Genomic DNA, 72,089 nt, shown 5'->3' with positions numbered 1-72,089 from the left:
AAGTTATGATAATGGACACTATTTATGTTTTTCCCCTTAAAATAGAATACATTTACGAGTCCACATGCACTCATCCGTGCTATTTCACATGCACTCATCCTCGATGCATGTAAACTCCTCTTGTGAGGTCAGGTCCTCTCATATGTCCCCGGTAGTAAAGGAAAGCCACACATATCTAAGATGTTATATATTTTTATTAAGATTAAGATGTCTGGAAATAAGATGTGCATTAAGATTTAAGATGTCTGAATCTGAATATTCAGATATTATATTAAGATCTAAATACTAAATAATTGAGACTATTTGTTTCCCAATATCTGAATAAATTATTGAATAAAATGTTAAATTAATCTAGTACTATATCAATAAAATATTTTAAACAAATTGTATATCGATTGGTGGTGGTGGTGGTGGTTGTGGGTGTCGATTGGGGATGGTATTGGCTAGTGATGGTGTTATGGGTAGTAGCAAGTGATGATGGTAGCTAGCAATAATGGATGATAGTTGTAGTTGGTGACGGCCACTGATATCAAACTAAGATTTAATATAGTTACTATCTTCACACCCGGATATATATCTAAAGTTGGACTTGATTCAAGTTCGGTATCAAACATGCGCGTCTGAAGTTAGGTTTGCTAGTTTAAACTTCAAACATAAGGGTCTGAAGTTGGTGATTCTCAAACCTAACTTCTAACCTAAATATATGAAATTCAAACTACGCAAGCAATATGTCAAACTTCAAAAATCTCATTGACAATCCCTATTTCGAACTCATATATATGCGTGAAGTTTAAATTACCAACCCTAACTTCATACCCAAAATTTAAACTTTATTCTTATAGGTTTAAAGTTGATTTTGAAACGACTAAACATTAAATCTTTTGTAATTTTATGTTATATCTTAAATAGCGGTCCTCCAATCGACTACTTTTGCACTTGTCCTCTCGTAAAATGTTCACGGGGCGCCCTATTTTGGTCACCCATTCAAGTAGTACCCGCTTCGATTTTTTATTTTTTTTGCACGAATATCTATTTATTAGATAACTTTGACAGTAGTGATTGCTTCTTCTTGCTCGGAGTCATATTCCTCATTTCAGTCCATTTGAACATGTAGTTCAGTCATGGATGTATGACTGAAGGCATATTTGAAAAACTTAAAGGGTGTAAAATGAGTTTGTTGTGTTTTTGACAACCTGATGATTGAGGTTTGTTCTTTATGATATATGGAACTTATGTTTCAAATTTGAGCTTATTTAGAGTAGATTTGAGTGTTGAATTGTGTGTTGGACTTTCGAAGAACAAATTATTATTTGTGTTTAGACGCACATGTATGGAATTTTAGCTTGACAAAAAAGATTCAGACACACATGATTGAAATTTTTACATGTACTTCAGTCACGTACTACTGAAGTTCTTGCATACGTGAAACATTCAGACATACATGACTGATAATTTAACTAATTTTTACACGGCACCTCAGTAAAAAATGTCTGAATGTCTCGTCAAGTCATACCAAACATCAGGAGAAAACATCGGATGTTTGGCCTTCACAAGGCCACACTTGGATACACGAATGCGACGGTCCCAAAGTGGATAAACTTACAAAAAAAATGACAAAATGGACACAAGTTAAATGGCGACCCAAAAGCGGATATTTATGCACTTCGCGTCCAATCTCCTATACACCATACGGTCCATACCATATTAATTTTAATTGTGTGATAAATTGCCTTTAAAATATGAATTAATTACTTATGATTAAGTAATAAACCATACTTTATAAAGAACATATATCATGGGTGTATTAATTTGGAACATAGACCAGAACAAATAAATACTTTTCATACTCCCCCTCCCCTCATCACTCGCAATCTCTTAAAAAATTCCTTTCCTTACAGTTTGTTTGGATGGTTGTTACGTTCTCCATCTGTTCCAAAAAGATTGACATTTTTTGTTTTTCGAGAGTCAAACTTCTTAATTTTGATTATATGTTTGAATATAATATCTTTAATTTTTTCGAAATAAAATTTATATATTTGAAAACTATATAAAAAGTACTATAAGTCACCATAATTAATAATTTAAAAGACATATGAAAAAATTACCGTCAAAGAACAACTCGTTTAACTCTCGAAAAACGAAAAGTGTCAATCTTTTTGACACGGAGGGAGTATTATTTCAGACTAAATGGCCAAATGAGCCCCCAATGTTGGCCGAAACCCTAACTACACATTATACCTTTGCGGAGGTCCTATTATCCCCTGAATAATTTTAAAATAGAATTACTTTTTGCCGATGCGCCGATGTGACAAAGAGAGTGGACTTCACTCTCTAGTAAAAAAGTGATTACATTAACAAAATTGTACACACGTCATTTTCTTATTGTAAATTATATGATTAAATAACTTTAATCTTTTTGTCTTAATATGTAATTACTCCTAATAATATGACATATTTTTATTTTGTGACAAAAGATTTGTTTTGGTCTCCCTTCTCACCTTTTAACTACTTCTTTTTTCTGTTCTTCTCCATTACTGTGTCATCCAAACACCCCCACGTGCAAAACAGTGTAAACAACCCAGGAATATTAACATAGCAGCATTAATACAAAAATAGTAGAACTGACACCCAAAATAAAACCAAAACCGAATAACATCTAAACATAGTTCACCGGAGCGATTCAGACATCACTGGAAAACTACAGTGATTGAAACTTATATTTGGGTGTGGCTTTTTAGAGGGGTGTATATTTTTGTTCGAGATAATTCAACAGGTAAATAATTCTATTTTAAAATTGTTTTGGGGTAATAGAAACCATACAAAGGTATGATGTGTACTTAAGATTTCGGTCAAACGTTTGAGACTCATTTGGTCATTTTCTCTATTATTTTATAATGTATCGTATTGTGCTATATTGTTTTGAAAAAAACAACGTTCAGATTGTATTGGTTTCCGTCGTTACATAATGTAAGATATCAATAATTTGAAGGATAAATTTATAAGAAAAGTAAGATACAGTGTACAGCTCTATAAAAAGTTACGATAAAGAATAAAATATGATTATTAGATACTTACTCCGGATCAGAAAAAGTATTTACTTAGCCATTTTCACAACCATTAAAAAACAGTAATTCCTAGATAAAAATAGGTAATTTGACTAAACTGTCTCTAATTAAATATGTATTGAAATTTGATCACATAACATTTAAAGGGGAAAAATTGGAAAAATAAGATTAATTTTTTCTTGATTTGGTAGGTGGACACTTTTTTTTGACCCAAGAAAAAAAAGCTAAATGAACACTCTTTTTAATCCGGAGGGAGTAATAAATAATGACAAAGTGAGAGAAAAAAAAATAATGACGGGATAACACTAAATCAGTCGTTACATAAAATAGAATTTTTCATCATTATTTAAAGATAGATTTAACATACGTACAATAAAATTAAAGTAACAATCGAAACAGACATTGTATTTAAACTAACAACACCACAATATAATAAAGCATGTAACAACCATCCAAACAAGCTGTTAATCAAACTCTTAATCATATAATACAGTATGTAACAACCATCCAAACAAGCTGTTAATCAAACTCCTAATCATATCCCTGTTTGGCACTTCCACACTTACCACTCTCACTTCCCAATTTTTCTTTCTCATCATCATGATACCTTTCTTCATTCCCCAAATCACCTGATCTTTCCATTTTTTCACTGTTTTTTTTCTTTCTCCATTGTATGCTCATTTCTCTGATCCAGATCAGTTCTTTATATACAATTTCACCTTCTTTTTTCTCTCTGTCTCTAGTTTTGCATGCACCCTTTTGTTTCTCAAGGCTATACTGCAAGTTTCAAGATTTGCAAACACCCTTTTATGCAGATCTGGGCAGCATTTTTTTGAGCTGAAAAAACAGTGAATTCAAGAAAAAACCTGATTCAAAGGACTAGATCCCAGTTTGGTAATAAAGATCCCTTTTTTTTACCCTTTTATTATACTGTTGATTAAAGGGACATGTAATTGTTATATTACAACAAGCAGTTTTTGTTTTTTTTTGCTTTTCTTGAATTGCTGTTGAGTTTATTTTTGTAAAAAAACAATTGGGGTTGGTTAAAGATTGCTTCTTTAGAAATGTTGTGAAATTTACTTTTGTAAACAACACTTGGGGTTAGTGAAAGATTGCTTCTTTGGAATTGTTGTGGAATTTTTTTGTGTAAAGAACAATTGGGGTTGGTTAAAAATTGCTTCTTTGGAATTGTTGTGGAATTTTTTTGTGTAAAGAACAATTGGGGTTGGTTAAAGATTACTTCTTTGGAATTTTTGTGGAGTTTATTTTTGTAAAGAACAATTGTTGTTGGTGAAAGATGGAAATTTCAAGTGGACTGAGTCCAAGAGTGAACTCAGTTACATCAGTTGAAGGTAAAAAAGATAAGCCAAATCATCAAAACTTCGAATTGGAATCAATCGATACGGTTACACAAACGGATCACCATTTTCTTACTTTGAATGCATTGGAGATTTTAAGGGAAACTGTGAGAATTTTAAGGTATAATTCAATAGGTTTCATGGCAATTGCTGCATTGCTAATTTGTCCTGTATCTGCTGTTGTTTTATCGAATGTATTAGTGTATCAACCGTTTGTTTTGAGATTGAGCATAAGGTTATTACTTGTAGCCAAAACTAGTGGACTTCCTCTTAAGCCATTTATCAAACTGTCTTGTCATAAGTTCTCCGAAGTCGTGATTTCAGCTATAATGTGCTTCCCTATGTACGTGACTTTATCGCTGTTGTCGAAAGCTGCGATAGTTTATTCGGTTGATTGCACTTACTCGAGGAAAAAGTTTGATTATCACAAGTTTTACGTGATTATGACCAAGATTTGGAAACGGGTCGCTGTGACTTACTTATGGGTTTGTGTGGTTATTGCCGGTTGCCTCACGTTGTTTATCGTACTTCTTGTTTCCGTGAGCAGTGTTTTTTCGATCATGGGGTTCCCTCCAGACTTGATTTTGTACCCCGCGATGGTAGTAGGGATGATTTTCTCGATAATTTTAGCAAATGCTATTATTATATGCAACATCGCGATTGTGATATCAGTTTTAGAGGATGACTCAGGCCCGCAGGCGTTGCTTAAGTCGAGTTCGCTTATCAAGGGGCAGACGCAAGTTGGACTTCTGATATTTCTTGGTTCAACTATTGGAATGGCAATCGTGCAGGGTTTATTTGAGCATAGAGTGAAGACAATAAGTTATGGAGATGGATCTTCAAGATTATGGGAAGGGCCGCTTTTGGTGTTATTGTATTCGTTCGTGATACTTATCGACTCCATGATGAGTACGGTTTTCTACTTCAGCTGTAAATCGTATAGAATGGAAACCTCAAGTGAAGAAAGTCAACCTGTGCTAGAAGCCTTGACAATTTCTTCCGCATTAGAAGAAGTCCAATAACATGTTTGAAACTTGAATTTAAGGCTCTGGAAGTTATTTTGACGAGGAGGAATTACAACGTGAAGCCTGGATTCGCATTCAATTTGTGCATCTCTTGAAGAGAAAAAAAGGGATGAGTTGAATTCCTCTTGGAGAAAGTTATCAGAAGCTGGAGGCGGATAAGTTATGTTGTCTGCTAACATACTACCAAAAGAAAATCATTTGAAAGATGGTAATTTTGGATTTTTGCACAGTAATAAACTGTTGAAAAGCTCAGCTGAGATTTGAAAATTTTAAACAATGTACTTTTTTTCATTCACAATTTATAAAGATATCTTGAAGTTTTCTTTCATGGGTCTCTTATCTGTCTCCGTTTGCATGTTATGCCGTGAGTAAAAATTAATACAGCTATTGGTGGCTAGATTTTTATCGTTATTTTAAGCTTTCAAAATCTTTTGTTTCTTAAAAAGAAGGAAGTTGAAAGCTTAAAATAACTAAAAAAAATTAAATATGGTGCAGTTTTCTAATAGGAATGTTGTGAGACCTTCCTAAAGCTCCATAACTGATGTTTTGCCTGAAATAGCTTTCATAAATGTTCTTTGGTTAGAAAATGTCTCTTAATATTAGTTACCTGAAAAATAGTGCCACTTTGTTCTCTTTTCTCTATTGTTCTGTGTGTGTGTGTGTGTGTGGGGGGGGGGGGGGGGGGGGGGGGGGGTTGTGCTTCAGTTCAAGTTTTCCATGAATGTAATACTAGGTATCAGTCTTGTGAAACTGTTTTTATGCATCTCTTCCTCTGTGTCGTTACTTTTTTTTTTTTACTTACAAACAAATGGTCACTTTTTGTCTTTAGACACAATATTATTAAGGTAAATAGAGTGGGCCAGTAGGAAATCAATGGAAAATTGGTACTGATTGATGAGGACGTCTTATAACTTGAGAACTGGCAAGGTGTTATTTGAGAAATGACAAATTAGCCAGGGATACTAAGATGTGAAAAAAGAACTCGGCATTCCTCTGTATTATCAATTGATCCATCAGGTATCAGCTACTTTCAGTGTCAAAAACACCCAAATGCCTCAGTATCAATTGATGGCAACACTGTATTTCCAAACCTACCTAAAAGAATTTCCAGAAAAAATCTAAACATGCTCCTTATAGTTGCTCTGACAGGTAACACAGTGGTCTCTGCATTTGTTTGCTAAACCTGATGAGGTTAGACATAAATTAGTTATAAGTTGTTGGCACTTCCTTTCAGATCGAATTTGCAAAGTTGAATATCATTTAGTGTAGTTTGAATATGTGCTGTAGTGTAAGGTGTAGAAACTATTAAGGATCATTCATAATTGCTTACTCTCATTGCTAACTGAGGACTCTGTTTCTTGCAACCGCAAATTCTTCCCATGGCTGGAACATTCCAAACTTGACGGTCCCTTTGTAATGTTTGGTTTTCACGCTTTGTATGCTTACAGATTCAGTGTTCCGAAAGTTTGGTCACCTTCACTTGCTGATGATCTTTATTTTATCATGTCATGCTTGAATTCCTTGAGCTTTCCCATTGTCATCTCTCATCCGGAAGCTGAAGTCCCCATCTAAACTAAAAGCTATGAAATGAATTATTTCTTGGTAGGTTGAGTGCTAATAATCTTTTACAGTCATGTAGATGTTATAATGCTTATTCTCCAGGTTCACACCACACATCTAATTATAGTTCCTTTCTATATTAAACTTTTCAACCATTCCCCTCCCCCTACCCCCTATGTAATAAAAAAAAAACTTTTCAACCAGACTGCTATCATACAATCCCTTGTTTATACTTGGAGATAAGTCTTCTCCTAAGTGGAAAACTTATTTACCGTCATCCTTTGGGGATTTGAGTGGTAATTGTTGACAAGTGTTGGTGCTTTGGGTGCAAATGAGCAGTTGCTGTATCACAAGAGCATTATCTGCCTTTGGGATCCGTATAAGGGCAGCCCGGTGCACTAAGCTCCCGCTATGCGCGGGGTCCGGGGAAGGGCCAGACCACAAGAGTCTATTGTACGCAGCCTTACCTTGCATTTCTGCAAGAGGCTGTTTCCACAGCTCGAACCCGTGACCTCCTGGTCACATGGCAGCAACTTTACCAGTTACGCCAAGGCTCCCCTTCTCCTTTGGGATCTGTATCTCTAGTGGTTATTTTTCGATTGCTCTGTATCTGTAGTGGTTATTCTTGCATTTATTTGGTGGAAAGCAGATGAATAGTCTATCATGAAGTGTTCTGCTCCAATGCTCTTTTCTTTTCGGACCTCTAAATGTACAGCCTGTGGCAATGTCAATTTGGAATTACAAAAGTTTGTGGGAGAATTGTAGGTATTGTTTCTAGGTGTAGCACACTGATATAGGGAAGTGAATTTGACAGTGGTTCAATCTAGGTGCAGTAAACACTTTTGCTGTATTTTGCATGATGCTTTGAGGCTTGAGCCGTCTCAAGAATTTGTGTATAATATATTGCATCATTCAGTCCAATGCTGTAGTATCGAGTTACTTTATTTGCTTGTGTCAAAGCCATAGGCATATCATTTTGATGTGATGATTCGATTGCAGTATCCTGATTGCATATGATAGTTTTGATGATTCCTTTGGTATCCATATCACATATGATAGTTTTGATGTTCTTTTCCTTTTGAGAGTACACATATCGCATATGATAGTTTGGATGTTCTTTTCCTTTTGAGAGTACATTATGTCTGGATGCACTAGCTCAATTCAGTATGGAACAAATCCACTTAGCATATTTATTTATTTTCTTGTTCTTTTAGGACCAATTTTTGGAAAAGCTCAAATGAGGGAGCTAAAAGAAGATGATACATTGTATTATCAGAAGTTGGTATATGTCTGGGGTCTCTTTTGTAAATTTGGTAAGTTGCAATAGTTTTGTTCATGCAGGGAAGACAACTGCATAACCTTGACTGATATTTTTTTGAAATATTACAAATCAAAGTTCTAGAAAACTTAGAATAGCAAAACCATATTCTGGGTCATATAACACAAACATCTGGTAACCAGCGATGATGAAAAAATCATCAGGTGCTGCATTGAGTGGAGAGAATGGTATGTTCTTTATCAAGTGAATATTTACAGCACTTGTCTCACCCAAAATACAAAAAATTGAACTCAATATCCATTGGAATAGGCCAGGTTGAAGATGGTATCATTAGTATACTGACTCTTATCATCATGGTCAGCACCAAAACGAAGGCTACTCCACTTCATTGACCTTTGCACAATCCTTTTAGGTACTTGATAAGACTATCTTACTCACCAGATGCTTCATATCCATCACTAGTGGACCTGGGGGGTTTTCTTCTGAAGAGTCATGCTAGAAGGATATTCATGATATTCGGAAAGATTTATGTTCATTCGCTCTACGAGCAGAGCAGTATACCCAATATGGACCGATTAACACACGGTCCCCGCCTACTGCTCATCTCTCTTCCTCGCATTCCATTCATGACCGGCCGCTCAGTGCCGCTATTGGTGAGTTTTAAGGAGTCTTAGTCGTAGGCGCTGCCTTCTCACTCGGACAATGCTCTAAACACAAAAGTGCAATTCCGCCCCCTGCACTGGGTTAGTGATATTGATTCTGTTGTATTTTGGTCGGTTGGCTGAAGCGGTAGTTTTGTTCTCCGTTTTCTCGAGCTTGCTTGTGTTACCTAGCTTTTTCAGCTATGGTGATACATTCAGAATGGGTGAACATCACGGGTGTCTAAATGCTCTCTGAAGCAACAACACCACCTGAGGAAGAAACTCGGCTTGTCCTGAAATCACCCCATACTTCAACTTCAAGAGGAGCCAAACTTGTTCACATCTCAGGAACATGGAATTTTACTGCTTTCGAACTATAGCACTGGGAATTCTATTCAAGGATTCAAAGGGTAGCTCTGAGGGCAGATTAATGCGCTTACTTATTCTCTTTCAACTGTTATCAAGCTTTGAAACCATACGACGCCCACTACTTCTTAAACTGCTAGTTGTTTCAAAGAGCATAAGGTTCTTGGCCTTCTCACAACTGGCTGGATAATTTTTGAACTCTTCCTTGCTTCAGCAGCAGCCTTTGACATATTCTCTGCATTCAGTCGTGCTAATCTACATTGGCTGATCTTCACAGCAACAGGGTTCTTTTTCTTGATTGGTTCATCCACAACTGTATTTATACCTGCTGAACTGACTGATACACTGTACTACATCAAGCTACAGGGAATCTTTGTTGACAATTCTCAAGGTTCCATGTCTTAGACAACCTTGGACTAGAGTTAAATCTATCCAGCTCAAGCATTGAACATTTTTGTTTTTGAATGTCAGCTTTAAAGAACTCCTATTTTAGAAGCAGGAAAAAAGCATTGGCCAAACTGTCATTTTGAAGCTAGAACCAGGGATGTAGGAGGAACACTAAAAAACTGAGAAGCTTCATTGAAACATGAATTGTCAATTAGTGACAAACTCAATCAAGAGCTTGCTAACAACACAACCAACACTACCTTGTGTAGTCGCCACTCTCTGTCATTTTGCATTGTCACTGATGTCTTGTTATATCCGGACAATCTGCCAGACCGTTCCTTATTGACCTGCCTTGTGATTCTCGTTATAGAATGTATCAAAAGAAATAGAATCTAATATTCTCTCATTTCTGTCTTTTATTTCATATTTGATTTCTCCAATCCATCCTATATATCTTGATGATAAATCCATGCAATTTGGGAGGAATTAATGAGACATCAATTCAAATCGTGGATTTTCGAATAGAGAGACATCAAAAATTCTCACAATTTCTTAAATTCATGGACTCAATTCAATTAAGCGGAATCCTTCATTCACATTTTTTTTTTCCTCCAAGAATGTTTTCTAAAACTCTTTGAGCCGCATTGCTTCCCTCAGAATCATCAAGGACAGAAGAAGCTATAATCTCACTAGATAACAAAAAGCTAAACTTCTTTACAAGAAGTATGTGAAAGAAGAAAAGCTGAGCAAGTGGCAGAATCACTTATAGACCTGAGAATATATAGTCAATTAAATGAAAAATGTACCAAAATGAAATGTTCAGTCTGTGTAGTGTTGTCTCTATATCTGAGCATGTTTTGTTCAAGAAAACAAAAAAGTATTTGCTGATTTGCCAAGCACAAAAACTAGGGATAGAAATAAGAATCACCACCCTTAAAGGGGAAGTTCTCATGATGAGGTATGGTAAGATAGAAACCAATCCAAATCGTTCACTCTACAAAACCATCTATCTTTGTTCAAAGAGTAAAATATCATAGTAATTGATAAGTTATTTTCCCATACAATATATTGCAAAGTCTAGAGAGCGTGTAAACTATTAAGTTGCACTCATTTCAGGAGCCTGTGATGCTTCCTCTGGTTAGATTGCTATCACTGGCACTTGAAGCTTCGTAATATATATTACCCCCAACATCTCATTTTACGTGACGGTGTTTGATTGAGCATGGTGTTTAAGATTTTAAAGAAAACTTTTGGCGTGTAAGCCAAAATATATGTGAAGTACCAAAAATATCCTTTTTAAACGAGTGATGATGAGAGTTCCACATGTCTTTTCATTCTCTCTCGTTATAAAAAAATGAACTTTTATATGAAATGAGCCCCAACAAGTCTTGTCACTAAGGGTAAAATGCTAATCCTAGTGAACATTCAAATATTTGTCCTACGTTCATTTATGAAAGTACTCCTAATGGGTTAAAGACCATGTGTTTATATCTGTGGATCTTCCATCTTGTAAATAAGTTATATCTTGTCTAGGCAAAATTTTGAAAATGATACCTTTATTTTCGTGTCTTGTAGTTTTACTTTATTGCCTACTTGATTTCACGTGTTCATGAAATATATACACAAATCATTTCGGGATTGTAACTAGAACCACCCTTTTTTTTTTTATCAACCTCACATCAATAACCCTAACGCTGCCACCTATAGATAATTTTAGACAAATTTCTTTTGAAGTAAATACCTCAATACCAAGTATAGCTCATAACAACCTATTTTCTAGAGCATACAATAATGCTACAACTACATAGTTTACAAAATGAGAAATGTATCATTCTTTTAGGGACTTAATAAAAAAGGTGAGTGTCATAAAATAGGACAAAGGAGTACCAAATTTGAGCTTTTGACTTAAAGCAACTCAAATCATGTCATTGTAAATAGTGAGATGACCACATAGATGAAGATTGTACTAGTATACTTTGTCCAAGAACTTCATGCACAATAGGTCAAACTCAGATAAAAAGGCCAAGCCAAATAAGATGTTGCAATTCCAACTCCAAAAGTGGTGGAGCTGCCCCAGCAGGACATACTAAAATCACAGGAAACTCTGCCAGAACATTATTACGATATCTTTGAAAAATAGCAAGATAACTAACAAAAAAGAGCTTCACATCAAACACCGTCTGTATTGATCAGTCATCCACCATCACTATGCAGGCATAAACAGCTAAAACATGTTCTACAAGAGCATTTACAGAAAGAATACAAATAAATACAATTATAGCTACTCTATGCCTTTTTTGAGAAAATTTACAATTGATGTATATTCAATCCACTCCATATTCAACCCACTCCTTCCTCACCTATCATTTGTGACAACAAACTTCTATACCATTTTCCTTCTTATCACTCAAATGCAGGAAATAGAACCATCCTGAGATGAGTTCGGCAAAAGTTTATCAGCGGCTCCCTGCTCATTCCCTTGCAGGTTATAGCTTGATAATTATGTAACCTGTTCTTCTTTGAACCGTAGCAGTGCTATTGGTTGCTTCAGAAATCCTGTTCTTCTAGTTGAATCCTGTTTATCAACTACAGGGCTGTGGCCTCAACTGTGACACAGAATTATTTGCGGTGTTGTGGCTACTGTTCCTAGCTGCAGGCACGTCATGATTATGTTTTCCCTCGTATGTTGTTATGACTGCTTTTGGATCACTTGGAGCCCTTTCCACATGCTTCCTTACGTTACATCCCTGGCTGGTACATTTATAATAGCTTCTGCAGAAAAATATAAGGTGTACAGTATCTGTTAGCATAGCAAGCAACATAACCACTAAACATCTGGCTTAGCAGTCACAGAAGTCATCTAGATGTCTGATTGGTTTGTTTTGTCCTTGCATGTAAATAATACATGGTCCAACAGAACCACCCAAAATTCAGACCATGAGTTTCAAACAAAGAGTTCTAAATTGATCATGGCAACAAAAACAACAACTACGCCTCAGTCCCAAACAAGTTGAGGTCGGCTATATGCATTCTCATTTCTTCAATTAAGCTCATATGATATCATCATCATACTATATAAAATAAAAGTGAAAAATAAGTTTAAAAATTATATATATACAAATAGTAACAACAATAATATTAATAATATTAAAAGTTCTCTAAATGCATAGATGATTCCTCTATCGTGGAGAATTTGTTCATTGACAACAAATATGTAGATGAGAGATATTGTACCTTGGATAAGGATTTCCTTTAACAACTTTCTGCCCATACTTCCGCCACCTATAACCGTCGTCCAAAAGATCAACTTCGCTTGTTGTTTGAACAATGATCTTAGGTTCTGTAACTGTCCGAGAAGAAGCTGCCTCTGAAGTTTGTAGTTCTATGGCCCTGCGGAGTGCAGTTTTAGAGATGGAGTAGCTATAAAATAGACAAGCCTACAGAAATATTAACTTCAAATATTGTCCCAAGTTTGTAAGCAAATTACCTCCGCTTTGATTCACGTTCATCATTTCGATCAGCTAAAGTATCAGCATCACCCACTTCCTCACCTTCACTTGATCCAGAGATTTGGTCGTGTGTAGCTTGGCTGGATTCTGGATCCTGCATTTTTATTGAATGGGAAGACACATTATCCGTGGAGTTGCTGAGTTCAGATGGGCCGTGAAGATTATAGGTTCCATTAGGTTTTCCACTCTCTTTCGAGCGTTTACTAGGTTGAGGCAGCTGATGGTTGTGTTGGCCCTTGTAGATAATCTCAGTTACTTGTCCATCAAATGACCGCTCTACCTTCTTTTTGACTGGACAATTTGGATGCGTACACTTGTAATAACTACGAGGATATTCGCTTCCCTTGACATGCTTTTGCCCATACTTTCGCCAGTTGTAACCATCATCCGTGGGCTTATCAACAGCAAGAGAAGCAGGTTCTAATGCTTCATTTATAACATTAGGATCTGATGCAGGAGGCGGCATCTGTTGGTTTGCTGTGGAATTTGAGGTTAGGGATTGGAACTGTGAAAAAGACGGTGCAGGTGCTGCTGATGAAGATGGATAGTCAGGTTGAATGTGCAATTGAGACCGAGGTAGTGCTGCCTGAGCTGTAACTTGAGCAAGGGCTTGCTGATGTGACATTCCAAAAGGGCCCTTTTGTGGTCCAAAAACGATATGTAAATAACTTTGTAAAGGCAAAGTCAATTTAAACTAATAGCATCATCATTGTACATGTTGCAACAGTTCATTTACAGAGTGGTATTTTCTGCCAGTGATTTAGCCATAATTCTGGTCATGTGATTGTAAACTAAAGATTGTATTCTCTTGTATGAAAGAATAATTCTCCCCAGACGAAATAGAGTAATTTCTCTTAAAGCATAACTCTAACCTTGCCAGGGCCATAAGGACAGGTTTTGACAACTTACAATCTGGTGATTTGCCAGTCTACTATTTGGTTATACGATATGAAGTGGGAAAGTAGTGAAGATCTTAAATTATCTGAATTACCCAAGCATGTAACAAAGGATTGACAATGCATCCAACTTATAAAGGTAACAGAAAAGAAAAATGGCACGCTAACATTGCAAATGTAATTTCATAAGTTTGGGTTGTAAGGTCAGCACAGACATGGTTTTCAACATGGACATGTGCTTTCCAGTTTGCAAAAACAAGAAAATGTCCAACTACAGTTCCTTCCCCTCTCTAAAAGTACTGGAAATTAAACTTTTCCCGTACTTTACTATATTCTGGCAAATAAAACCAGCAAATCCAGATGTGAACTTTTTCCCTCTCTACCTTTTTTTCTTTTCTTCTCTCTTGCACGGAAGTCTACCCATGGCAGCTCTGAAGGACCCGCAATCCTCGACTGGGGATCAGAATAGTCCAGTCTACCAACACCCCTGACCACCCACAGCCACCAGCTGACCTATGCATCCTCCCACACCACCCAAAATGTTGTTTGTTACGGTTCTCCGCTCAATGCAACTGAGCACTCCAAGCCCTAGAAAACCCATCATGCCAATGAACGAGTTTTCTTTTAAGGGTAAACCGGCTCACTTCTCCTAGGAGATTATTACAATAATCTGGCACTTGACTGTCCATTTATGCTTATTGAGAAGTTTTCGAAGGGGACACAAAGAATCAAAGCCATCTGCAAGAACTTTGTCAGATTGAAAAGAAAGGAAAAAGTGTATTGGGATCCTCAAAATGAATCAATCCAGACCAACAAGGTCCTTGCATCATTAAAGAGGAACATAAGCCAAGGGGAACAGGAAGAACTAAAAGGTGCCCTACTGGTGTTTCTTAGAAGTCCTAACAGAACAAGAAGATCAGAGAGCGCACTAAGAGATCGATGAAAGTTCTACAAGTGTGAGGGAAGCCTACCTCAAGGCTCAACTAGATTCCTACAAATGCCAAGGAAAGTTTCCAAATTGAAAATCCCCGTATGAGTTTCGGAAATGTTTGTTTTGTGAATATAGAGGCTTTCCCCTTTGCATCAACCTATTGGGAAAACAAACGGAGGGATCAAAATTTTATACTCGGGAAAAGAAGAAATTTAATTACACCACAAACTAGGTCCTAGTAAAGAAGTGCGGGAAGAAGGAAACAGAGAAATCAGAAGAAGAGGATTCACAATTGGACCATGAACCTATCACTACATTTGGGCCTAGATCACTAAGAATGCACGAGGAACAAGAGCCGGATTATGTGCAAGAGAACATAAGGGATGTGGGTATGGTGGGTCATTTATATCCCCAAAAGGAAATTCAAGATTTATAAGAAGAGGAGAACTTCTTAATATATGGAAATTTCAAATACATGTTTCATCTTCTTCTCGCGATCTTGTAAAGGTCTTTAATGTAAACTGGAGGAGTTCTCCCTATATACTTAGTTCAGGTAATCAACAATAGTCTTACATCTTTGATATATGATCAAAATGTAAAGGAGCCTGCTTGCCCAACCTTAGCTTGTATGCAGAATATTGAATGTCCACCTACTACCCCACATTTGGCAATTTCTACCAAAATGAGCCTAAATAATATGAATGTTGAAATATTAGCATGAAGGATCTTCACATTGCTACCAAAGAAAGAGCATCAGCTTGTAGTTCCAAAATTGCAATCTACATTCAGCAATTTAACACAAAACTGAAGCACTACTCTTTAGTAACAATGGTTGAATTCCATCTCCTTTTGATCATTAAGAGTCTATCCGACCAAACTTCCAACATAGGCTTATTTTGGAAAGTGCGGCCACCTTATCCAAAAAAAAAAAAAGTGTCTTTGGTCAAATGGAGCTTTAGAATAAGTAAAAGTGAACGGGAGGAAGTTAACATTTTATTATTTAGTACTCTCCCTGTTTACTTGTCCACTATACTACACTAAATTTTTACTTTTTCTTGTCCACTTTAGCATATCAAGAGAAAGATAAACTTTTTTTATCGTTTGAGCCTTAACATTAATTACTCATTTTCAAATCATTTTTCAAGCCTATTGAGACTATAGGCCAATTAATATACATATTATGGTAAAATATATACTTCATTTATAAAGTCAAAAGTGGACAAAGTAAAAGGGAAGGAAGGAGTACTTTTAAGTGGTGTGCCAAGTCAAACATGGCCAAGCAAAAATAGACCTAAACTTCAATCAAATCATATCCAAAAATTACTAAATCCTCATTAAATCCAATTATCTTGAAAATAAGCAGTAATAACAACAACCCAGTAAAATCCCATCACGTGGATCTGGAGAGGGTAAAGTGTACGCAAACCTTACCTCTACCTTGTGATCATGTAGAGAGGCTATTTCTGATAGATCCAGGCATGAAAAAGCATCAGCAATAATAAACAGTAATAATAAGCACTAATAACAACAAAATAATAAGCTTAACAAATGAAACAAAATGAGCAGTAAAAAAGAACCAAAACAGCTGCAAACTTTTACAACTACCTGGCCAGGCGAGAACAACAAACCGGGCGGTATACTAAAAACCGGCGACTCACTAATCACCAAACCGGACGGCCGGTTCAGCTTGAACCCAAAATCACCGGTTTCCTTTAGACCGGAAAAAGCCGCCGGAGATACCATAGCGCCGGCGAGTAGTTGCGAAAAGGAAGGATATTCCGAGTCCGAATCCGAGAAGAAGTTGGAAACAAGTGTCAATGGGCCCGGGCTAACACCGGTTGGGCCAGGCCCGCCCATAAAGAAATTGTGTATTGAAGCCCGTGGTGGTAAAGTAATAGTGGGCCGCTCCGGAGCGGCCCTTGATGATGATGGTTGGTTCTTAGCCATTGATTTTGATTGCTTTGACCCTTCAGTTCAGGTGCGCACAGGGTAAATATGCAATAGCTCGCAAATCACACAGAAAAGCAACCCGCACTAGGCAAGCTCGTGCGACGAGCTCGACTCAGAAGGTAAATCTCCTGCTGCTGCTGTAGGCACGGGGTTTCGAATCTGAGACCCTTCACTTCTTATGGTTTGGAAAAAAAAAAAAACAATAATTGTCATTTCTTGCTTGTATACTTGTTTCTTAGCTGTGTATGAACTTGGTTGATATTGGTGGTAGGTTTGTTTTTCTTCTTCTGCTTGTAGTTGTAGATATTGGGTTTCTCTCTTTAAATAGAAATGATAAATAGAGAGAAAGCTGGTGACTATGTCTATGGTGATTTGTTGATAATTGTAGTTTCTTTCCTTCACTATCTCTACAAGAAAGAAAGGAAGGCTTTTAAGGATCTGTTAATTATTATTATTTTTAACTATTTTTTTGTTTAAAAGGGTATATGCAGCAGATACAAAAAATAGAGGCTTTGCAGTTATGTGCAGATTTTCATTTTTCTCTGTTTTTAAAAGCTTTTCGGGTCTAAAATTCTTGAGAAACTTACAAAAATGACTATATAATTAGATTTGTTAATAATCCGTAGTAATATTTTGTATATTTATATTTCATAGTTGGTTTTTAGGTGTATTCGTGTGTATTTGAATACACTTTCCTGTTGTATTCGTAGTTAGGTTTTAGAGATCCCCTCGTGTATTTGAGTGTATTTCAATGCACTGCTCAGCCATATACATATGTATATAAATGAATCAAACAACACATAAAATCAAAAATCCAATTCAATTGACAAACATACAATCAAGATATGTATTTGGCCATATACATATGTATATAAATACACATACAATTGTATTCAGCTTTTGCAGTACGTAAACCAAATACATTAAAATACATATATAAAACTGCATATAGCTACGAAATGTAATTAACTTAATTAGTAGTAGTAGTTATCAATCATAAATATCTCTTAGAGTTAGCTATGTCATGTAAAATTTCTAAAATTCTTTTGTCCAAATAGCCTGTCGTAGTTGAGATACATAAATTATACACTAATTATATACATATATATATTATGTATTTATTGACTATTTTTAGTTTAAATGGTTGAGTAAACTGTTATTTAAGTTAATTCTACTATTCTTTTTGAGAAAATATGGGATTATTATGTGGGATGACTATCATAGCCTCAGATTGATAAATTGGACAAATTGAAACTTCATTAAAATTAATTACTGACTTTCTAAATTAATTTATAACATGTTTTACTAAATACATACTTGCAAATGATTTTCTCATAATAAACTTGAAATCAACATTAGGTTCCTGACTATTTGTTAAAAGCCGGGAAGATCTTCTAATGCAACACAATAAAAGGAATGAACAAAGGAAAAATGTATATACCGAACTATGTCAATTTATATTTAAATAAATTAATGTAAGAATACACGGAAGCGGATTACGATGGCCAAACTTTAATTATCGGCTCAAATAACTAGTCATCCCACTTAATGTTTAAGATTTTTTTCATTTTAAAACTCGATTCTAATCCTCAAAACCTCTAATTAATGATGGAGAAATTTTATTCATAATCCATCTCACCACAATTTTTTATTGGTACATAAAGTCTTACACATCAAACTCAAAATAAAATAAGAGAGCTTCACAAAGTTGCCATTTGGCAAGTTGGCTTCAACTTGAGTTGGATAAAACACAGAAATGCATGATATATGGTTATGTCTTATCTGGTTAGTTGTTGATAGTTGTTGAGCAATCATTACGCCGCACAATAAAAGCTAGTAACTTTTAGATCACTTCCAAATGGGATAATGCTTTTTATATCCCACGTTTATGGTTAGTGCCGAGGGGCAACTCCCTATTTGCGCTCCACTAGTCATTTTTTATTTTTAGTTAGACAGAATAGTCTGGAAGGCCTTTTGTATTTATCCATTTTTGTCACGTCGGTATTCATATTTACGAATTTATCAACTAAACTCCTCAATTTAATCAAAATAAGTATTTTAAACTCTTCCAACCATTGAAGGTATTCACTCGCCCTGACATGAAGGACATGTCAGATTCACCTAGATAAATTGATGCCATATCATCAATTATTTTTATATAAATTAGCTTTTATAAGAAATTAAATTTTATCCCCTTTTCTTTTAAAAAAAAAAAGAAAAAAAGAAATTCCTTTTCTCTTCTCTCTCAAAACCTTCCCATCTCTCTTTTCCTCCCACCACCACGGCACCACCACACTACCATTCCTTCCTCCTTCATGTGAAAACACATGTGTTTACCCCGGATTCGGTAACCAATTAAATTTGTATGTGGATAGGATATGTGCTTTGGCCTCAATATGGATTACAAAGAGTTGATAAGAGCGCCTCTTAATACACGAATAAGGAGCACAGACTCCGGCCGACTACGCATATAACGAGTTGGTTGGAGAGGTTCAACATGAACGATCAAATTCGCAATAAACAAGATCAATAAAGGATTAACTAGAACTAGATCAATAGATATATTGTGTTACAGAATATTCTTGAAAGTAAAAGATGAACCAACCCCCTTAAGGGAGGAGGGAGCACTCTATTTATACTAATGAGCCCCTGGGCCTCCCCCAATGTGGGTTTAATAAAATAGTAATAAAAGGGACAGCCCCTGCACGGATTTGGTGGGATTTGACTGATGGCGCCGTCTGACACACGCACAGTTGGCGGCTGACCATGATGTGACACCACTGACGCGTCCTAGCAACGGTCGCATCGGACCAACGGGCTCACGGATACCGGACCAACGGTGATGAGACACCGGGGAGAGATCCCGAACTCTCGGTGGCTTAGAGACCGGGTCAGATGGCGCTTCTACTCGGCCTTGATTAAAGTGCTCATCCGGAAGTGTGATATCCCCGTACGAACTCTCGCCCTTTTCTTTCTCCGATCCATAGTTCTCCCGGATTGACCCGTATCCGGTTTTTCTACCGTATACAGATAGCCCCACGCTTCCCGGACCAACGATCTATCGGAGTGACGGGAAGTGAATGAGTCATGCATCCGACCGCCCGGACGACCTATCCCTACCCCCTTATTTTGGCGGGAATGGGAGCGCCACGTGTCCCACTCCGGGTGGTCCGTTCCTGTTAACCGCCTTTTGCACGTCGTTTCGTGCCACTTCGCATTAATGATGTGACACGTGGCGATCCTCGATTGGTCGTCCTCGATAACCGTTCCCTCCCTTATGTCTATCTAAAGCCCCTCATTTCCTCATTTCCTCATTTTTTCACTTTTTCGATCTGTTCTTCCCTTTCCTCTTCCTTCTGTGTTCCAGATCCGTCCTTTCTATTACAAACTTGTTGCCAAATCTTCTCTCATCTATACGAAAAAGAGGGGGAATTAATTTGGTCATCATTCTTGTCAACTGCTCTTTGCTTCCTCAAATTGTCATTTCCCTCGTTTCCTTTGCGTTATTTCCCAAAATCCTTTTCCCTCCATTCCTTCAACATGTCCGAAACCACCTCTACCGAAGTCCCTTCAGTGTTATCTCCGAGGACCGAGGCTGCGTCCCCAACTCAACAAAAGATTATCCCCGAAACTACGGCCTCGGATATTATACCGGCCAAATTTAACTTTAATAAAGACCTGGAGGCGGAGAAGCCCTCCGTCGTCTCGGACCGGGGATACGACGTGAGGCGGTATCCTTCCTCCATATCCGAGGATAAACTCGACACAGTTCGGGCAGACTGTGGGTGGGACACACGCCCGGTAAGGGTTTTTGCACCCGGTCCAGACGAATCCATCACCGACTATCGGGAGGGGTTCTTGTACGTATACACTTATCCCTTTACCCTTAAGTTCGACCCCCCGGTTGATCCGGTCATACTGGATATGTGCCGGACCTACGGCATGACTCTGGCACAGATCGGCCCAATTGTTTGGAGGGTCGTTGCTTGCCTCCGGTTGCTGGCCAACAGAGCTGAGAAAGAGTTCTCATTGGGCCACCTTATACGCCTGTATTCCCCAAGAATATTCTGGGGTGGTATCATAAAACTAGCCAAGCGCAGCCGGAACCCGTTCTTCTCGAAGATGGACGAAGACCGGGATAAGGGATGGTTAGAACGCTACGTCCGGGTAAAAATCGAAGACATAATCCCGGTCGCCCATCTACCTTTTCCGGAGAAGTGGAACGACAAACGTAAGTCCGATCCTTTGGGCAATCGTCCTCACCTGTTCAGTTGCTTATGGTATCGTTTTCTCACCGTCCTTTCCTTATCTTTGCAGCAAATAGGTTTGTTCCCCCCGTTATTCGGGATCTGAGCGAGTGGGTCACGACGCTCCTTAACCAGCTTCCCTATGAAGACCGGACTTGGGCCTACTTGTCACGCGGTCGATGGGTCGCTCAAAATTATGGTAACATTTGACTTTCCTTTGATCTTGCTGCATCTTTAGCCATCCGAGGTCGTCAGTTTTCTTAACCCGCCTACGTCTTTATCATTCAGGTTTGCCGAAGGGCTCGGTGGCATCTAGATCGGAGTTGGTGGCCGCTTCCCCTGCACCGGCGTCCGCGTTCGATATGGCTGGTTCCTCCCGTGTTCTTGCCGAAGCCACCAAAAGGAAACGGCCCTCCAAAAAGGGTCAGCCGTCCAAACGAAAGAAAGTAAGAAGCGTTGCCCGGACCCCGAGAGAGGAAACGGAACCCGACATCATAGTTCGGAGGGTCGACCTGGCACCGTCAACGGCACCAATACCCGAGGAGACTGCCTCCGAGCCGCCCTTGCCTTCTATCAACGAAGGTATCTTGATTCCCGTTCTTTCTCCGGGTGCGGATTAAATCCTTTCCCCAACTCCTCTTCGGTCGGTTGACTTTGTGGTCATTTCAGGTGAAACTTCCCCGGAAGATACTCCCCCGCAGAAGAGGAATGGGGCCGGGGAAATGGCTGGCACTGCAGCCGATAAAAGGACTGTTCCGGTCCCGGAGACCGAAGCATCCGTTCAGGCTCGTCTGTCGCCCGGCCACGGGCCTGTTTCTGCTCCGGAGCCCCCGGTTTTTGCCAGGAACATCGAGTCTACGCCAAGTTCGTCTACTCCCGGCCCGAGGGTTGAAGACTTTGAAGATATGTTTTCAACTACTCCTCCTGCTACCGGTGACGCTGCGGGTTTCGGTCATCTTCCAATTCCTCGGGTCACGAGGCCGGCCAACCGACAGTCAGAATCTGGCTCTCGAGGCAACCTGGTGACCGTCTTTCCGGCCCCGAGCGTAGAACCACGAAGGACCAGATCGGTCGTGATCACCGTCCCCGAGGATTGTGGCTTTCTATCTCGTCCGGTGGGAGTAGCAAGTTATTTGCGTCCTCTTGTCTCCGACTCGGACAAGCGTAAAATGACTGGGGTCACCTAGCAGTGCCTTATGAACGAAGGCATGCACGCGGGCAACCGGGTAAGACTCTCGGCCATCTTTGTACATCAGTAGACTCCATGCTTTCTAACTCTTTATGTTTGCTTCTTTTGTAGAGCGTAGTACTGGTGAACGAGGCCTTTATTCGTGCTCAACACGAGATGGATGATCTTCGAGGCCAACTGGATGCCCAAGGCTGAGAAACGGAGAAGTATAAGCATTTCCTTCGAGAGAAGGAGGAGAAGTTGGGTCGGGCCGCCGTCCTCGCCAACCTTCGTCCCGAGCTTGATGAGGCCAAGGACGAAAATCGTCGTCTGAAAAACAAGTTGGCCGCCATGACCGATTATAACCGAAGTCTCGAGGTTGAGAAGATTTGCCTTAGCCAAGACAAAGCTCAATTTTCGTCGAGGCTGGATGAGCTGGAGGCCACCGTGTCCCAACTCCGGGGGGAACTTTATTTGGTGAAGGCCGATGCAGCGAGCTTAGCCGAGAGGAACCGGCTACTGGAATCTGATACCGCTCTATATAAAGAACGCATGAAACTTTTCAAAGAGAAAGCCGAGGAGCGGTCTCGGATAAATGAGGGCTTAAAAGCCAAGCTGGAGGAGGCGGTGAGTGCCAACGATGTACTTAAGGCCGAGTTAGAAGCTGCTGTCCATATGAGGACTATTGTTGTGGCCGGCCGGGCCGAGCTGGAGACTAAGTTGGCTAAAGTTGAGGCCGATTTGGAAGAAGCCTGGAAAGGCGTGGAAGCGGCCGAGGCTCATACTGCCATTGTCGCCGAGTATGAGAAGTGGAAGTCTCGGCGGCTCACCCTCGAAGAGGCCGATCGCGGATTCTCCGATCTTCCGGCCTTGATAAACCAGGCCAAAGAGATGGAGGAGGAGACAAACCATGCCCTTGAGTCCGACACGGATGATTCCGAACGAACCGAGTCCGATCATTCTGCCTCCAGCCATGCCGAGTAGCATAGGATTTTCACTTGGCTTTTGTTTTTTGCCTTTGCCGACCTTTTTGATGTAAATGTACTCTTTATAAAAGTATCATTTGCATACATGCAAGTTGCACTTCTCTTGTGTCTTCGTTTGAGTGCTTATTTTTATTTTTCCTCGAATTATTGGTCCGTTTTCGGACAAGATGATCCGTAGTCATTGGTTAACTCTGCCCGTGGGACTCATCAAACGTTTTCGTAGCCGGTTTGGCCTTGTCTAATTTCGGCCATAGTGTCCGGTGTAGGGCGTATAAATTGAACAATGCCGAAATACGGTCATTGTAATGTTTTCTATATTGCAAGTGTTTGTACATATGAGAATTTTCATTTCCTGTATATTTTCATTTCTTGTATCTTTGCCGTAGCAAACACTAAATGGGACACGATTCATTATGATCGTTTGGTCCTTACATCGAAGGAGGTGGCCAGTGGCCGGCCTCTGTTTTTGCCGTGGCAAATGATGAGCTTCTTTCTTTATTTCTCTTTATCGTTTCATGCTCCGATGTGGGTACTGTGCCCCCTTAACACTTATCCGAGCTTCGGGGTCGGGTGAGTGTTACTAAGCCCCCACTCGGAAGATGCAACTTCGGGGGCTGTCCCTTTATCTTCGTCGCGTAGCACGTTGTACTTGTTGCCTCGTTAAAAACCTCGTCGGAAAACCCATTTTGGGACAAAACCACACTAAGGAAAAGAGTGCAACACGTGCTTTCAGTCCTAAATTCTATTTTTGTGCTGCCCTCGATTTCCTGTAGAAACGGAAGCACGGTTAACAAAAGGTATATATGAGAGGATCATACCTTAGCAGTAGTATCTTTTTAGGTGGGTTATGTTCCAGTTGTTGCGCAGGCATTGCCCATCCATGGTCTCCAGCTGGTATGATCCTTTGCCCGTTACACCGGTCACCTTGTACGGTCCTTCCCAGTTCGGTCCTAGCTTTCCCTCATTTGGGTTCTTTGTATGCAAAGTAACTTTTCGAAGTACCAAGTCCCCAACTCGAAAATGCCGAAAGTTGGCTCTCCGATTGTAGTATCTTTCCATTCTCTGCTTTTGGGCCGCAATTCGGACCAATGTCCTTTCACGCATCTCATCGGCGAGGTCGAGTCTTACGGCCATGGCCTCCCCGTTTAATTCCTCGGTTGCGTACCCGAACCGGAGAGTCGGCTCGCCAACTTCGACGGGGATAAGGGCTTCGGCCCCGTATACCAATGTGAAGGGGGTCTCACCCGTGCTAGACTTGGCCGTGGTTCGGTATGCCCATAGCACCTCGGGTAATACTTCTCTCCAATGGTGCTTCGATGCTTCTAGCCTTTTCCTCAGGTTTTGGATTATTGTTTTGTTTGTGGATTCCGCTTGCCCGTTTGCACATGGGTGATATGGGGTCGACACAATCTTCTTGATCTTCAACCCTTCGAGAAAGTTGTTGACCTTGCTACCCACGAACTGAGGACCGTTATCACAAGTTATTTCGGCCGGGATGCCAAAACGGCAGACGATGTGATCCCAAATGAAGTCGATAACCTCCTTTTCTCTGATTTTTTCAAAGGCCTGTGCTTCGACCCACTTAGAAAAATAGTCAGTCATAAATAAGATAAAACGTGCCTTACCTGGTGCCCGGGGTAACGGACCCACGATGTCCATTCCCCACTTCATGAACGGCCATGGTGAGACCACCGAATGCAGCAACTCCCCGGGCCGGTGAACCATCGGGGCATGTCTCTGACACCCATCACACTTTCGGACAAAACTTTTCGCGTCCTCATCCATACGATTCCAGTAGTATCCGGCTCTGATAAACTTTCGGACCAGAGCTTTCGCCCCAGAGTGATTGCCGCAGGTTCCTTCATGTACTTCTCTCATCACATACTCCGTTTTCCCAGGGCCCAAACATTTAGCCAAGGGTCCGTAGAAACATTGCCGGTATAATTGGCCGTCCACTAAGCAAAAACAGGCCGCTTTCGTTCGTAACGAACGTGACTCCTTCGGGTCGCTTGGGAGCTTATCATCACGCAAGTAGTCAATGTATTTGTTGCGCCAATCCCAAGTCAAACCTGTTGAATATATTTCGGCGTGCCCGCTTTCCATGGCCGTTTTTGATAGTAGCACCGTTGATCCAGGATTGATTTCGGCCCCGTCGACCGCGGATCCCAAATTTGCCAATGCATCGGCTTCGCAGTTCTGTTCTCTTGGTATATGCTGCATGGTCCATTTTTTAAATCGGTGAAGTACCACTTGGGTTTTTTCGAGATACCTCTGCATCCGTTCGTCCTTGACTTCAAACGTGCCATTCACCTGGTTTGCGACCAAAAGCGAGTCGCACTTTGCCTCGATAGTTTCTGCCCCCATGCTCCGGGCCAATTCCAAACCTGCGATCATAGCCTCATACTCGGCTTCATTGTTAGTTAATCTGGTAGTTTTAATTGACTGTCGGATGACATCACCGGCCGGGGCCCTAAGGACAATACCAAGCCCGGAACCTCTAAGGTTCGAGGCCCCGTCCGTATACAGAGACCAAATGCCCGTGGCCTTTCCCGAGGTTAGTAGGAATTCTTTTTCGACCTCGGGAACCATGGCCGGGGCGAAGTCTGCTACGAAATCGGCCAAGATTTGGGATTTGATGGCTGTTCGGGGTCTGTATTCGAGGTCGTAACCGCTAACCTCTACAGCCCACTTCGTTAGCCTACCCGACAACTCCGGTTTATGCATGATATTTTTCAAAGGATAAGTAGTTACTACACATATGGGATGGCTTTGAAAATAAGGTTTAAGCTTTCTGGAGGCGCTCACTAGTGCTAATGCCAGTTTTTCCAAATGGGGGTAACGGGTCTCCGCGTCCCCCAATGTTCTACTTACATAATAGATAGGGAATTGCGTACCTGATCCTTCTCGGACCAAAACGCCGCTTACCGCCACTTTGGAGACAGCTAGATATAGAAATAGTGTCTCGCCTGCCTTCGGTGTGTGCAGTAGAGGGGGGCTAGATAAGTATTTCTTCAGATCCTGTAGAGCTTCTTGGCACTCGGGTGTCCAGGCAAAATCGTTCTTCTTTCTGAGCAAGGAGAAGAACCGGTGACTCCTTGTTACATCCCGTATTTTTTGAACGTCGGATTAATTGTAAGTTGAGGTGGGGCCCACACGTCAAGATTTTTTTGGGACATGTGACAAATTATATGAATCACATATGTGAAGTTAAACACAACTCAAGAAGGACCCTTGGGCCAAATCAAAGTGGAAGTCCTCCAAACGAATATTTTTAAGAAAACGTTTTCGGGTAACCTGACTTTGGGGGGCAAAACGGTATTATAAGTTTGGAATTTGGAAAAATACCAAGAAATAGAAGTTGTAGATAATTGAATTAGCTTTCCATTCATAGTTCGTGGGGTCCCAGGTGACGTCGGTACAAGGAGATATGGACGTTTTAAGGTCGAAAGGTCAGTGGGCTAGGCCCAACTCGGGACCAACCGAGTTGGCCCAAAAAAAATGAAAAGAAAAATTTAGGCCCAAGGTGAGAGGGTGGCCGGCCATACCTGGTCCAAGCCCACCAAATTAATTAATTTCCATGTGGCAAATTAATTATAAAGGGATCATTATCCCTTAGATGATTCAAGAAACTTAGAAGGAGAAAGAACAAGCAAAATAAGAGCAAAAAAAAGAGACAATTTCGGGTTTGGCCATAGAAAATTCACCCCTCCAAATCTTGCCTCAAAAATTATTTTCTTGTGGTATTCCTACTAATTCAAGGGTCCTTTACAACTTGGTGTAGTTGTTTTGGAAGAAGGAGCACTTATTTCTTCAAGTTGACAACTTGTTCAAGTGAAGGAGTATGTAGAAAAAGGTAAGAATCAATTCCTTTTCTTATGTTATGAAGGTTTATTTATGTTGTGGTATGTGGAAATGAGTAGAAATTATGGAAATAAGGAAGTTTGCAAAGTGGGTATGTATATATATATATATGTAGCCATGAGTGTATATATGTTGTATACATATATGAGTTGAATTTATGTTGTATTCTAGTTGTGGTTATGGTGAAAATTATATTGGGAATGAAAGTTGAATGAATTTTGGTTGAAGTTGGAATGTAGAAGATTATGTCACTTTAGAATAATTTTGTGATATTATGGAAATGAAGTTGTTAAGATGTGAATTATGATTATGGTTGATGAAATTGGAAGATGGAAGTATGTTATGAATATGTAGGTTGAAGATTTGAAGTTTTGGGTGAATTATGTTTTGGTGGAAAGTTTGTATATTTTGTATATCTTGTGAATATTTAGTAGAATTGATACGAAATATTTCCAAATTATATTTTGATGATCTAGATTAATGATGAATGTGAAACCATTGAGATTAGTTTGGAAATTGAAGTTGAAATGAAGGTTATGACATTATGTTGGAAAGATAGCTAGTTAAGTTATATTGTGTTTATAGTGATTATTGTTGTTGTTGTTGATTGTTTTGGCCGAGTTGAATTCTCGGGGGCGCTATATGTATAGGGGAGATGCTGCCCAAATTTTTATAGACAAGAATTGGTTAAGGTTGAAATTTTAAGTCTTATGAATAGTAAATTGGTAAATGTGACCATTTGTAGGTTTTAGACGAAACGGGATTTGAGTTTTGGCAAACGTAAAGGGCAAGAAAGGTATGTAAAGCTATCCCGATTCTTCTTTTGGCATGCCCTAGGTGTACTAGGATCGGATTTGAGCCTCGGAAAGTGTTCTGCTCATCGGAATCCGCATTTGAAAATACCCCTTTTTCATTCAATCTAATTGAACCCTATAAGTATGCTTTATTGAAAGAATTGTGCAAACTTCCGCAAATTGTTTAGAAAATTATGGAATGTCCCCAGAATCTCCGTAGGTGACTTTATAAGCTTAAAATACGTAATTTGAGCCCACCGCTTCGTTTGTCCCGAGGTGGGCCCACTATTTTTGATTTTACCCTTTTAGTGGTTATGACTTGCCTTCGAGCGTTTTTTTTTTAAGAAATGTTTTTAACTACGCTTGTAATTACTAAATAAAACTTGTTTTAAATATTCCATTAAGTCTTGTAAAACTGTTTCGGAACTTGGAAACGAACTTAGAAAGATTATGCTTCTGTAATCCATTATGACATCCGAAATACACTCACTATGATTCTGTCCGATTTCATTATTTCGATTTGTCATCCGATAGGTCTTATTGAGTCTCTGGAAATATATGACATTCGTTTGAATTATTTTGATAAGCCCCATAATGTATTTTGAAACATGAAAATGATTACAAAAAGCTTATTTTGACATATGCTATTGGGATATCCGAAATACATACACTATGATTACTGCTCCGCTTCTGTCATATGGTTTGTCATCTGAATTATGCTACTGAGTCTCCGTAAATGTGCTATATTTTATTTTGCATTAGTTTCTCACTACTCCATTCGTGGATGCCCCAATGTTTCCCACACTGAGCCCGGGCCAGGATATGTTGTCAAGCGTATTCCTCTGCGTTGTTCGCCGTGCCTCGATGTGAGGGGGCAGGTATACATGTACATGGGTTGTGGAGTATGCTGTGCCATGTACACACTCTGATATGATCTGCTTCCAAATAAATCACCAAATAAAGCAGTCCACCTGAAGCCCCTTCCTCCAGCGCCCTCACCTGATCCTGAGCCAGAGGCCCCGGCCTGATATGGCCATCTGATATGATATGTTATGCTACGGGGTTATCCCCTATTCTGCTCCTTATGTGTGGTGGCACCAGCGTCGGGGGGTGGCCACGTTCTGTTTGCCGAGTCCCTTGGAAGGGGTCGGATATGATATGGTATATGTTTCTGTACACACTTCTCATGTTTCAAAAATATGCATTTGATACTTCGGATGTTACACTCACTTCTCTGTAAGTTCTGTTTCGGTTATGATCTTGTTCCGTAATGGGACCAGGTACGACATATGTTTCTAGCGAATATTATTTATGCTATACGATCAGCATTTTGCTAATCTGGATATTCAGTTTATTTTCTGTATCTTCTGCTTCGATTATGACTTTGTTTACTACGTTCCGTGCTTTACATACTCAGTACATATTTCGTACTGACCCCCTTCGTTCGGGGGCTGCGTTTTCATGCCGCGCAGGTACAGACGACAGGTTTGCTGATCCGTCCACGTAGGACTTTATTCTGCTATTTTGGAGCGCTCCTTTATCCGGAGCCCATATTTTGGTACAGTCTTCTGCTATCGTATATATGTACATTATTCAGGGGTACGACGGGGCCCTGTCCCGTCTTATGATTCTGTTATGTTCTATAGAGGTCTGTAGACATACTTGTGTGGGTTCTGTATATGTTTTTGGGTTACTATGATCTGTGATGGCCTTATCGGCTTCCACGTGCTATATCTGTTCACCTGCAATATCTGGTAGCGCCAATTAACTTTTATATTAATATATTCTGCAAATATGCTCATTTGGGGTATTGGGTAAGTTTGGGTGTCCAGCACGGACACTAGTCACGGCCTACGGGGTTGGGTCGTGACACTCCTGTCCGAGGATCTCGATATGAAGCGACTCAGTGCTGTGATCCTCCCGGTGAGTCTCTGAACACCCTTTATGTTGTTCACCACTTCAATATCTTCGATGGCTTTGATCTTATCCGGGTTGATTTCGATCCCCCGGTTTGACACCATGAAACCCAGGAATCTGCCAGATCTTACTCCGAAGGCACACTTCTCCGGGTTGAGCTTCATGTTGTATTTGCGAAGCACATCGAAGGTTTCCTGCAAATGCTTAAAATGGTCCTCTGTTTCCAGGGACTTAACAACCATATCGTCAACGTAAACTTCCATTGTTTTCCCTATTTGTTCTTCGAACATTCCATTAACTAGGCGTTGATAGGTTGCACCGGCATTTTTTAATCCGAAAGGCATGACATTATAACAGTAGGTCTCGTACCGGGTGATGAAGAACGTTTTCTCTTGGTCCTCCGGGTACATCCGGATCTGGTTGTACCCGGAGTAAGCGTCGAGAAAACTCAACATCTCGTGACCGGCCGTTGCATCGATCATCCTATCGATGTGAGGCAACGGAAACGAGTCCTTCGGACATGCCTTGTTTAAATCTTTGAAATCAACACACATTCGAAATTTGTTACCTTTTTTGGGCACTACCACAACGTTAGCCAGCCACTCCGGGTACTTCACTTCCCGTATGGAGCCTATTTCCAAAAGTTTTGTTACCTCGTCCTTCACGAATGCGTGTTTAGCCTCCGCCATGGTTCTTCTTTTCTGCTTCACCGGAGCAAACTTCCCGTCCAGGCTGAGCTTGTGAGTTGCTATGTCCGGTGATATACCTGTCATATCTACATGCGACCATGCAAAGCAATCGGCATTAGCACGGAGGAATTCAATTAATTGACGCCTGAGCTCCGGGGTGAGCCCCGTGCCCAGGTATACCTTTCTATCCGGGAGATATTCGAATAGGATGACCTGCTCCAGCTCCTCCACTGTTGACTGGCTTGCATCTGAATCATCTGTCATGACAAACGACCTGGGTACCTCGTAATCTTCCTCCTCATGCACCGGATTAAACCCGGCGCTCTTTGATTGCTATTTGGGAACTCCCCCCCTATCGCACATTTCTCTTCCGGCCCCTTGGGCCGATGTGCCACTTCCTCTACTGCGAACATTTCCCTTGCAGCGGGCTGCTCGCCTCAGATGGTTTTCACTCATTCCGGCGTGGGGAACTTTAACAGCTGGTGTAGTGTTGAAGGTACTGCCCTCATGTTATGTATCCAAGGTCTGCCCAATAGTGTATTATATTTCATGTCCCCCTCAATCACGTAGAACACCGTTTGCTGAATGGTGTCACCCACGTTTACAGGAAGTGAGATTTCCCCTTTTGTTGTTTCGCTTGCCATATTAAATCCACTTAATACCCGGGCCACGGGCACGATCTGACCGAGCAGCCCCAGCTGTTCGACCACCCTCCATCGGATGATGTTGGCCGAGCTACCTGGGTCAACCAAAATTCGTTTGACCTTAGTTTTAAAGACCAGCATAGAAATTACCAATGCATCATTATGGGGTTGGACGATGCCCTCCACGTCTTCGTCATCAAAGAAGATAGATCCCTCGGTCGAGCGTTCTCGGGTGCGCTTTTCTCGGACAATAGAGATCTTTGTCCGTTTCATTACCGGCCCTCGAGGGACATCAGTGCCCCCTACTATCATGTTGATCGTATGTTGGGGTTCAACAGGCTCGGAACTTTGATAGGATTCTCTTTCCTTATAGTGATTTTTGGCCCTCTCGCTCAGCAAATCTCGGAGGTGACCGTTTTTCAACAGTCGGGCTACCTCCTCTCTCAATTGGCGGAAATCTTCAGTTCGATGACCGTGGGTCCCGTGATATTCGCACACTACGCTCGGATCTCGCTGACCTGGGTCCGTCCTCAATGGTTTAGGCCATCTTACATCGGGTACACGTCCAATTGCTGAGACTAGTCCCGAGGTACTAACGTTGAAGTTGTACTCCGAAAATTTTGGAGGCACTTTATTGCTGGCGGAACTTCCGGTATCACTCCTGAAAGAGAGTCCCCGACTGTTAGACGGGCGTTCAACCCGCTTGCTGCCCCGTCCCGAGAAATGGTTCGGATTCTCTGTTGCTTTTTCCGACCTGAGATTTTGCTTCTCCGTATAGAGATATGGCCGGAACCTCTCTTTCGATGATTCGGACTTGATTTCATATCCCTTCCTCGGTGCCTCGAAACCTCTATTTACTTTGGACCTCACCGGAGAGAGTTCGAATTGGTCATCCTCCACCCGAATTTTCGACTCATACCTGTTGTGGACGTCGGCCCAGGTTACGGCCTCGTATTCTAACAAACTTTCTTTCAATTTGGCCGAGGCCACCGAACTTAGCATGTTGAGTCCTTTCGTGAAGGCCTGCGCGGCCCATTTTTCTGGCACCGGAGGGAGATCCATCCGTTCCCTCTGGAACCGGGTGACGAATTCCCGTAGTAGCTCATCGTCCCTTTGGGTTATCCGGAAGATATCAGCCTTACGGGCTTGCACCTTTATCGCACCGGCATGTGCCTTTACGAACGTATCGGCGAGCATTTCGAAAGAAGTGATCGAATGCTCGGGTAGGTGGTCATACCATGTCAACGCTCCCTTCGACAGAGTTTCCCCAAATTTCTTTAACAACACCGACTCGATCTCATCCTCTTCCATATCATTGCCTTTTATGGCACAAGTATACGAGGTCACGTGCTCGTGCGGGTCCGTGGTGCCGTCATATTTCTGTATGTCGGGCATTTTGAACCTCTTCGGGATCAGTTTCGGGGCCGCACTTGGCGGAAAAGGCCTTTGGATGTACCTCTTCGAATTCGGTCCCTTCAGTAGAGGTGGAGCCCCCGGTATCTGGTCCACCCGAGAATTGTACGTCTCGACCCTCTTCTCGGTCGAATCCACCCGTTTCGCCAAGGTCTCGAGCATCTTTAGGACCTCAGTTGAGGAGCCGGCTCCGGAGCCATCGCTCTCGACCATTCGCTCTCCGTTTCTTCCGGTTTCAGCCGTACCCTTTGACTTTACCGGCCCTGCTTCACCCTTTCCGCTCTGCAGCTGAGCAATCGCTAGCCCTTGCTCGGCGATTGCCGCCCTTTGTTCCTGCAGCATTTCGAAGATTAAACGCAAGTTAATGCCGTCGTTTGGCGCGTCCGGCTCTCTCCGGACCCGGTCCCGGGATAAAGTAACGGAATGGTGAGTGTTTAGAGGATCGGTTGCCGGTGGAATGGCATTCTCTTGATCTACGGTGTTTTGCCGGTTGAGTCCTTCCCTCGAATCAACGGGGTTCGGATCAGCGGGGTTCGGCAGTGCCCGCAGTCCGCTCCATTCATTTTCCGCCACTATCTCAGTATTGTTGACGTGACCGGATTGTTCGACGTCTGCTATTTGGATCGTTTTCACAGAGACGGAGAGGGAGTTTTTGGTTTTGATGAATACGGTGGAAGTTAAGACCAAAGACCACTATTATCCTAGCCCCACGGTGGGCGCCAAACTGTTTGCCCCGGATTCGGTAACCAATTAAATTTGTATGTGGATATAGGATATGTGCTTTGGCTTCAATATGGATTACAAAGAGTTGATAAGAGCGCCTCTTAATACACGAATAAGGAGCACAGACTCCGGCCGACTACGCATATAACGAGTTGGTTGGAGAGGTTCAACATGAACGATCAAATTCGCAATAAACAAGATCAATAAAGGATTGACTAGAACTGGATCAATAGATATATTGTGTTACAGAATATTCTTGAAAGTAAAAGATGAACCAACCCCCTTAAGGGAGGAGGGAGCACTCTATTTATACTAATGAGCCCCTGGGCCTCCCCCAATGTGGGTTTAATAAAATAGTAATAAAAGGGACAGCCCCTGCACGGATTTGGTGGGATTTGACTGATGGCGCCGTCTAACACACACACAGTTGGCGGCTGACCATGATGTGACACCACTGACGCGTCCTAGCAACGGTCGCATCGGACCAACGGGCTCACGGATACCGGACCAACGGTGATGAGACACCGGGGAGAGATCCCGAACCCTCGGTGGCTTAGAGACCGGGTCAGATGGCGCTTCTACTCGGCCTTGATTAAAGTGCTCATCCGGAAGTGTGATGTCCCCGTACGAACTCTCGCCCTTTTCTTTCTCCGATCCATAGTTCTCCCGGATTGACCCGTATCCGGTTTTTCTACCGTATACAACATGATCAACCTACTAAGTTCTCCCTAAAATCTGAACTTCCAAAAGATTGTAAAAAAAAAAATCATGTTTACCCATTTTAGAGTTGCAAAATGCTTAAAATAAGGTCCTTAAATCTAATGGGAGAGAAAATTCGGGAGTTCTATCCACCGGAGATAATTTCCACGACCTAGAGCAAATCAGAGACCATAATTTCCATTCAAATTCTCTCAAAAAAAATTAATGAATATGTGCAGTTACATAATGCTCATAGAAAATTTTCCAACCCCAAAATTTCATGTTCCAAGATAACAAAGGCAACTTGCAATCACCAATCACCATTAAGGTATTAATCTGCAGAATTCTGAACAAAAGTACTCCAATTTAGCATATGTAGCAAGGCAATAACCGAAAAATTCCAGTTAAGCAAACCCAAATATTGAAAGATCTTAAACCCATTTGAGAAAATCCAAACGTTGAAAGATAGAAGAAAGATTATCCTAATTTAGAAATGGCGGGGTGGGGGATTTTTTTTTTGGGGGGGGGTGGGGGGGGGGGGGGGAGTTCACGTGGTGTGGATATATATTTTAATTATTTTTCATTGTTTTTGACCTTTTGAATAGTACTATATAATTTTTTAATCAAAATCAGTGAAATCACTCGCTAGGTACGCGTGTTTTTCACGCACTTCGTCCAACTCAGCCAACTTATTGCCACATAAGCTTGGTCAATGGTCCGAGGGGTTTAAAATACTTATTTTGATTGAGTTGAGAGGTTTAGTTGGCAAATCCATAAGTACGAACACCGGTATGATAAAAATGAACAAGTACAAGGGCCTCCCAGACTATTTCGTCTTTTAGTTAAGTTTACTGAAGTACTAAAATTATAAATAACCTGCGAGCTGTTAAAATCTGCTTATTAAAAAAGGTTTTTGAAGTAGCAGGTTGTGTTTCGCTAATCATCTGAAACACACATTTGTCAAACAATAATTTATACTTGGTCAAGGTTCCAAAAATGTTTGTCGAGAAAAGCAATTTTTCAATTTTTGAAAAACAGCTTATTTTACTATCCAAATTCTCAAAGCTTAGTCAAACACCCTAACTCTCTAAAATAAATAATTTTCGTTTCTTAACAGCTTTGGTCAAACAAGCTATAAAATTAATTGAAACCATACACTTTAAAACTAACACGTGCAGAAACACGCAATCATAACATACTGCAATTGCTATAAGATTTAACTTATATGTACTATCGTGTAAAAAAATTATACTATTAGTGTAATACATGTTGTAAGCTTGTTGTACGTACGTTGCCTTGTCTTATAAGTTGTTATACTGTTAGATTATTTTACATATCATGAGCTCGCAATTATCTTCAAGTAAAACTCTTGTTGGTGAAGACGTGATTGGCAATAGCTTTAGGCTTTAGCTTACTTTGGGAACACTCTCAAAACCGTTAACACATTTTTGAAATCTCTTATTTCTCTTTACCTATTTTAGTGAAAACATCGTGTTATACGCTATACCATATATAACTATCTACATAAAAATCCCAAACATATTTAACATTTAACAGCAGCTTGTGCTGCAAAAAAATACAAAATATCTAAGGCCCAATATTGTTGATTCACAATTATTAGTTTGGAAATGTCATCAACATGGATAACATGTACATCATTCTCAGTTATTCACATGTCGTATAAGGTCAAATGAAACATAAATAATTGTGGCCTTGCAATGGTATAAGTACTCACTAATGGATAGAGACGGCATCATGATTTGCAATTTATAAGTTTTGTAGCAATTTTGAATTAATACGACAATAATAATAATTGAGTTTACAATGAAATATTTATAGATATTTAGTTTAATTCTTAATTTAGTGGGTTTACATGAACCTAATCTTCTAGATTCGCTCTTGCTGGCGGAGCAAAGTGGAGAAAAGGAGGATTCAAATGAAAACCCTCTTTGTTGAGATGTACTAGGTAAATAAAGCAAAAAATGCAAGTCTTTTATTATATATAAATGGTTGAATCCATCTGATATAAGGAAAGGTACAGTAAAATGGTAACATGTTTTAAAAATTGCTTTACATTATAACGTCAAATTACAAGTGTTAATTTTTTGAATCGCCTTATGTAACTTCTTGGCTTCATCACTGGGCCACGTGTATTGTACTGATAACCATATGACATCTTCAAGGGTGCAAAACCAGCATAACAAGTTGTTTATGCCGTCAAAATAACAATCACTCCACAATGCAAAAACTACCGCATCATACTTTTTTTGGTCATACTGCATCACTCATAATACACAATTAGGAGCCTCTGTCTGATTTTAGCACGACACGCTGCTTCAATGGCTCGATATGAAAGGGCATTAACAACCAAGTCCTAAATCTACTTGGTAGACTCGAAAAAAAAAAACACATGTTTCATGACTTTAGAAAGAAGAGTGTCGCATAAAATGAAAAAGAGATTTGTTTTACTTCAACGAGCCTGAACCAATTACCCAAAACGCCAATTCGGGCTCATACACAGAATTATGGAAGCAGAAACATGGAAAGCTTAGAATGTCTGCCTTCATATTTGTTAAAAGATTATTACTCCAAATGCAGGAGAAACTAGAATGAATCCCCATAATTTAAAGTTAATGAGCAGACAAATTGGCGAAGAAGTTGGTATATAGTTGAAGGTTTACCATTTTCCCACACCAAATTTAAAAAGCTTCAAGGCAGAACAAAATTCAGACGAATACAATTTAAAACAACAAAAATAAATAAAAATCTAACTCACAATGGTCCGCAAATCCTGAAGAATATTCCATAAGACCACAATTTTTTTTCCATGACTATAATATCTATCTCACTCAAGGTAGTAAAGAACTTCGCATCGAGCAACATCCGATCAAGTTACTTGGGACCAATATCCTTCAGGGCATTAATCTGTTCCTCACCCATGGCTGACATAACAGACACGACAAGGTCTTTACCCTCAGCAAAGCCTTCCTTGATCTGAATTCGGGAAATTAAAAATAATCAGTAAATGCATAGTGGTAAGCCCCAGTTTTCAAAAAGAAAAATTTATGGCCGGCCAAAGTCTGAAAAATTCTGTTCACTATCAGCACCATCACTCATATAGATCAAGGACATATGGGTACCTCTTACAAGAAACTGTTTAAGTAGAGAGTCAATGAGCTTGTGAAAGAATTAGAGGGGTTACATACAACTGAGAAAAGCTGTATACTTTGACCCAAAATACAACCTTGGTATAAGCAAAGAAAATGTGAGTATAAAACCAGGCCCTCAAATCATTAACCCTTAAAAAGAGTATCAGAGAGAGCAGACAAGTCGACTCTATGATTCAATCTCCGTGCACATAACCATGCTTCCTTCATCTTTTAATGTCCAGAGCATCGGCTTAATTGTACACAACTCTACATATCTAACACGACCACGACTCAAAAAAATAAATTATGGAGAAGGCAATAAGCTTGTGCTAGAAGAAGATAATAAGAGAAAAACAAAAGGCTGGACAAAACAGAATATGACCTCCGAGACACCGAAAAACAACTTCGGATTAGACAAATTCTTACTAACCTGCGTGAGGAGATTTTCATCAGTAGGAAGCCTAAGGTCATCCTTGGTGTTACCATTGTCAGTGAGCAGACTCACCTGTAACGTTGTGCAGCAACATTAGACCATATCAACCAAAAATATAAAAAAGGAACCGGACAAGAGAATGTAACATACAAATCCATCTTCAGAGATGTCAATAAGCTGATAATCTGTGCGATTAACATGGGGCACCTGCAATTTAAACACATAATTATTATATATACGAGCACAAATATACCGGGAAAAACGAATATAGGGGAAATGGGACAAAGAACATATGGTGTACAAGAAGCAGAGAGCACATACATCACAATTGTGTGAAGAGGGAACAATATCCTCAAGCTTCTTGCCAGTGAAGATGTCAATGGCGACGAAATGACATTTGGCATGACCGTGCTTGCCAGTTTTGGATGTAGAGACTTCCACAACCTGTAATCAGAAGCATCAAAGTTAGAGCTAGTGCTTACACTAGAACTAATGCAACAATGACTTAAACCGTAATAAAAGGAGATGTGTCTATGCTATGTCCTGAAGCAAAATCATTGAGTTACTTGATGCAAATTGTCTAAATATACATCCATAACTATGACACTTTTAACAGTTAAACATATTACAAACAAAGTGGCATATTGTCCATAACCAGATCTATGGAAAAATAAATTCAACATTTGAAATGTAGACACATCAAACAGCAGAAAAATAAACAAACAAGGGATTTCAGAAGCTGAAGTCCTTGGTAAAATATCAAATCCTTTTTTCATTCTATTATGGTAAAACCCACTAACCCACCAACACAACAAAAAAACCCTATCCACGAACCCAACAGTGGCCACTTCCCACACTTGCTCCGTTGGTGGTAAATCTTTAAACCCAAACCTTATTGTTAGATGTTGAAGTTGCTTACCAAAATGCTACTCTATCGTCTTATAAGGATTAAAGATACAGTAATTATACCAAATATACCAGCACCTCAAATTCCGAACTCCTAACAAACACTCCAAATAATATACAATCACAAGCTCTATAAACCAGTCACCAGGTCTAAAAATTTTTTAAAAAAAAACCAATGTATATGCAACAGTAAGCAAACATGTACACCCCAAAAAACCTATGTTGCTCGGACTCTCCAAAAATGATGCCGCACCCGTGTCAAATCCTTCAAAAATGCACTAACTTTGGAGGATCCAACACGCACCCGTGTCCATTCTTGAGAAGTCCGAGTAACATAGCAAAAAACATACACTGGAAACAAAACATGTGATGCAAACTAGAAAAGCCTTGCAAGCGCGGCCAAAATGACGATATAAAAAGTTAAATTAATCATCTACATCCATAACCATTCCAGTCACAGCAAAATAAGGTTTCTCTAAATCCCAGACATAATTATTTTTACAATCGAACAACCAAACTCTTTATTAAACACACATAGAGTAAACCCCAAAGCATTAAATCTAAAATTGCAACATCAAATACACACAACCCTACACATCATCTGCGTCCAAATAAATTACACACACAGATATATATGCATTAACACTTCAAAACAACAAGAGTAACAAAAATTTTACAACTTATTGTATTTTATTGTGTTGTCAGTTTAAATACAATGTTTGTTTTGATTGTTACTTAAATTTTATTGTATCGTATATGTAATGTATTATTAAACAAAATGTTAAACCACAGAGCATCAGATCTAAAATTGCAACAACACCTCAAATAACAAATCAATCTGAATAGGTTATATTTGCAAGCCTACACATCAGCTATGTCCAAATAAATTACATATAAACAGTAAGAGTGTAAAAAAAATGTAAACCTTGCAAGGACGGCCTTTGATAACGAGGTAACCATTTTTACGGATAGTACCAGCTTGTTGAGGGAAAGTTTTAGATGCACCTGCATCTGCTTTTGACTCAAATTGATGCTCTTCGTCAGACATGGCTGAAAATTCGATTGAATAGTAGACAAGAGGGAAAAGAAATAACAGAGAGCTAAATGGAGGCGAACAGATTGAGAGTAAAGCACGTGACGGCTATTTATATGCTGGGCTTAAGGGATTGTGAGTGGTTTTTTAGGGTTTGTGTTTTGATGGATTGATTGATTGATTTCCTTTGGACCGTCTGATCATATATATATATATATAAGGCCCGCTGATGTTGCATGTCTTATTGATCAGAAAACCTATTTATCTATTTTCTCAGATTTTTGCTATTTTTCTCTTCTTTCTATTAAATAAAATCACCAGAAAATAAGTTACCACATCGTTTCAGTGCTTTACTATAGGACTCCAAGAGTCGCATCTGAAATTCCCTAATAACTGTCGGCCTAAATGAGTCGTCCTTCCCGTAACGTTAGTTCCTCACCAGTCACCAGGAAAAAAAAAGCAAAATATCAACCGAATTTTTTCCCTTTCGATTCACATGCCATACAAAAAATTTAGCCGGTAGTATCTGCCCTCTCCTTTTTCTTTTCCCTTTTCCGCTTTACAGTTACATCTAAAAGTCTTTTTTGGTCCCTTTGTCCCCATTATGTTTGCATCTTTTGATTCGCTGGAATTTGGGTTTAACATGGGCTTGCTTTGTTTTGCAGTTCATTATTTTGCTGGTTGTCAGTGTTGTTGGTAATTTTATTGTTTATATTTTACCATTCTGATTGCAACTTTGTTGTTCAAATTCGTCTTTTTGATTTGTTTAACCGAATCACTTATTGGCTAATCTCCCGCTGAATTCCGCTTTCCACACTTTACAATTCACTTATTGGCTAATTGTCCTGTTGAATTCCTCTTTGTAGGTTTAAGAATTGCTCTCTGCGATCAACTATTGCTTCTCTCCTTCAACAACTTGTGCTTTCTTCTTCAACTGCTCTTTCTAAATTTGTTTAGTTATTTTGGTGAAACAATTCACTTATCATTATTATCGCATTGAATAAGTTGCTATTCCCTCTTGTGTACAGATAATTTATAGCTTTGTAGCAGAGATGTGGACGAGTGAAGAATCGGGTCCTACAGAGATCACTCTTGAAAGTTCTAATGGTTCAGTTACACTCGAGGTACTATATTCTTCTACTTCTTTATTTTTATTATTGTGTATTTAGGGCTTTTGGGTAATGAGGGAAATGTTTGAAATTAATCCTACTAGGTTATGTCCAGCTTAGTCCCAGAATGGGAAGAAACATATACCACATATTTGTCGCCACAGGAAAATGCGAAAAAAAAAGATGGTTTACTTATCTGCTATCAGTTAAAATACACTAAGATAACAAATAAAGAACAGCTGAAACAGTGTTCATGTAAGTTTTCCGCTGACAAAAATTAGACTCATCTCCCATTGTTGGAGCCCTGTAGTAGTATATCATCATTCAGGCATAGTCATAAATTTTTTTCTTAGTACGTCTTGAAATAGTATTTAATGGTGGATTTTCTTTGCTGTCCTTGAAAGTGTAGCCGACAGATTTTATAGCTCAAATAGGATTCAAGTTTTCGTCCCTGTTGGCACGTGATGTACATGCTTCACTATTATGTTTTGGCTTAACTGATTGAGACTCCTAATTTTCAGGTTGTTAATGACTTCGTCTGTGATGGAAACCTGTTTTAAATGAGGAAAAAAAATGAAATTCTAACTTTTGGAGTAGATGTATCAACAAGTATATACCAACACCTTGCCGTGAATTCATAGACCTTGCTTTCATAGGGTATTACGATAATGTCCAAATCCACATACTCATGACAGTTTCTTTTTCCTCATTTTTTTTGGGTGTTCCTTTGGTTCTCACTTTAGATTGAGGTCTATATATTGAATTTAGTTGTAGCAATAGTGGAACATTTTGATTATTCATTTGCATTTAAAGAAGAGATACTTGAAGGTTTCTTTTTGTTACCTGGAATGTGCTTATTTGTTTTTTGGAGCTATTTCAGCAAATATCATTAGAACGGTAGAAGGCTATTCGGATGTAACTGTTTTGAGACACTTTCAAAGTGTTGCTAACTAACCGAGAAGCAATCACACCAGTGAAAGTGTTCAACTTCTTTCCACGAGATTAAAGCAGTTTTCCCACTAACAAGGACATGGGAATCCTGATAGTAAGTTTATATATTACCGATGATATCGTTTTCATTGTTCCAAAGTTATCCTGTCCTATAGTTGTCTCTATATGGCTTTTTCAATGGTTTGGAAGATTTCTCTTTCATAAGTAAAGAGTTTTAATCGGTGTTTATTTCGATTCTTATTGTTGCTCCACATGATGATTGTTCTTTGTGTTTGTCCTCCAATGTTTCTGCATATTTAATAGCTGGATAATTGTGATACAACATGACCATGGATAACTAAAGTTTGTTAATATGTTGCTAAATTGAATATATGGTAACTTTCCTATTGAAGCATATAGATTTCCATTATAAATCTTTATGTAGGTCAGGAATACTCTTGAAAGCATACGAAGAAAGAATATACATCAATCATCCATGGGAATATATACTTACCAGGAGAAAATGGTCACCGCATCTGTTTGTTGGGGACATAAGAAGAGCATGTCTACGGTTTGGAGAAACTCTTGCAAGTTTATGTTGTGTCAGCATGTTACCTTATTCAACAACAACAACAACAACAAAAAGTTTATGTTACGTCAGTATGAATGTTGGATGTGTTAAGGCGGTCCTGACATTTCTTTTTTGTTCCTTGTGTCTCTGGAGTTCTCCCCGAACTTCTCCTCCTTACTTTCTTGTCCTCGTGCTATAAGTAATCTTGCAATTTAACCTGTTAATTAGGAAGAGATCCAATGGTTACTTCGTTTTAGTAATGATACCTAATTAGCAATAGAGTATCTTGTTGTCTTTTTAGACATATTAAATGAATCTTATAAATTGTAACATAAAATGCTTATGGATGCAGCTCACATTGGTTATTGGATATCGCAGCTTTTTCAGAGTTGACTTTGGTAGAATTCAAGAGATGATTGAAGAAATTCGATGAGAACAAGGATGGAGAAAATAAGCGAATAAGATCTTACAGGGGCGATCCATTTGTCGACCAGAGGCTGGTTCTACTGACGCTAATGGCAATGGATATTGGTGAGGATGAAATCGTCAACCTCAACGAGTTCGCGCTGAAGCACTCGAGTATTAGGATCGCCGCACCTTATTAATTTTCAAGCTAAGTCTTTTTGTTTATATTTTGATTATTATGGCAGAATGTTGTTTGCTTCATTTGAGTTTTTCTTTTTTGTTTTCCTCAATGTGAATTTAATAACTGTAAACGTCTCCCATTTTGGTATTCTTTAGCGTTGTATACTTTCGAGCATCAAAGAACAATACCTAAATAATGTAAAAGATATTGTAAGCGAGTCAACAATCCAAGAATTTTTCAGTGTTCTCATGCGATATTAAATATGTCGAGACTCAACAATTTCAGTAGCTGGTTTACATTTGACATTTTGTCCAAAAAGTTACTGAGTACCAAAAAACCAAAAAAAAAAAAAATAACACTCCTAATGATGAAATTTTCAAAATTATATAGTAACAATCAAATCTATTAAACTTGAAATCAAATATATTTTGCTTTGACGACTAATATATTTATGATAGTCGGATAACAGAAAAATATTACTTACAGCTTTTTTGACCGCGCGAAGCGGCATATTCACTAGTTAAAAAATAAAGTCAAGACTCTTTTTTTTAGTAAACGTTTGGCCACGAAAATCAAATATTTTTTAATTTATTTGGAATTTTGAAGTTGGAGTTGAACATACAGTTGTGTTTGGTTATAATTAAGAATATTTGGTTGTTTGAATTTATTTAAAGTGAAAATAAGGTTTTAGATGTTTTTCAAATTATAAATACAACTTTAAGTTGTATTTGAAATTTTCATAGTAAAAAACACTGATTTTAAAAAAAAATGAAAAAAAAAATGGAAAAAGTGAAAGATTCTCGTGGCCAAACGGGTTTGTGTTTTGATGGATTGATTGATTTCCTTTGGACCGTCTGATTAAGATATTGAAGAAATTGCACGATTCAAATTGGCTGGTCTTTAATTACTTTTTGTCCTTCGCAATCGAATTTATTCCTGAAAGACTTAAGTTTTTTAAAGAGTCGTTTTGGGTATACATGGCAAAATACAGCTCGACATGTGGCAATATAATATTGGAACAAATGGCAGTGGAAGGTAAAACATTGCAAGTTGTCTCATTTAATTTGAGTAAGATGTCTCAAAGATATTCGGAGCAAATCCACAAAGGCAATAGCACCGGGTCATTAACAGGAGAATAACGTTATATGAACGGTCCAGATACGGAGCAAGCGTTATAATTTAGGATTGAAGTTGCATTTATTATTCATTATTAGTCATTATTGGAATTTAATTACAGCTTAAGAACTTATGTATTTGTACTATAAAAGGAGCCTAACAGCCCTGAAAACAGCATCGAATAACAATCACTTATACTCATTCTTTTGCAATTCAGTCTTTACAATTAGCTATTCTACTTATTCCTTTGCATCGGAATAACTCTCATTTTCTTAGAGCCGAAGTGAATATTTGTTGGGCAATTTGCAGGATTGCCCTTCGCTTGGGTGGTCTTTAATTTTTGCCCCTAAAATCAGCGGTCTTTAATTTTAGCCCTTCGCTACAAGTCTCTTGGTTCCAGGTTCGAACTCCCGCTCAGTCAAAATTAAAAAAAAAAAATCGCAAGGCATAAGTTGGGTTCGCGGGGCATAAGTTGGACCCAACTTATGTCTTAAGGCATAAGTTGGGTTTTTTTTTAAAAAAAAAAAAAATGTTTTTTATTACTTAGGGGGTAGGGGAAGGAGAAATGGGGAAAGAGGATTACAATGTGGAGATTCGAACCCTCACCAACAAGGTGAGAGTTCAGGTAACCAACCAACTGAGCTACTAGATCCCTACATAAGTTGGGTTTCAAACTCTACCTTAAGGCAAAAAAAAAAAAAAATAATAATAATAATTGCTGGAATTTTGCAAACCTCTGCCTTAAGGCCTAATTTTGGGTAAAAGTTTGCCTTTAAGGCAAATTTCTGTATCGCTTGCGATTTTTTTTTTTTTTAACTGAGCCTGGTTCGAACCCAGGACCTCTGGGTAGGGGTGGGCATGGTACGGTATTGGAAACTTCAGTGTGGTAATTTCGATTTTCGGTTTCTAAAAATACTATACCATTACCATACCATATTAATTCGGTATAGTTCGGTATTTTACGGTACGGTAAATTGATAACCAAAGTTTGTTCGATTTTGTCGAACATATAATCATATTGTAGAAAATTACTTCGCCTATTCAAGAAACGTCTTAATTATATCGTACTAACACCTCACATATGAAAAATTCAAAAGAAATTACACGCAATCCCCTTCGTAAATCAATTACACAACAAAAACATTTCAACCAAGAAAGAGTAGTCAAAGTTCAAACGTCTAAATAATTAGTTTTGTACTAATACTAATTTACATATTTGTTAGTATTATAATATATACTAATATATATGAATTGTATATGTAATTATATACTTCGGTATGGTATTTAGTATTTCGGTATTTTCTTTATAAATAACGAATACCATATCGAATATGATTTTTTTTTAAAATGCATACCAAATACCGTACCAAATACCATAATATCGAAACCGCGGTATAAAAATTTCGGTTTCGGTATCATAATCGGTATATACCATAGCATGCCTACCCCTACCTCTAGGTGTTAAACGAAGGACAAATATTAAAGACCAACGGGGCAAAATTTAAAGACCACCCCAAAAGAAGGGCAATCTGCGCAAAAAAAATGATATTTGTTCCACCGGAGAAAACCCAATGAAGGATTTGCTCCAAGGATCAACAAAGTCAGGGCGTACTTATTCTATTATAGCTTATTTAACATCTCATATATTTTTTCCTGATTGATTATAATAGTTATCATTAGCTTTATTTCATTCATTTATATCAAAACAAATCACGTATCCTTTAAACCACAAACAAATTCTACTGTTCTCTTTTTAGGAAAAACAATTTGATATACGAGATAAGATGGAATATCTAAAAATTATGTTTGGATACTTTCTCCATTTTATAATAAGTGTTTTTGTTAGCTTATGCACACCCCTTAAAAAAGTGCTCACTTCTAGAAAATTAGAAGTGTTTTTTCTAGCTTACCCCTAATTAAATGTCTAGCAAAAGAAAAAGCTACTCAATTATTCTTGATTATGTAATTATGTATATAAGGGTAATTTTGAAAAAATAAGATCAAGTTCTTCTTCAAATCCTAAAGCACCACTTATTTTGAAACAAAACAGAAAGCCTAAAACACCATTTATTTAGAAATTGAGGGAGTACCTGCTACCAAACAAAGTATAAAATGAAGCTAAAATTTAATTATGAGATATACCAATTTATCGCATCAAATTTGGGATTATTTTATCCACCTTCCAGATGGGATAAATCAGTTACAGGATTATAATTTCGGGATAATTTAATCCGCGTACTAAACAACTCCTAAGTGCGCGGGGCATAACTTGTAGGATAGTATGACGCAAAAATATAAATTTAGGCCTCGCGAAATAATTATTTATTATACTGGACAAAAATTAAAAACCAACACAAAACAGGGGCATAGATTCTAATGACCCGATAAAAATTATAATCTTACTCATTTAATTTTTATTAGTGAGTAATAATTTCTTTTGTTTGTTTATTTATATTTTTTGAAGTATCTAATGAGTTCTTTTATTCTTTATATATGATGATTATGATTATAAGTTTTAGATGCTCCAGCATCAGCCTTAGACTCAAACTGGTGCTCCTCGTGAGACCTGCCTCAAAAGTCGATTGAACAAAATGGTGGAGGCTAAGAGATTGTGAGTAGAGCACGTGAGGGTTATTTATATGGTGGGCTTTAAAAACCTAAAGGGATTTTGGTAAAATGTCGTTTGGTAGGAGGGATAGGATGGGCTGGATTATTAATCTAATGGGATTGGAAATAATCGTATGTTTGGTTGGTGGGATAAATTTTTTGATATTTCATCCAATCCCATGTAGATGGGATAAAATGTGAGATAAGGTGGGATTAGTAATCCCACATAAAGGGTGAGATTAGTAATCCCATCTTATTCCACCCAATCCTATCTACACGGGATAACTTATCCTCCTACCAAACGAAAATGTCTTACCAAAATCCCTTTAGATTTTTAGGGTTTGTGTTTGATGAAATTATTGAATTCTTTTGGACCGTCAATTAAAATATTGAAGATATTGATCAAGTGGGCCAACTTAATACTAGTTCTTTTGGGCAAATCTGTTAAGTTTACGCTAAATGATCAAAACGAACACTTTTAATTTATATATAAACATTTAATTTATATATAATAATATAAAGCTAGGCATAGATAAGGCGATGTGACACCTCTCTATGGTCAGCATTAGTATTTATCTTTTTTGCCATTTTTTTGACTTTTTACCTCATTTTTTTGAGTAAATTTTTTAATATGTGCATGAAAAAATAAACCTAGTTCAATACAAGCATGAAAAGAGTAGTTATTGCTATCGTTAACCACAACTTGACAGGCCTAAAATTCTTATTTAATGCAGTTTTAATGCTCAACAGTTACACGTTAACCACAACTTGGCAGACCTAAAATTGCAGTTTTAATGCTCAACAATTACACGTTATAAAGGAAAAAATTTCAACATTAGCTTTTCAATAATGAAGGAAGTGGTGAGGCCTTATTCTCCATTATTGAGTATTAACTCTCATTACTTATTCCCTCAATTGTAACTTACATCTCATTTAAATCCATTAAACCTCTTAATTACTAAAACCTCCATTTAACCTATTGTAACCTCTTACGGCTCAAATGGTCTGAGAAAAAAGTAGTTTTTGTTGATTAATAAGTTTTCACGAGTCCTTTAACACCGCAACAAAATCATGGGAACCACAACATTAATGATAAGAATGATGAAGTGAAAAATGTAAATCCATATGGGAGTGACTTTGCTGATGAACAAACATGAAATTCTTACAATCGAAGAACAAATGAAGATCAACAGCATGTATTTTTTTTTCCAGCAGATTCTCTTTGAGTTGACGAGTTGGTTAGTGATTTTATTTATTTATTAATTTATGGCAACATTATTAATCTATTAGTTTGAAGAGTCTCTGATTGGCTAGCTTTGAACTCTTAACATATATGAATATTATGTTCCGAGCTCTCAGCATAAATTTTTTCTCTCACAGTGTTGACTTAGGAATTTTTAGAGTTTAAAGAATGGGCTTTCAGATTATACTCTTAATGGTCATTTTAAAAAAAAAGGTTTCGAGATTTCTTTTGTTCTGGCAGAGTATTTCTAAATTATGGCTCCTCTTTCCCCTTCCAGATTCTAAGTAAACTTATATTATTTTGTTTGTCACATCAGATCAATTCAAATAGAATATAAAAAGTGTGACAAATTTATATATGAATAAAAATCAATTATTGTTGTAAATAATATTTAATAGTGAATGTCCATGTATCATTCAAGATCACCAAAGTAAGTTATCTTTTAGTTAGTGATCACCAAAGTAAGTTATCTTTTAGTTGGTGATCACCAAATGTTAGTTATGTTTTAGTTGGTGATCACCAAATGTATTATTAAATTAGTTTTACTATAAATAGGACCACTCATGTCCTATGGAAAAAACACAGAAGTGAAAGAAATAATATCAATCTTCAAGTCCCTTTCTTATATGTTCTCTTGCATTTTAATTTTATTATTTTATAACACGTTATCAACACGAGACTCTGCCATCTTGGACAAAGATTTTGAAAAGATTAAAGCAATTTCCAGGTAAGTATCATGCTTTTATTCCGAGGGTTTGTTGATAAAGTAGTACGAGATCAAAATTTCTTTTCTCTGTTCTTGTTCATGCTATATATATATATATATATATATATATAAAAGGTAGAATCCATATTGCTTCACCATGATATATATATACTATGCACTACTCGACATAAAATATAGGTCCTTTGCTCACTACATAGCTTTAATTCGCTAATATGCATATTGATGTTTACACGAAGTTACTGTAAACATGATGACCAAATTGATTATTTCACTAATACAAGAATTTTGGTTGTGGAGGATTACCCTTTTTATATGATGAGATTTAGAAAGAGTTTCTTACTTGTTATACAATGAAGATATCTTAAAATTGTTTGCGAATGACATTTGCCTTTGAGCATCTGTAGAATTCATCACCTCTAAAGGTAATTCAGGTATGCAATATTTTAAGTTATTTAACTCATGCTTTCACATGATAAGGATGGCCTCACAAGGAGTATATATGGCTATCACAAGTCGTTGGATTTATCGGGTCCATGGGAACCTAATTGGTTCCGGATCATTTATGCCTCAAATTTTATTCCTGAAGAACAATATTGTTAAAAGGAATTATGATATTAATTTCGTAATCCTTAATGGCTAAGAATGAAAGTTTACAAGAAATACCTGATCCCCAAAAGTGATAATATCTCTTAAATATCGTTATGATTAAATTCATTGATGCCTATAACCACCAAAAGTGGTAATATTTTCATAAGTGTGTTGTGGCTATAATTGAAGATATGTATATGAGAAATATTATTTATATCATGTCACAAAATTGCTCCCGAAGAGCAATATGAAAAATTTGAGAGATATTATGACATGATTTTATGGTCCACTTTGAACTGAAATACAGGTTACAAGAAATGTTCGACCACATGAATTGGTATATTTCATGTCTTGGTAAAACTTAATTTAGTTATGCATAAAATCATAGAGTGGTACTTTATTTAAAAGACTCGAGTTTGAGTCCCGGTGTACTATGATGATAATATAAGAAGTTGGGTTCAAGTCCCATATCGTTATGGCTTAAAAACGCCTTTATATGAATAAGACATTGGGTTTAAGTCCCAATGCACGATATTGATGATATGATTATGACTGAGCAAATTAATATGCTCTTGTGAAGCCCATCCCACTGACTTTGCTCCATTCCCTGAAGTGAATGTGGTAGCAGTATATGATAAGTCTGAAAGATGACAAAATATTTGTTATGGCTATATGAATGAACGTGGGCGTGATAAAGGACAAAATAATAATAGTCATCATTATGATAATTATAAAAGGGAAGAACATTATGGGTTCTCAAAATGGTCCTTCAAAAGGTAATTTTTGCCATCAATGTGATATGAAAGGTCATTGAGCATGCGGTTGTTGTGCGACCTAATTTAATAAATTATATAAATCCTCCATCAAAAGAAAGGAATACAAAGTGGAGGCGCACTTGACCTTCAAAACGATGTTGAGGTGGGTCATATAAATATGATAAATTCCCAGGCATGACAATAAGCTTATAATGAAAATTTATGAAGCACATACAAATGATTATAGTTTGTTCCTTGAAGAGAATGTGACGTATGATAAGCATCGTGAATGCTGGCCCATTCTTGAAAGTGAATGTGGCAAGATATGATAAAAGATATGGATAAATATGTGCTTATGTATGTATATGCTAATTCCACACTCACCTCTAGGGGAGGTTTGAGAGAAATCGTTAATGTGGAATAAGTAGTCATTGGTCATCTTGTCGATTATGATTATTACAGGGAAAAGGTTAAAGCAAGAAATAGATCTTGCCTATAATAATTTTGATCACGACCGAAATGATATAATTTTCTCCTTTAAAGGATATGTTCACCATACGGATGGTGTTATGAAATATGTAGTAGTACACAATTAATTGCGAGCTCTGAAAGAGCCAATTTATTGCTACTTTGGAGGAATTAAATTGATTATCAAGAAAGCATTATACTGTAATAAGTCTCAAAGAAACTTATTGAGTTTCAAAGGTATTCGCCATAGTGGCCATTCATATTGAGACTATAAATGATGGAAAGATTTAATATCTTTATATTACTACAGTCATATAGCAGGTAAGAAATATAAATGTGAAATGTTACCCTGCTTCCCTCCTGTTTGTACTACACAAATATGAGCATGATGATGGAATCACATGCAATGGTAAACTAGAAGTTTATTGAAATAAATATCAGTTGGCATGATCGGTTGGCCATTCCGGTTCTAATGTGATGCAAAAAAATAATTGAGAATTCACATTATTATATATTGAAGAAATAAAAGTTTCTTCAAGAATTCTCTTGTGCTACTTGTTCTCATGATAAATAAAAAATTATACCATCTAAAGATAGGATTGAATCCCTCAATAATTCTGGAACATAAAAAGGTGAATATTGGCCCATTTACCTGCCATGTGGACCCTTTGCTATTATATGATTTTAATAGATGTATCTATGTTATGGTCACATGTGCATTTGGTATCAACTTCCAGTTTGGTTTTTGCAAGGTTGTTTGCTCAAATTGTTAAATTAAGAGCATGGTTCCAAACTATGAAATTATATTGATAATGTTGGTTTACATCTAAGTTGGTTTAGCAGAAATTGCATACCTCTAATTATAGCTAAGCAATTGGTTATGAGAACAAACCTCCCAAATAAAGTTTTGGTATGAGATATATTATTTAATATGTAGCAGCTTGTATGCATCAAGCCAACTAGGTTCCCCTATTACAATTGGTTCAAGGTCAGGAACCAAATAACTCGCATACAAAAATGTGAATGTGCAGTATATGATTCAATTGCTCCACCATAACACACAAAGATGGGTCCTCAAGTAAGATTGAGGGTAAATGTTAGATTCATACCATTAGGGGGAAGGATGATAAGCAGCAATAACAATAAATAAATTATATATAATGAATTATCCTCGTTTAAAATATAATTCAAATTAACTGCCAGACGCATTTGTTGACCAAAGTGAAAATCATATTCCAGCTGCAAATGCTCCTACTAGAATTAAAATCCTTGAAGGATAGAGTCTATGGCACGCCTGAAGCATGATAGACCAATCGGTTCCATAGGTAAATCTGCTTGAAGTAGGAGAGGAGCAAGATCAAAATGGCCATAATAATGAGGCAAGTGCTTTAAAAGAGCACCACGACATAACACTTCATGAAACCTTGGGAAAGGTTCAGGTACCTGAAAATGATGAAAAATGAAGAGATCTCAATAAGTTATGTCGCATGAGAACCGATATCAAATGACCGTCGACGGCATCTTTGAAATAATGTAGCGCTCAACATTATAAATGATAACGAGGATCTTGAATTCAAATCTGTCAAGAAATGTGGACAGATAGATGATTGGCCAAATGAAAATACACAATTCAAGCATATTTGATTTCACATGGTAAATATGAAATATTTTGGATCTATAGTCCAAACATTTGAAGATATAATGTCAGTGGGGTATAAAGAAGCTTTTGAGCGAAAAGTGAAATGAATTATTAATCCGTAAGATACAAAATACAGCTTGCGCCTTGTGGTATAAAAGTTTTTCACAAAAGTCTTGACATTATTGTATGGAGATGTGTTCTCCTGTGGTGGATGCAATGAGGTTTCATACAGTCTGGCAGCACATAAAAAAAAAATTGAGTGTGTATACTGAAATATTTTCATGTCTAGCTAGACAGTGAAGTTTATATGAAAATTCTTAAAGGATTGAAAAGGCCTTAAAGCGATTCCATTGAGTACCCCAATGACCGTAAGATTGCTTAACATAAAGAAAGATCAATTTTGGATCTCACGAAAATGGTTAGAAAGTACCGTGTCTTAGTGCAATTGATGCACTAACGTATCCTGCTATTACTATCCATGAGATAATGCTTTTATTGATATGCAGGCAAGATATAGCCTCACTTTTATTCGTGGAGACATCAGGATGAATCAAATAATGATATGAATTTATTGATTCTAACCAATATTATCAAGATTTGTTGGTTATGAAATGCAGGACATTCATACAATCTCTATAAAGTTAGATCTCAAACAAATTATGTGAGCATGTTGCCATAATATGACATTCTACATGACAGTCAATTATATTTATTCAAGTCTGCCAAGATATCAACAACTTTTACAGCAAGTCAGGAATGTATCTAGAAGCAAGTCAGGAATGTATCTGGCTGAGATCAATACCTCAGCACATTCTGCAATCATGCGATATTTATTGGAGATGAAGATTCCAATAATATTATACGAAGCTTGCATAGCTCACTTGAAAGAAGGATATATCAAAGGAGACAGGATAAAGCATTTTGTTAGATTTCTTTTTCAGACACAATCTTCAACAGAAGGTGAAATAAATATTCAATAAATTCGCTCGATTGATAATATGACGAATCTGTCCATTGAAACATTCCAACCTCAACATTTGAGAAGCTGAGATACAAAATTGGAATGCGTCGTCTCTAAGACAGCAAGTGAAGTTTTGATCAGAGGGAGTAAAATACGCGCTGCACTCTTTTTTCCTTAACCAAGGTTTTTGTCCCAATTGGGTTTTTCCTGGTAAGGTTTTTAATGAGGTAGCTATCAAAGCGTATTACTAGATATGTGTACTCTTTTTCCTTCACTAGGGCTTTTTTCCCACAGGGTTTTTCCTAGTAAGGTTAAAACGAGACACATTATCTATTAATGGACATTCAAGGGGGAGTGTTGTAAATAATATTTAATAGTGAATGTCCATGTATCATTCAAGTACTTTGGTGATCACCAAAGTAAGCTATCTTTTAGTTAGTGATCACCAAAGTAAGTTATCATTTAGTTAGTGATCATTAAAGTAAGTTATCTTTTAGTTAGTAATCACCAAAACAAGTTATCTTTTAGTTAGTGATCACTAAATGTCAGTTATCCTTTAGTTGGTAATCACCAAATGTATTACTAAATTAGTTTTCTTATAAATAGGACCACTCATGTCCTATGAACCTATGAATAAAACACAGAAGTGAAAGAAATAATATCAATCTTCAAGTCCCTTTTCTTATATGTTCTCTTGCATTTTAATTTTATTATTTTAGAACAATTATATATTATTTGTTTTTTTCAGTAACGGTAACTGTATATTTTGTTTGTCACATCAGATCAATTCTAGGGTGTGTGTATATTAATTGTGACATAGTTATATGAATAAACATCATTTAAATATTAGTATATTTAGTGTAACAGTAAGGAAAATAGAGAATGAGCATCTTTTTATTTATTTATGATTGTCTTTGTTTTCCCCTTTTGTGGTATGAGTACTCTCTCCCTAATTTATATGAGGGTTGACCTATGTAATTTTTAATTTTATCTTTTTTTACTTTTGAACATTCCTCAAATCATCTAAATCCTCTGATCATCCGGACATACAAAGATAAATCTTGCATTAAGTGCAATATCACATATAATTTAATGTAATCGATGGAGAAATGTGATGTCTTTCTGTTTTGTGATTAGGAGGCTGGAGGTTCATATCTATTATATTAAAAAAAGGCTATTCTTTTTGATGTTTTACTAGTAGCTCAGTTGGTTGGCTAGCTGAACTTTTACCTTATTGGTGAGAGTTCGAATTCCCCTACCCTCTATATAATTAAAAAAAAAAATACGTTTATAAAATAAATAGATTAACAAGTAGAAAACGTGATGAGAAACTCAATTCAGATGATTTAATTAATTACTTATCAAATGTTTATATCGAACTGGTACTTGTAATTTCAGAAGACATAAATCTATTTATTAAGGTAACTAACTATATTTGACATTTTTTATAAGAAAACTTAGGTTAGTTGACTTCGTTAGTAAAAATTTAGAACAATATTGATACAGAAACAGTAAAACAAGAAAACAACTTATTAAATGCCTTGAAAGCAATTTCGGACCGATCACGGAGCAAATTGTTGGTCGGTACGCTCCCAAGGATCCACAACACTTCCAAACACTTGCAATAGTGCCCAGAAATTTGGAGTTTGCACAAACTAAATGGCGAATTGCCCTTCTTTTGGGGTGGTCTTTAAATTTTGCCCCTCAAATTGCTGGTCTTTAAGTTTTGCCCTTCGCCTAAAACCCATGAGTTCCGGATTCGAACCCCCGCTCAGTCAAAAATTTTAAAAAAAATCGCAAGACAGAATTTGAATTTCGCTCTGCCCCCTCAGGCAGACTTTTAGTTAGGCTTAACTAAAAGTCTGCCGAAAGGGGCATACTTTGCCTTAAGGCATATATTTTATTTTATTTTACTTTTCAAAGCAGACTTTTAGTTATGCCTTAAGAAAAAGTTCCGCCAGGCATACTTTAAGTTATGTCTTAACTAAAAGTGTGCCCCATAAGACATAACTAAAAAAATGTCCCATAAGACAGAACTTTTCCTTAAGGCATAGCTAAAAGTTTGCCTTATAAGGCAAAGTCTATGCCTTAAGGAAAAGTTTTGCCTTATGGGGCATACTTTTGGTTATACTTTAACTAAAAGTCTGTCCCACAAGGCATAACTAAACTATGCCTTTAAGGAAAAGTTCTGCCTTATGGGGCAGACTTTTAGTTATGCCGGATTCGGCATAACTTTAGTTTTTCCTTAAGGACTGTATGCCGAATCCGACATACACGCCCCCAGCCTTGCCTTGCGAAATTATTTTTTTATTTTATGCCTGAGCAGGGATTCGAACCCAGAATCTCCGGTATTTGCACACCTTTTCAAGGGAAGGGCAAAACTTAACACCACAAATATGAGGGACAAAATTTAAAGACCACCCCAAAAGAAGGGCAATCCGCGCAAAAAGATGAACCAGATGTGAATTAGGCATCACGTATACCCCGAGCGCAGGAGGGGGGGGGGGAATTGACCCGTTTTGCCTACGAAGAAGCTTAATTCTCATGTGTGCGAGACCTCTCTCTTATTCTAGCCCATTTACTATCCCGATAAAGTAATTCTCAATATAAAGTGGAAGGAAAGACTTTCTACCACCTTTGAGGGACATTTGCATTTCATAAAGAATAAAAGAGAAGTAAGAAAAAGAACACACAAGGAAACTTTGACTTTGCATTACCAATAAAGACATGACTAAGTAATACATAACTCTCACAGACTTTGGAGTGACAGGTAAAAAAAATTGAACCATTATGTAAAGAATGAATCATAAAAGTGAAAACCAACGCATAAGAAGCAAAACTGTATTGCTTTTAGTTTCAGCATGAATAACTTTCATCTCTTTGTGTTTGTTGCTGCTCTTATCCTTTTCGGTACATCAGTAGAAGTTGCTGCTACGAGGATTGAGAATATTTCAACCAAATCGTTAAAAATCAAAGAGATTTTTCAATTTTTGACACAATTAAAAATTTCAAGAAATTTTAAGGCATCCTTAAGTTCAGTTCCTTCGGGACCAAATCCATTACACCACAATACCCCTCCAGATATGCCCAAACTCAATATAACATAGAGTTAACATTTAAGAAGAAAGTTTATGGTGTAATAAGCCAATAAGTGGTTACATTTTAATAGAATACTAGATAACTTGTCCGTGCTTCGTACGGTCTGTCATGTCATTTTATAAATTAAATTACTATAAAAGAGATAAGATATAAATAAATACATATAATGTCAGACGTACATATAAAAAAATCAAATGTGGAAGAAATAATTAAAATAATTCCTCGCTCCTCAATACTTTGATATTCTGAAACAAAACAATTTCAGAAAGCTCGCAAAAAATTCTATTATACTCGCAAAAGTGCATTCATTATTAGTGAGAAAAGGCCATAAATAGTCCCTTATCTATAGGAGTAGGTCTAAAATGGTCCCTTAATTATATACTTACCGGTTTTAGTCCTTTAACTATTCAAAAACTTATCAAATTTGGTCTCTATCTATTTTTTTATACAAACAGCGTACAAACTCATAAACCTTTGTGAGATTAATCGTTAAACTATTCCTCAGACCTATATTTCTCTTTCCCTGCTTCTTTTTCCTCAAGTTCATTCTTTAACCTCAATTTTTTTCCTCGAGTTCTCTCTCGCATTTCGTAACCGACGGACTGCGTCGGTTAAAACCGACGGACTGCGTCGGTTAAAACCGACCCAGTCTGTCAGTTTTGTTAAAAAAAAAAATTAAAAAAAACTGACGGTCTCACGTGGTTTTTTTTTTTTTTTTTGAAAATTAAAGAATGAAATGTAGGAACTTGGAGTCAAACCCGGCTATGTTCCTTGGCATTAAAGGGCTTTACCACTAGACCACTGATATTTTTTGTTCATATACTTACATTGATTTAATTTATACTGTTTTTTTGCTCTAAAAACCGACGGACTCCGTCTCCGTCGGTTTTTTTATAAAAAAATAAAAATAAAAAATCGACTGACTCCATCAGTTTATTTTAGAAAATAATATAACAAATAATTATATTTTTGTGCAAAAAATAATCGACGCAGTCCGTCGGTTTTCTTAAAAAAATATTATTGAAAAAACCGATAGAGTCTGTCAGTCTTTCCGTCGATTTTTTCCATCGGTTTTTTTTTTCTGTCGATTTTTACCAGTTTTTTTTTTTTTTTTTAAACAAGAGGAGCTTGAGGAAAAAGAAGCAAGGAGAGAGAAATATAGGCCTGAGGAATGGTTTAATGATTAATCTGACGAAGGTTTATGAGTTTGTACACTGTTTGTATAAAAAAATAGACGAAGACCAAATTTGATAAGTTTTTGGATAGTTAAAGGACTAAAACCGGTAAGTGTATAGTTAACGGACCATTTTAGACCTACTCCCATAGATAAGGGACTATTTATGGCCTTTTCTCCATTATTAGTTGTAGATCAATAAAAAATGAGATCTTATCAAATGCATGAATAACACTATTCGTAGATTATGGACAAAATAATCCTGAGCATGATAACAAATAGAAGTTTCTAATATAATACGGAAGCAAGAGAACCATCTTTAAATAGATTTTAAAATTGTTATTATAATAACATCAATTGGAGAAACTTCAAAACTTATATTAAATCACATCAAAATACACTATTCTCCAATGGTTCCTATTTTTTTTTTCAAATACGCCTAAACATTAGCAATAAAATACAGGGAAGAGCCAGCTATTTGGCCAGCAACCCAATATTCACAAATATCTTTTTTCATGCTTTCTTTTATATTTGTTTCTTTATTTTTATATTTACTTCGTGTTTTGTTGAAGATTCTAAAACTACTTCACTAATCCTCTTAATCAAGCCACCATCTATCCATACACAACAAAAGGACTTCTGCTAGAAGAATAATCTCTCAATTACATATTATCCTTTCACATAAAAAATGCTCCTAAAATTCTAAGCGAGTTAATGATACAGTCTCTTTTTGTAAAATTTTCGAACCGAAATATTAGAAAACGTGCTATATTATACTATATTCCATTTGTTTCAATTTATGTGATACAATTTTCTTTTTAATATGTCCCAAAAAGAATGATACATTTATATATCTAGAAATAATTAATTTAAATCTTTCACTTTTACCTTAATAAAATGATTTACAATCACACAAATATCTATAACTAATTTTAGACGACAAATTTCAAAAGTCTTCCTTTCTTTCTTAAACTCCGTGCATAATCAAACTATATCACATAAATTGAGACGGAGGGAGTATTAAATCTACATAAACATCTTTCTAAGTATTAATCGTCCTAGAATATCTAGAGTTATTATGCAAATTCAAATTTATTATATATAATTCATTTTTTTTTAGCTTTTATTATATTTCTGTTTTTTTATCATACAACGCCAAGTCTTCGTTTTAAAAAACATCTCCACACAGTTCGTGTGACACCCTTTTCATTCTTACAAATACAATCCACTCACATGCAATCCGAATTATACTCCTACAGACATGCACATTGGATTTAAATAAAATTTGACATAATTTCACTACAACATAATTAAATTTAATGAAAATTTCAATCAAATACTTCAAATCCAATAATACATCACAGAAGAAATACCCAAAAGGAAAATACTTGAAATCTCTGTCTGTGAAATTTTGAACCTTTTCCATTAGATTGAAGAGCGCAAATGATTCTCTTGGTTCTATCCAATAAGTTATCACTGAAAGCTGATAAAAAAATCATCAGTCAAAAATCAAAACATCCCTAAGATGAATCAAACAAAAACATGGCACCCAAATTCTAACTAATTAAATATCATTAAAAGGAAAAGAAAAGATATTAAATTGAATCTCGAGACAGAGAGAGTGAGAGGATAAAAGGAGATCTTATCTAGGGTGATTGACGAAATTATGAAGGGCCTCTGCGTATGTCTGTGATCCTTACTATGTAATTCTTTAATTAAAAATTGTGTGTTAACACCTTTTTGACACATCTCTACGCATCATGAAAACTTTGGTGATTCCAGTCATGCATTGACTGATCACCATTAGAGACTAACACTGAAGCTTTAGAGAAGGAGAAGAATAAAGAAATTGTGAAAGCTTTTCTGTATATTCAATATGAAGTCTTGAAATGATTACAAACAAGTGAATGAATATATATAACTACCTAACTGACTAACTAATGCCAGCTGTAAAGCTTTGACTGAGTTTGACCCATTTAACTTAGCTGTCATCTAACTGTCACTACAACTAATTGACTATGTCCAACTCCTTAAGCACAAGTCAAGGTACACCTGTGCATGCCGTTAAATCCTTTACACCCCCCCCCCCCTCAAGCTAGGAGCTATGAAGAGATTCTTCATTCCTAGCTTGGATAGCAAATGTTGATGCTGAATCCTAGTGAGGCCTTTAGTAAAAATATCAGCAGGTTGCTCTGTAGTGTCTATGTAGTGTGTTTCAACCAAGCTAAGTTGAATCTCCTCCCGGATAAAGTGACAATAAATGTCGATGTGTTTGGTACGCTCGTGAAACACGGGGTTTGCCGCAATCTGGAGAGCAGACTTACTGTCACAATGAAGAGATACTAGAAGAGAAATAGCCACATTTAATTAAGAAAATAAACCAAGCAACCAAAAAATTTCAGCAACAGTAGCAGTTAGGCTCCTATATTCAGCCTCCGCTGAGCTCCGGGATATGGTTGACTGCTTCTTAGACTTCCAAGAGATTAGTGAATCACCAAATCGCACCATGTAACTTGTAATAGACCTCCTAGTGTTGGGGCATGAAGCCCAATCAGCATCACATAATGCTTACAACACTGGAGCACTAGTAGCAGACAGGGTAACACCCAAGCCTGGACACTGCTTCACATATCTAACAACTCTAACTACTGCATTCATATGAGAGCATTTGGGATTATGCATAAATTGACTCAAATTCTGCACTGCATAGGCTATATCAGGCCTAGTGATTGTCAAATAAAGCAATCAACCAACCAGCCTTTGATAACAGCCAACATCCTCAAGTAACTCATCATTAGAAGAACCTACATATTGATCAAACTCTGTACTAGTGAGCTTTTGATTCAACTCAACTGGAGCCCCAAGTTGTTGTGAACCAGAAAGCGCTGCATCTGCAATAAGCTCCAAAGCATATTTCCTTTGGTGCATTACAATGCCAGATGTATTTCTGGAAAACTCAATACGAAGGAATAACCTAAGCTCACCTAAGTCCTTGATTTTGAATGTCTGCTGTAGCATAGCTTTTGTTTCCTGAATCAAGACAAGATTTGTTCCAGTAATTAGGAGATCATCAACATATACCAAAATCACCACCATCCCTGCTAAAGTCTTCTTGGTGAACAGTGAATAATCAAGGTGACTTTGGGCAAAACCAGACTTGATTAAAGCAGTTGTCAATTTCTTGTTCCATTGTCTTGATGCTTGCTTAAGTCCATAGAGAGACTTAAGCAGACTACAAGCATGTAAAGAACCCCCATTATGATCAAATCCTCGAGGCACCATAATATATACTTCTTCATCAAAATCTCCCTGTAAGAATGCATTATATACATCCATCTGATGTATAAACCACCCTTGTGCAGCAGCTATAAACAGAACTGCCCTCACAGTTACCATTTTCACAACAGGAGAAAAAGTCTCCTGATAATCTAATCCCTCTTTCTAATTATATCCCTTTGCCACCAACCTTGCTTTAAATCTTTCAATTTAACCAGTATCTTTATATTTTATCTTGTAAACCCACTTACATCTAATTGCTCTCTTGCCTGCAGGCAATGGAACCACCTTCCAGGTGTGATTGTCTTCCAAAGCCTGTATTTCAGTTTTCATAGCCTCCACCCATCTAGGGTCTTTGGCTGTTTCACTGTAACTAGTAGGTTCAGTTTCCACAGAAAACTTGCTAAGATAGGACTGATAGTTGCCAGTTATGGTGTCATGTCCCACAACTGCTAAAACAAGATACAAACAAGAACTGGCCATCTTCTTGTTCCTAACTGGTTGCACAAAATCTTTAAGTCAAATAGATGGTTTACCTGGCCTATTTGACCTTCTTGGATCTACAGTTGTGTCTGAATGTGTACTAGGCAAAACAAGATCAAGTTGCTCCTGCTGTTGCTCTATAGCTGTGTCTGGATGAATATTAGGCAAGGCAGAATAAATTTGCTCCTGCTGCTCAACTGATACATGATCAGCTAGTTCTTGTACCCCCTCTGAAATTGTTTCAACATGGTCAACTGGTGCCTCTTCCTGTACCCCTTCTATAACTGTTTCAATGGTTTTTTCAGTATTCCCATATGCAGAGTTCCTGTCTAATCGCAGTGTTTTGACCCTTTTACCAAACTGATTTTCAATCATTAGAATAAAATATCTAAGAACAGTTATAACATCATATTTAAGATGCAGTAAGAACACCCAAGTCCATCTGGAATGATCATCAACTAATGTGAGAAAAAATCTCATGCCATTGTAAGTAGACACTTTATATGGACCCCATACATTCATGTGAATTAGTTGAAAAATAATCAGCAGTCATACTCTTGCTAACAAAAAATGGAATTCTTGTTTGTCTAGCTAATGGGCAAACATCACAATGACTTATTGCAAAATTCTCATTATCAAACTTATTTAGCTTCCTAAGTACAGACATAGGCACATGCCCCATCCTTTTATGCCAAATATCTGCTGTAGGTTTGTCTTTCACCACTGCCATAGTCTTCACACTTGCAGCTGCATCTCTGAGTATGTAGAGGCCATTCTCTTCCTTACCAATCCCCTTCACCCTCCCAGTGAAGAGGTCCTGAAAAATAAAAAAAATTAGGAAAGAAACTAGCACAGCATTTCAATTCTTTTGTTATCTTAGAAAGTGACAACAAATTGAACTTGAAATATGGTATACATAAGACATCCTATATCACTTCACCTCATGTTATTTGACAACTTCCTACATGAGATATAGCTACTGAATCTCCATTAGGTAACTGCACTTTTCCTGCTTGTTCTTTTCCACCCATTTGTAACAAACCTTTATCACCAATCATATGATTAGTGGCTCCTGTATCCACTATCCATTGTAACTTAGTAAACAATGTAGAGAATGACGTAGCTGATATGTTTGCACTAGCTTCATTCGGAGAAGTTTGATTGAGCATTTTGAGAATTTGACCATACTGATCTCTTGTGAAGAATGCTACATGTTTGCCTTGAGGAGATGCTATGTTCCCAATGCCGATTTCTACACCATCCACATCAGTTCCAGTCACTAAGTTTGCTCTTTTCTTTCCTTTGAAATCTGCTGGATAACCAACTAGTTGATAGCAAGTGTTCTTTTGATGTCCCTTCATCAACTTAAAGCATGTATCCCTCGTATGCCCTTTCACATTGCAGTTGTCACACCATAGCTGATTGTAACTCTTCTTGTACACTTGTTTCTGTCCACTTTGTCCACCACCTTTGGCTGTGAATAGTGCAGTAGGATCTATGCCCTCTCTACTACTACTACTACTTCCACCTGCAATGTATTTCTGACTTTCATCTTGGACAAGCATTGCGTACATCTGGTTAATGTTTGGAGTCGGCACCATCATTAGAATTTGGCTCCTAGCCTGGCTGTATCCTTCATTGAGTCCCATGAGAAATTGAAGCAATCGCTGCTGCTCAATCTGTTCTATGCGATCCTTCGATTTTGCACACTCACAAGATGCAGGTTGAACAATCGAGTCATATTCATCCCATAAATCCTTGAGGCGCAAGTAGTATACAGGAATTAAAGCAACTCCTTGTGTTAGGGTAAAAATTTCTTTGTGCAAGGGTAAAAATTTCTTTGTGCAATTGAAAAATTCTAGACATGTTCACTTTGTCAAATCTCTCCTTTAATTCTTTCCAGACTAGATGTGCATTAGATCGAAACAGTATTCCACTTAATAAATCCCCACTCACATTATGTGTTAACCACGAAACAACCAAGGCATTGCATCGTTCCCATTGCATTCCTTGATCATCTTCATAATCCGTCTTAACAATGGTGCCATCGATAAATCCAAGCTTGTTTCTGGTCAATAATGCCAGTCGCATAGCTCGGCTCCACAAAGAGTAATTCTCCATACCTGTTAACTGAATCCCAACTTGAACTGCTCTAGGAACATCACCAGCGGACAAATACAGAGGATGATTATGGTGATTATGATCGATCACTCGCGATCTGTTCTCCAAAGTTGCATTCGATTCATCTGTAAGTGCCATTTCGATTGAATACGAAGCAAAAGAAACCTAAAATTGAGTTGAATTTGACTGATTATAGAAGAAAAGAAACGCAAATTTGAGTTGTATTCAACTGATTACTGAAGAAAAAACTAAAATCAATTCGAGCAGGAAACCCTAGAATTGATTTCCTTAAAAAAAAAACAACAAAAGAACTTTAATTTCAACCGATTAACGCCCTGATACCATGAAAACTTTGGTGATTCCAGTCATGCATTGACTGATCACCATTAGAGACTAACACTGAAGCTTTAGAGAAGGAGAAGAATAAAGAAATTGTGAAAGCTTTTCTGTATATTCAATATGAAGTCTTGAAATGATTACAAACAAGTGAATGAATATATATAACTACCTAACTACTAACTAATGCCAGCTGTAAAGCTTTGACTGAGTTTGACCCATTTAACTTAGCTGTCATCTAACTGTCACTACAACTAATTGACTATGTACAACTCCTTAAGCACATGTCAAGGTACACCTGTGCATGCCGTTAAATCCTTTACACATCATGGTTTAAACACATTACTATTATGTCTGCAGTAATTTTTGGTGCGAGCATCATTTGCACCTTGTTCGTTGCCCCGTCATCTGTTCGAAAATGAGCCTGCTTCATTTTGAATACCTGCTCTTTTGGTCTATACATTAGAATTGTTTGTCTAAGTAATTCATTCTGAATGCTACTTACCTGCTTTAGCTTTGCTTGATTGCTTCATGTGGAAAAAAGATTTCGTTGATTAATGGTATAACATTGCAGTCTACAAGGGGGTCTGTAGATTTGCAATTATGCTTTTGCCATTCTTGGGACGATCATGACTTTTTAGATTTTATAACAGAGGATGTGAAAGGGAAAAAATGAGGAAAAGACTAATGAATATGAATGATGAAATGTAGGATCTGCCCTTTTTGGCACCTTTTGGTTCCTGGTTGTAACTGTTAACCGGTTTCATTAAGTAAGAGAAGTAACATGTAATCAAAGCTATAAAAAAACTGAAACTTTACTGCTACGTACGTGGGTTGAATGCTACATTTATTGTATGACACTTTTATTATTCCATAGGTTAGTAGTAGAAATGAACCAAAAAGAGCTATAAAATGAGAAAAATGCCAAAAAATGGAGAAAAAAGATAAATGCCAATGGAGGTCATAGAGAGGTGCCGCATCCGGTGGCGGATCCAGGATTTTCATTCAGGGTGTTTGAAAAAAATAATAATTAAATATACACTGTTATTTTTTGCCGAGGCTGTTCAAAAGTTAATATATGCACATAAACACAGAAAATTTACCCTATATATACACTGTAATATATAGTGAACACCGCCCCTGGACCCCAAGTAGATCCGCCCCTGGCTGCATCACCTTGTCTATGTCTATCTTTATATTATATATAGATTGTTTCATTACATTCCATTACTATAATACATGTTGATTTATATGACACTTTTGTAGTTTTTGATAAGTGATTGTTCTGTAGTACTACTATTATGAAGGTTAAAAAAGACACTAGCAACGTATGCTGAATACAAAAAAGAAAAAAAAAATAGAATCAAAAGATTAGGAAAATAAAATAAAATGATAGATGTACAATAGAAAAGAAGTAAAAATCTTGTTAGGAGTCACCTTCAAATTTTTGTTTAGTTCAAACCTTTTGAGGTGTAATCTACATATAAGTCAATTAATAATTCGCTATCTACATAAGTCATCTAAAGATAATTTGTTTGCAGAGTGTGTAATTTTAAAGAGTTTGTGGATTGGACTGTTGAAGTGGATAAACAGGCCAAACTATACAACTCCAGCTTGGGATCAGATGTTGCATTGGGTGATTGTTAATGGAAAAGGGAAATCTTCAACTTCACAATTATTTAGATTGATTTATGCATAAGCTTGTCATGCCATCTGGTTTCTTTGAAAACAAGAGTCATAGCATTGAAACCATTACTACAGAAGTGGTCTATATTTCCACTGTGAGAACTCCTCTTTGAACACAGTAGCTGGTGTACTTTTGGCACATAAAACTTTGATTTTATAATGTATTAACAGTGGATCATTTTGTCTTGTGGTTAGCTGAGAGCCTAAATAGCTACCGTCCTTAGGAAGTGTGTTATCAATGCCGGAGCTAGGAGTTTTGTCAAAGGTGTTCGAATTCATAGATTCTATATATTAAGGGTGTTCAATATGTAATATATGTCAGTAATACGTAATAATTGACATATCTACATGGTATAATTTTTCGGCGAAGGATGTTCGGTTGAGCACCTTGCCAGGCTGTGGCTCCGCCACTGTGTGTTATTCAGACTCACTCATTCTGTCTTTATGTTGTCGTTTGAGATTAGCTCATTGTGTTAGTGTAGGTTAGTGAATACTTATCATGGATTTGTCATTGACTCAAATTGGAGCTTTGACAAAAAGAAAAGCGGAGAAAAAAATACAGCAAAATGGGGGCAATGGAGGTGAAGAGATTAGTAGCAGCACATGAGGGCTATTTATATGGTGTTCTTTAAAACCTAAAGGGATTTGGGTAGATATTAGGGTTTGTGTTTTATGGATTGATTGAATTCTTTTGGTACGTTGGTTAAAATATTGTCATACTTTTTCTAGGTTTCAAATGGGCGGGTTGTGCTCAAATAAAAAATAAAAAAATTACATGGTTTGGCCTTCAAATGGGCTGGTCTTTAATTTTTGTTTTTAACAATCAAACTCATGCCTAGCAGGACATAAGTTCTCCAAGGAAGTGGATATAACTTGTGGAATATTATAATGTGAAAATATAGATTTATGCTCCGGAAAAAAGTTATTTATCTTGAGAAGCAAAAATTAAAGACTAGCACAAAATAGGGGTGTAAGTTCAAATGAGCCATCAAAAATTATAATTTAACTCATCTAGTTTTTATTAAGTGTTAATTTCTTTATTTGTTTTTATACTTTTTTAATTATCTATTTTTTTTTATTATGATTATATATAATATATTAAAAAGTTCTTTCAACAGTATTTTGATAAAGTTTCTCACGATAAAAATAAAAAAAATAAAAAAGACAAAATGGGGACAAGGAGATTGGGAGTAGAGCACGTGAGGGCTATTTATAAGGTAGGCTTCCGTGTGGGAAAACCTAAACGGTTTGGATAGATTTTAAGGTTTGTGTTTGATTGAATTGAATTCTTTTGGACCATCGATTAAAATTGTCATACCTTTTTGTATTTACTCCCTCTTTCTCAATTCTTGTACACCCTTCATTTATATCTATATTATAATAAAAAGAGGGTAATCTAGCTTAATATTAAGTCAAGTAGCATAATATGAACAAGTCACTTGGTAACAAATTCTATTTGTATCATTTTTAACAGGAAATTAATTGACATTATTAAATGAACTCACCTAATTTAGTGTACTTGATTGAAGATTTATAATTAATTGATATTCTTGGATCTAATTTATAGTTAAGAATACTCCTTTAAGTTGAAAAGTGAATAATCAATCATCAATTATGAGATATATTTAGAAAATAATATTATGACCAATATATAATTCAAAATTTTAAAATAGAAATATAAATATGTAAGTTTAAACTGAATTTGAAAAGATATGGTAAAACATTTAGGGGATATTATTACCCCCGAGTGAATATTATATTAATGTAGATGGCGTATTCATCTTATATTTATCAATTCCATACCCCAAATAATTAAGATTACTTTATTTTAAAATTTAAATTCAAAGATAACATCTAAATTCAAGATACAATTTTTTTTTTTTAATTTAGAGTTGGATGATAATGTTTTCCATCTTAACTAATTAAATCAAGAGATGAAAAAATTAATTAGGATATTATCTGCACATAGTGGTATCGAGAACAAGTCTATTTGATTATGGTTTAAATTTTATTTGAAAGGTAATTAGTTTTCAAAAAAAGTTAGAAGCGAATGGAAAAGTTAAATTTTAGAAAAGTGAATATTTTAAGTTCCACATTTTAAGTTGATTTACATTTTGAAGACAACTATTAATATGGAAAAGTTAATTATATTTTAAGTTCCACATTTATTACATTGAAGTAAATAATTGATTGGCAATTAAGCGATATACATGGTAAAGGAAAATTTACTTGTCATAGCTACCTCTAATACTTATTTATGAATAATAACTATCTTATTTTTCATTTAATTTTTGTAGCTTTATTTTTCCAAAATTACATTTCATAACCAGTTTTAAGATACATGTATCTCTCTATATTCTCCCTCACTACACATTTAAGATTTATCATCTTCTCCAAACCCTGGAAAAAAAAAATCTCTCTCCTTCCCCTCACTGCCGCCTCTCTCTCTCTCTCTCTCTCTCTCTCTTTCTCTATCTCCGGCCTCTCCTCTCCTTCCCCTCACTTACCCCTCCCTCCCTTCTCCATCTCCACCACCAACGCCGTCGTCAGCACCACTACTACCATCTCCATCTCCGAACTCAAAAAGCTTAAAGTTCTAGTTCTTCAGATCTGAACTTCATATGTGATTTCTCGCTGATTCATAAATTTGTTGCTTACTAGCCCATGATAACTTCTTTGTTACACATTTATATTCGTGATGAGTGCTTTGCTAATTAGTAGAGCATATTACTTGGTTATTATCTTGTTATGTAGGTAATGAGTAATGTGGTGGAGCCAGTAGTTGAATCCTGCATTCGAGCATCCAATGTAATTACACTAGACACCATGTAATATGATTCAGTTCAACACTTACACCTCCTGAATTATGGAAATCATTCACTTACACCACATGTGAGATATATTTGTAACTAAGTATGTTAAAATATAGTTATTAATACGCAAATATATTTATTTCTAACGAAACTTTAAGAAGAGGATAAATATGTTTGTTGAAAATCTTTGATCACACCTTTGATAAAATAAAAAATAAAAACTTTAATATGTATTTTTGAAACTCTTAAGTTGGAAAATTACTCAGTAAAATGACTTTGTGTTAATTTTCTATGTATGAATTTCAAAAATACATGTTTCAGGAAATGTTTATTCTCGTTTCTTTTATCAAAGGCGTAAATAAAAAATTTCAACAAATTTTTATAAATATATATATACACACACTTAGTTACTGATATATATATCATGAGGGGTACAAGTATAGAATCTTCATAGTATAAGGAGTTTAAGTATTTAATTTTAAAATACAAAGGGTATATAAAAAATTGAATCACAGTATACGGATGTTTAGTAAAATTAACCCAATAGACACATCATCGAAAAAACCCAATAGATAAACACAATTGAAGAAAACATAAGTAAAATGTGAAAATGGCAAATAAGGAAAAGAAAGTAATAGCTTGACAAAAGAAAAATCAGTTTGGGTCAACTTACTTCGGTGAGGCAATTGAAAAGTTTGGACCGCTATATATAGAATGAATCATAAAAGCCAAAACCAACACCTAAGAAACAAAAGCATATTCCTTTTAGTTTCAACATGAATAACTTTCATCTCTTTGTATTTATTGCTACTTTATTCCTTCTCAATACTTCAATAGAAGTTGTAGCTATCAGGATTGAGAATGTTTCAACCAAATCGTTAAAAGTTCAAGAGATTTTTCGATTTTTGGCAGAGTTAAGAACTTCGAGAAAAGGACATAAATGATCCCTTAACTATGAGAGTAGGTTCAAAATAGTCCCTTAACTATACACTTAACGGTTTTGGTCCTTTAAGTTTGCCACAAGTTAACAAAAATGGTCCCTTAACTATGAGGGTTGGTTACAAATAGTCCCTTAAGTATGAACTTAACAGTTTTGGTCCTTAAGTTAGCCAAAAGTTAACACTTCTAGTCTCCGACAAAATATTCATTGAACTCTGTTTATTAGATTTGACGAGAACTATGAAAAAAAAAGAAAAAATTAGCAAGAACTCACATTTAGAGGTACACATTATTAAAGAAACGGTCACATACCTCGGGACAAAATCGACGAACGTCAGTCATTTATGGGAGGAAAATAGTGTCTCGGAACACAAAGACAGACGGACTCTGTCGATTAACATCGTGGGAGTCTATCGGCTAAGTAAAATACACCAGACTTTAGAAATAAATTAGAAATAGCAGAAACTACAAAAGTTGTCACTACTAAAAACAAGCAAAAAAATGACGAACGGAAATCGATGGAAAAAATCGAGCGACACTATTTTGAATTTTTATTGTTTTTTACGAAAACCAACGGATGTCCGTCAGTTATTTTCGAGGAAAAATGCGCTGATTTTTTTTTAAAGAATCGCTAAAATGAAAGTATTTATATTTATTTTAATACCGGGTTTTCAGTAAAAACGAGTCTAGTGTATTTTACTTAGCTGATGGACTCCCTCGGTTTTAATTAATAGAGTTCGTCTGTCTTTGTGTTCCGAGACACTATTTTCTGACATTATCAAGTCTATAGGTTTTTCCCTATAATCGCTTGACGTTCGTTGGTTTTGTCCCAAGGTATTTCGTTGTTTCTTTAATAATGTGTACGTCTAAATGTGAGTTCTTGCTATTTTTTTTTTTTTTTTTATATAGTTCTCATCAAATCTAATAAATAGAGTTCGATGAATATTTTGTCAGAGACTAAAAGTGTTAATTTTTGGCTAACCTAAAGGACCAAAACTGTTAAGTTCATATTTAAGGGACTATTTTTAACCAACCCTCATAGTTAAGGGACTATTTTTTAAACTTGTGACAAACTTAAAGGACCAAAACCGTTAAGTGCATAATTAAAGGACTATTTTGAACCTACTCTCATAGTTAAGGGACCATTTATGTCCTTTTCTCACAACATCACTCCTCTGGCAAGCATGACCGAGACAAATTCCGATGCGCCCAAATCCAATACGGCAAACAATTAACCTCTAAGAGGAAAACTTCATATGACGTAATAAGCCAAGAATTTATTATTTGCAATTTTAATAAAATTGTGGTCGTTTCATTACATTATATTATTATAATACATGTTGATTTATATGATATTTTTGTATGTTTGATAAATGATTCTCTCTCTCTTTTTTTTCTCCTAATTGAATAGATTTTTTTCTTTAGTGGTTTTGTCCAATATGCTATCTGAAAGAAAAGGGAATGACTCGGTTCTCCCACCTAGCCAAGCCATATATATATATTTATGGTTTGCACGTGTATTCTATATTAATAAGTATAAAATTCTTTTGAAAAATATCACATAAATATTGTTAGATAATGCATTGGAGTTATAAAATAAAAGCTAGAGAATAATGTGAAAGACTTTGTTCTTGTGCCGAGGGTGTACCAGAAACAGCCTCTCTACCTCCCAAGTTAGGGGTAAGATTTGCGTACTCTACCCTTTCCAGACTCCACTTTGTGGGATTTCACTGGGTTTGTTGTTGTTGCAATGTGTAGAATTTTGTCTTTGGTTGTTTCTTCCTTATTGTATTAAGTTTAAATTTTATCAGTTTAATTACTATAACCTAATTTGGTCTATTTCTTTTAATTCCTTTTACTGCATTACTCTTCTTATCAAAATAAATTTATGCAAGCTAACATATTTGTCAAATTAAGAAATAATATATAATGATTTGAAAAAAAAAACAAATTGAATCTTTTTGATAATTTAATTAATTAATTCAAGGACTTAATATAATTTTTCTTTTTACTTTTTCATTGACTAAATTCTTTTACTAAAGAATAATATTTAAACTAAGATCTAAACCAATAACAACAAAATAGAGCATATTTAAAAAAAGAAAAGAAAAAAAGAATCAAAGTGGAATGCCAATGTACAAAATATTAAAAAGAAGTGTAATGTTCTGAACGTCGACGGTAAATTCTAAAATGATAAAGGACAAAAAGATATTTAATATACAAAATTTTAATTGATTTCAAAGTCCTAAATACTAGGATTTACTACATAATCCAAATAGAATCTATTTAATAATCAATATTTTAGTTTTTTCTAAAGTTCAAAATATTAAGAAATAATTTAAGTTATAATTTTATTCAATGTGAAATCTATCTATCTTTAAAGGGTAAAAGCGAACGATTCACTAATACTGCCACCTAACCAGTACTGTCCATAGAGTGTATCATATTCTAACGATTATTTAAAAACTTAACACAACAATAAATGATATTCAAATCTGTAATTAATAAAGAGCCTATTTGGATGAGCTTATGCCTATAAGCTGTTTGCAGCTTATAAGTTGAAAAAAATAAGTTGGGTTAGTCTGACTTTTTTTTTTTTGGCTTATAAGTTGTTTTCAGCTTATAAGCTGCTTTAGATAAGATAAGTCAAATGAGCCCAATTATTTTTTTGAGCTTATTTTAAGCACAAAATGACTTTAAGCTGGCCAGTCAAACACTCAAAAAAGTTAAAAACAGCTTATAAGCAACTTAGAAGCCAATCCAAACGGGCTCAAAGTGTAAAAACTGAATTATGAACATAACGTAAAACGTCTGAAAGCAAACTCACTAACAAGTCATGAGTTTTTAAGGACTGAAGTCTAAATACAAAGTCTTCGAGGCATTAATAACATATCATCTAAAATAAATAAGAGTCTGGGAAGATTCTTCTACTGCAGGATAAATCAACGGAACTTGTAACTAAATTGAAGAACGCCGAGAAATTTTATTTTGTGTGAGACATTCCACGTCATACTTGAGTAAAATAAAATTTGGCGAATTATCCCCAAAGAAATCAAAAACAGCATTTTCGCCGTCCATGGTTTGAAGGGTCACCCACTATGTTGGAGACCTCTGTAAATGTTCTTTGACAAATTACTTTTAGAAGGATACATAAAAAAGTCTTTGTCATTTGAAAGGAAGTGTTCAGACTAGAAGAACATGTCAAAATAATTTCAAAATTCAGATATATCTTT

At 36.8% G+C, this 72,089-nt stretch overlaps 3 protein-coding genes, 1 long non-coding RNA gene, 1 other non-coding gene and 1 pseudogene across 10 annotated transcripts; 2 read left to right on the top strand and 4 right to left on the bottom strand.

Moving 5' to 3' along the window:
• The first annotated feature begins 3,566 nt into the window (after nt 1–3,566).
• LOC132626077 (uncharacterized) lies at nt 3,567–10,035 on the top strand. Of its 3 annotated transcripts, none has more exons than XR_009577070.1 (2): nt 3,567–5,656; nt 8,223–10,035. XR_009577070.1 is itself a non-coding variant. In XM_060340805.1 (1 exon), exon 1 carries the CDS (start codon nt 4,363–4,365, stop codon nt 5,443–5,445), a length of 1,083 nt encoding a protein of 360 aa, XP_060196788.1. In that variant the 5' UTR covers nt 3,567–4,362; the 3' UTR covers nt 5,446–5,776. The 3 variants fall into 3 exon arrangements, 1 of the variants encoding a protein (XP_060196788.1); XR_009577071.1 differs by lacking the exon at nt 8,223–10,035 and adding an exon at nt 6,897–7,932; XM_060340805.1 differs by lacking the exon at nt 8,223–10,035 and having other exon boundaries at nt 3,567–5,776.
• Nucleotides 10,036–11,844: 1,809 nt separating this feature from the next.
• On the bottom strand, nt 11,845–17,397 carry LOC132626076 (probable WRKY transcription factor 4). Its single transcript, XM_060340804.1, is given in 5 exon segments — nt 11,845–12,281; nt 12,283–12,453; nt 12,916–13,071; nt 13,169–13,827; nt 16,623–17,397. Coding segments are annotated over 5 exon segments (1,428 nt in total). The 5' UTR covers nt 16,965–17,397; the 3' UTR covers nt 11,845–12,181.
• Nucleotides 17,398–36,703: 19,306 nt separating this feature from the next.
• LOC132626074 (eukaryotic translation initiation factor 5A-3) lies at nt 36,704–39,781 on the bottom strand. The gene is made up of 5 exons (XM_060340803.1): nt 39,522–39,781; nt 38,012–38,134; nt 37,841–37,897; nt 37,688–37,762; nt 36,704–37,102 (listed from the first exon to the last, which is right to left on the bottom strand). The coding sequence occupies exons 1-5, from the start codon at nt 39,642–39,644 to the stop codon at nt 37,001–37,003; spliced, it is 480 nt and encodes a 159-aa protein (XP_060196786.1). The 5' UTR covers nt 39,645–39,781; the 3' UTR covers nt 36,704–37,000.
• On the bottom strand, nt 37,370–37,487 carry LOC132629663 (small nucleolar RNA snoR100). The gene has a single exon (XR_009578423.1). It is a non-coding gene; the product is annotated as a small nucleolar RNA snoR100 (small nucleolar RNA).
• On the top strand, nt 39,782–43,294 carry LOC132626075 (uncharacterized). 4 transcript variants are annotated; one of them, XR_009577069.1, is made up of 5 exons: nt 39,782–40,148; nt 40,295–40,325; nt 40,496–40,753; nt 41,619–41,783; nt 42,592–43,294. It is a non-coding gene; the product is annotated as an uncharacterized LOC132626075 (long non-coding RNA). The 4 variants fall into 4 exon arrangements; XR_009577067.1 differs by having other exon boundaries at nt 40,295–40,753; XR_009577068.1 differs by having other exon boundaries at nt 39,782–40,753; nt 42,618–43,294.
• A 15,949-nt stretch (nt 43,295–59,243) lies between these two features.
• Nucleotides 59,244–60,598, bottom strand: LOC132628319 (uncharacterized mitochondrial protein AtMg00810-like; annotated as a pseudogene).
• Between the last annotated feature and the right edge of the window lie 11,491 nt (nt 60,599–72,089).

Source organism: Lycium barbarum, chromosome 2, assembly GCF_019175385.1.
Source record: "Lycium barbarum isolate Lr01 chromosome 2, ASM1917538v2, whole genome shotgun sequence".
Taxonomy (NCBI): Eukaryota; Viridiplantae; Streptophyta; class Magnoliopsida; order Solanales; family Solanaceae; genus Lycium; species Lycium barbarum.
This window is presented reverse-complemented; position numbering and strand designations above follow the sequence as displayed.

Coding starts and splice junctions, on each gene's coding strand:
- LOC132626074 (XM_060340803.1), bottom strand. CDS start 39,644: ATGTCTGACGAAGAGCATCAATTTGAGTCAAAAGCAGATGCAGGTGCA. Junction 37,898..38,011: donor CCTCTTCACACAATTGTGAT/GTATGTGCTCTC, acceptor TTTAAATTGCAG/GTGCCCCATGTTAATCGCAC. Junction 37,763..37,840: donor ACATCTCTGAAGATGGATTT/GTATGTTACATT, acceptor ACAACGTTACAG/GTGAGTCTGCTCACTGACAA.
- LOC132626077 (XM_060340805.1), top strand. CDS start 4,363: ATGGAAATTTCAAGTGGACTGAGTCCAAGAGTGAACTCAGTTACATCA.